Source organism: Callithrix jacchus, chromosome 15, assembly GCF_049354715.1.
Source record: "Callithrix jacchus isolate 240 chromosome 15, calJac240_pri, whole genome shotgun sequence".
Lineage (NCBI taxonomy): Eukaryota > Metazoa > Chordata > Mammalia > Primates > Cebidae > Callithrix > Callithrix jacchus.
Genome location: NC_133516.1, coordinates 5,026,264 through 5,098,352, shown reverse-complemented (window position 1 = coordinate 5,098,352; position 72,089 = coordinate 5,026,264). Strand labels below are relative to the sequence as shown.

The following is a 72,089-nucleotide window of genomic DNA, read 5'->3' as shown; positions in this document are numbered from 1 at the left end:
GACCTTTGGATCAGCCCATCTCAGCCTCCCAGAGTGGACAGGTTTAACTAAAAGACAGTTTTGTGTGTATGTGTGTGTGTGTGTGTGCGCGTGATATTTGAGTAGACCGTTTTAACTAAAAGTTTCATGTGTTTGTGAGTGAAAGGGAGAGATTTGCAGGCATTATCTAATTCTCCCTGTGATATTGTGAGGTTATATACTATTGCATAGCTTCTGTTTTATGAAAAGGATACTTAAAGCACAAGGAAATTAAAGCCTTGTCCAAGGAAGCCACAGGAATAGCAAAGTAGGGATTTACCCCCAAACATGATGACAGATTTCAGTATTATGTCTGATAAAAGCCAAATCTCTTTGAGGAAATAAATGTGAAATTGCTAAGCCAAATTTTTTTTAGTCTGGTAATTTTGTAGAGAATATTTAATTTCAGCCAATTATAGGTTAGACAAACACTATTTGGATGATTTTGATTTATGGAAAGTTGCAAAGATAGTACAGACAGTTCTCATAAGTCCCCACCAAGCTTCTATGGTCATTAGTATCTTATATTACCAGGTATTATATTTCTCAAAACCAAAACCAACATTGGAATATTACTATTTATTACATTACAGATTTTATTTGAATTTTACCATTTTTCCCCTTAAGATATTTCATAATCTAGAGTACCACATTGTACTACTACTATCTTCCCACTCTCTTCTGTTCAAGGACAGTTTTTCATTCTTTCCTCATTTTCAATGGCTTTGACCATCAGATTGAGTACTGGCTAGGTGTCTGTCCTCTAGAATGTCCACCACTGCATTCTGTATTTGACTGGTTTTTCTCATGATTAGATTGGGATTGTGGGGTTTTCAGATAACACCACAGAGGAAAAGTATCTTTTTCATCACTTCCCATGAGGGTACATGATAACCCTGTGACTTCACTGGGAATGTTAACTTTCATCATTTGGTTAAGATAGGGCTTGCCCTGATTAACTATTGAAGTTATTGTTTTTCCTTTTACCTACTCTTATTCTTTCAAATCAAGTTATACTAAGTGTAGCCCATCATTATAGTAGGACGAGGGAATTAAGTTCTGCATCCTCTTGGGGTTAGGATCGACACAGTATTTGGAATTTTTCTGTAAGAAAGGTTTGTCTCCATTTGTTTTATATATGTACTCAGATTTGTTTATTTTGTTTGTTATTTATTTTTTTGCTCAGTTTATTTCAGTTTTGGCCATTCGGAGTTCTTTCAGATTGGTTTCTGTGACCTTTCACAAGCCTGTATTCTCTGATAGCATGGAAAGTAGATGATGGAGAGAGGGAGGGAAGAATTGTTGGAGAGGTATCAAATAGGAGGAAAAATGGAGTCTAGAGTTGTGGAAAGGTGGGAGGGAGTGTCTTCAACATTAAATGGGAGCCTCCACAGCTAATTATAGTATGAGGAGGGATGGGTTCAGATTGTATTACAGCCAAGTTTGTAGTCACCGAGAGTGAGCAGTAAACACTTAATGGATTTTTTTCCCCCAGCCGCATTGAACTACATGGCAGCTTAAATAAGGGTGTTGTAACATTACACATGGATATAAAAAATAAACATCTAGTAATTGTTACTAAATATTTGTTGAGCAAAATGAAAGGTGCCGGAATAAGAAAAAAGTTAGCAATAACTTGGTAAATTCTAAATACTTCAATGCATGATTAAAATGTATCTAAAAACATTTTGAGGAAAGCTATATAACTTTAGTCAAAGAAATAAAAATACCTAAATTTGAAGCAAAAGATATGTAGAACAGCCCCTCCCCTTAACCTCAATTTAGTGGGAGAAAGCTCTTATAAAATAGTTATACTTAAGTGTCTGTGGGGAATTGGTTCCAGCATCACCCACAGATAGCAAAATTTGAGGATGCTCAAGTCCCTTATATAAAACAACATGGTATTTGCATGTAACCTATGTATATCCTCTCATATACTTTAAACCTCTAGAGTAACCCTAATACAGTGCTATACCATACTTCATGTAGAATCAGCATAATACCATGTGGCAAATTCAGTATTGTCTTTGGAATTTTGTAGCGTTTCTTTTCCTTTGAGTATTTGTAATTTGCAGAATCCATGGATACTGGATACAGAACCCATGAATATAGAGGGCCTTTTGTCCTTCAAGTTACAGATAAAGCCTCATAAAATAGGAACAGCTCTGCCTGAATAAAGAGGCAAACTCTTAACGAGTTGACTGAGCAGTCTTGAAGGACAAGTTTATAGATAAGAAAGGCGAGCTAAGGTTATTCTCTTTGCAAAACTTAAGATTTGATGTTTTTAGGGAACTAAAAGTACCATGGCTGTGGGAAACCTCAGAGAAAGACAAGGAACTTTGTAATAATGCTGTTGGAATTAAAGTGGACCACAGTGAATATTGACTACAAACTGATTATTTGAAAACCTAAGTGTTTGACACAGAACAATAAGATTTTTACACCTACCTTAAAATGAAACATCTATGTTCGGTTATCAGTGAGGTTATCACAAAGGCTAAGTACCTGCAACAATGTAATGGGAACTAAAGTTTAATGAGTGTGATGCAGTGGTAGAATTGTCAGTGATGCTTGGTTGCTGTCTGTTTCTTCAGCTTGAGTCAAAGTGCCTGACTTCAGTTTTTAGTTCATGGTAACTAAATGACTTGGGATATTCTTTATGCCTAAGTTCTTACACCTGTAAAATGAAAATGACAGTGCCTACCTTGTAGGAATTCTAAATAATACAGTATTTGGCACATAAGTATACAGCCAATATTGCCAGTTTTTACCATTCCCCATGTCTACAGATATCTAATACGTGTGTGTGTGTGTGTGTGTGTGTGTGTGTGTGTGTGTGTGTATCACAGCATAATACCCTGTGGAGAATTCAAGTATTGTCTTTGGAATTTTGTAGCTTTTCCTTTTCCTTTGAATGTTTTTAATTTGCAATTGTTGAATCCATGGATACTGGATACAGAACCCATGAATATAGAGGGCCTTTTGTTCTTCAGGTTAGAGATAAAGCCTCTCATAAAATAGGAACAGCTCTGCCTGAATAAAGAGGCAAACTCTTAATGAGTTGACTGGGCAGTATTGAAGGACAAGTTTATAGATAAGAAAGGCGAGCTAAGGTTATTCTTTTTGCAAAACTTAGGATTTAAGTTTTACATGAAGACATTATATATAATATATATATTTATATATTTTTTATTTATATATATATATATAAAGTCTATATCTGTGCATGTGTGTATATATTCTCAGATGCCTATTTCCCAGTTACTTTTGGCACTAGAGCCATATATCTAGCTGCCTCCTGTGTATTTCCCTTTATTTTTATTTTTATAGAGATGGATCTTGCAGTGTTGCCCAGGCTGGCCTTGAATTCCTGGACTCAAGCAGTCTTCCTGCCTTGGCCTCCCAAGGTGCTAGGATTATAGGTGTGAGCCACTACACCTGGCCTGTATCTCCCTTCCCATGTCAAACAAGCAATTTCACTGTATCTAAATTCTCTAAACCCTCTATCCACCAAACCTGTATCTCATGTTGTATTTCATATTGATAAACATTATCAGTAACTTGAGAATCCTTTTAGATTTCCTTTTTGCCTTCCTATGCCAAACAAAATCTGATTTACTTAGAACTGATTTCTGCTTCTTAATTCTCAAACCAATACTCTTCTGTTACCACTGCTTTCATTTGTAGGCTGGGATACTGCAGTTTCTTCCTAAATGGTCATTTGGCATATAGTAGGGTTTTAGTAGTATTTGCTAAGTGAATTTGTTTCACCAAGCATTAACGTTTTCATCACTCTGATGCTACAATGCTCTTAACAAGCAATTTAGTTCGTGTTATTTCTTTGCATAAAGTCTTTCAGTGCCTTTTCATGGCTTTCAGAATTAAACTAGAATCCTTTTGCATGTAGTAAAAAGTTTCAGGTTTTTTTATTCAAGACACACTACTCCCACCTCCCAATTCTAGCATACTTAGGTACACTAGCTACGCTGAACTAGTAATAGGCTTTCCTCTTAGTACAAGTTTCTTATACCTGGATGCCCTACACATACCCACTACCATTCCTTTTTAGCCTTCATGACTCAATTCAGAATACTAGGATGCCATCCCTGGTTCCTCTTCAGTTTCCATGGGAATTTGGTGAAAATCCTAAGAGTTTCTCCTTCCCCAATATCCCTCTCTCTTAGCATAGTGTCTGTCATTATAGCAAGTCCTCAGTGTTCGATGAGGGTCAATCAATATCTGCTACCTTTCTCAAGGTGTTGATCAGTTTTATTTTTTCCTCATTACTGATATAGCATAATACATTCTCTGTTTTTCACTGGAAAGCATTCTTTGATTGTGAAAGGAGTTTTTATTCTGAAGTTAAAACTTTGTAAGATAGACCATTGTGACCATCATTAAACTTGTGTCAGAAGAAACTTTTTTTTTTATCTTAATTTTGGAGACAGGGTCTCACTCTGTTGGCCAGGCTGGTCTGAAACTCCTACCCTTAAGTGATCCTCCTCCAGCCTCCCAAAGTGCTGGGACTATAGGTGTGAGCTACCATGCCCAGCTTTTTTCTATTTCTTACGTCCAACAAGGCCATGTCTTCACAAGCCAAAAAAAACCTTGATGTTATCCATCCAGCTATACTTCAATAGAGGATAGATGCCTCTCGAACATGTAAATAAATGTTATTGTCCTCAATTTTATACTTAAAGTATGCCAACTTATATTTTATTACACACAACTAAAATATTTATTTTGGCTTATATAAATAACACTAACTGTTATGAGCTATTTGTGTGGTAAGTAATGAAATAAATACCCGAAAGTCAAAATCAAAATGGAAGTGTTGAGTTTGGATGAAGCAAATCTGGTTAATTACAGTCTATCCTTATATTAACTCTGTTAGTGACACTGTTACCTCTAGTCTAGCGTTGACTGTGAACCTGTCAAAAATGTTGCTTTTTCAGCAATATTTTCCCTGTGTCAGAATGGGAAAATACATTACCTGTATTCTTATGATTTGAATAATGTATTAGAGCCTAGGAATTTTAAAGTGACATTAGCAACTGTGACATGAGAATAGGAGATAATTTCCACCTTTGTAAATGGTGCAGTTGGAATTACAAGATTGTGTTGCCCTATATCACACTCAGAATTGTGCCTCCTATTTGTTATTATTGATGCCTTAGAATCACACACAAAAAAGAGAGAAATGTTAAGGAGAGTGTAGCTAATTCTACCAGAAGAGACTGGGAGAGTCTGCATCAATATTCTCAGGCTACACACTCAGCACCTGTGGTACTAAAACCCTAGTATAGAAGAGTGCTAAGAAAGAAGAAAAAATAGAATAATGAAAGTTATGTTTTGTGTGTTTTCCTCAAATTAGTGATAATGAAAATGTTGAAATTCAGGCCTCCCATAAAGTATTCTATATCATAAAGTCTAAGGCAGGTACCTTACCGTGAAAAACATTTTGAAGCATTGATGACTGATATGAGAGACATAAAATGTTTGACCTACAATTTTGGTAAAGCCATTGGAAAATGGCAAACCTAAACTATGTTTCCTCTACACTTGAAGACTTCATCTGTTGGTAAAGGGTGGGAGGGAAGCAGATGTCAGGGTTTATAGTTAATGTAGATGCAAAAGAAAGTTTTGTTCAAGGACTCTAAAGACATATTTAACACTTAATATTATACATTAAAATTTCATTTTTTAGGTACCACTGCATTATGGTATCATTGCTAAGTGCCCTTCTGATGATATTTGCTGGGGCCATTTGAATCAGTATGATCTATTTTTGTAAAATCTCTAATTTTTTTTCATTAGAGGATAGGTTCGCCCAGCGTTTTTAGAGGCTAATTTGAGAATATCTGAAAAATTAAAATATTCACAGTATGAGCTTTTAAACATACTTATGAATTGTTAGTTCATGTTAGGCAGTGAACTAATGTTAGGTACATTGATTGAAGCAAGGAGAGCAATTCTGATTGGTACTGTGAAGGACATGAAAGGGATCGATGTATACTACTCTTAGATAGGACAGTGAGTATAAGACCTTGCGGTCTGGCAAATTATGCTTGGTAGCTGAATTCTCAGAGTTCAGTGCCAGGGGAGCTAAGTCTGCTCTTGGAAATAATAAGCCAGTAAATGGTTTGGGGAAAAAAATGGTCTAAGGGTTGTTAGAGTTAGAGGACCTGTCATGCAAGCCTGGTGAACCATGACCAAAACCACTAAATTTTAGGGCAACTACATGACAAAGACCAATAGTGTTTCATGGCATTTAAAAGGTGGAAATGAAGTTACAACACAAAAAGTGGAAGTAGGTAGGTTGAGCCATTGTGAGATTCATTCCTCAGTAAATGGAGAAGTACTACTTAAGGTAGACTCTAATAAACCATGGAACCATATTTTAATCTCCATAACCATTGAAAGAATAATAAAGGTATAACAAAAAGTACAGGGGAAAAATGGAATAACAAAAATGATTAATACAAATTAGTGTTTTACAAGGTAAAACAGCAAGCCAGTTAAACTGTCATACCTATAAGTGGATTACGCACTCCAGTTAACCTGGATATCAGGGTTAAGATGAATTCACAAAACAAATTGTATATTTGTAAGATATATTTTCAGAATAAGAACAGTTTGGAAATAAGAGAATGAAAAGTAAACATTTGGAATTAAACATCCCCATGGGTCAACAAATAGCGGTGAGATTTTTTAAAATGAAAATATAATTCATCCACACCTGTTAGATTCAGCTAAAGTATGGTGCTTGGAATAGTGTGACTTTGGAAGCCTACATTAGAGAAAAGTCAATTAAACTTTCAAGAATACAGGAAAATAATGGCAGATCAAACATAATTCAGAGAAAAGAGCAGAAGAGTTTTTCAGGCCAAGATTTACCCTTCAACCTGTAGCAAACTAAACGAAATGTGTCAAGCAGTGTTTTTCAGTACATCAATGTAAAGCTGTGGAGGAGAGGTACTGGAGAAAGGAAAATAAGGTGAGTCCTATTAATTCTCCCAGCTTACTCCCTTGAGAGAATTTCTGGGACACATCGCTGGGAATTACCTGGATGGACCTCTGCGATCTTCCTGAGTTGAGGTGAAGTGGGGTGGGCAGAAGGCACAAGGCCACTAAAGTTAATAGAATACAAAAGAGGAGAGATCACAGATGTCTCTGGAAATCTGTAGAAGTTTCTCTTTGAGTCTTCAGATGAGTACATCTATCAGGAAATCATATGCCTTTGAGGAAACTATGACAAGCATAGGAAGCATGAAGATGGGAAAAAAGTCAGTGATTAAAAGGGAAGGTGGTGGTGGGGGGGAATAATGTACTGTATAGAGGAACAGTTGTAAGGATGACACCCGACTTGTCAGAATCAATGTTAGCCAGAGGATGATGCAACCTCTTAACGTACTGAAAGGAAATCTACCAGTCTGATATTCTGTACTTGGTGAAAATACCTTTTGAAAATACATGTGAAGTACAACCCTTAGTCTCTTTGGAAGGTAATGACTAAAATTATGAAACAATACAAGTAAAATATACAGCAACAATAGCACATAGGTCGGGGGAAGAAGTGGAAGTGCACTATTGAAAAGTTGCTATACTGTACACAGATTGGCACATCATCTTGAAGGATACTGTAAATACCAAAGCAACCCTAAGGGTATCCAAGGGTTAAGCCTATAAAGTAGGGAGAAAGTGAAATCATAAATACTTGATCCAAAAGAAACCAGAGAAAAGAAATGAGCAAGAGAAATCCAGCCATACTCATAATCACAGTAAGGGTAATGATTAAACACCCCAGTTCCAAGACAGCATTGTCACACTGGGTAAAAGAAGCAAGACTATGTGCTCTTACACGATACTTACTGGAGACAAAGACAAATAGCTACAAATAAAAATATGGAAAATGTAAACCATGATAAAATGATCTGAAGAAATAGAAACCTGGAGTAGTTACATTAATTTTGGAAAAATTTGAGCATTAAGGTAACAAAAGTCCTTTCATGTTGATGGAGTCTATCAGTCTCAAACACGTATACACCTACTAAGCTTCAAAACATTTAAAGCAAAAACTAATGGAGACAAAAATAGAGGGATGCACAGTAAGAGATTTCTCCGCTTCCAGAATTGATGCAAGCTGTAGAAAATAACATAGTATTGAAAACCAACTTGATTTAATTGACATCTAAAGAGTAATCTACCCAACAACATAATGCACAGTATTTTTAAGTATATGTGGAACATTGATGGAGGTCGACCATGCAGGACACAAACAGTTACACAGTCTGATTCCGTTTATGTGAAGTTCAAAGAATGCAACATTAATTATTGTAACTCAAAATAGGAATCACCTCAGGTCACGGTGGCGATTATTAGTTGGGTTGGGATGCAAGGGACCTTCTGGTTGATAGAATTTTATAAAGCCACCTGGATGGTAGTTACAATTGTGTGTACATTTGTAAAAACATTTTTGTAAGGATATTTTTGCACTTTGCTGTATAAATTTTATGCCTCAAAACAATATAACAGTACCTATCTATAGATACAGGTAATCTAGTGAACTAAGATAAGCAAATAGAAAAAATCCAGGCCTTAATGTGAATCTTTTTTAAACTTTATTTTTGGAATAATTTTAAATTTATGGGAAGTTTGCAGAGCTACTTAGCTCCCTTACACCTCTTGTCCAGTTTTTCTATTGTTTATTTCTTACCATAGTATATTTGCAAAAACCAAGAAACCAATATATGCACAATGTTAACTGAATTGAGATATTTGAATTTCACCAATTTTTCTACTTAAGGTTCTTTTTATTCCAGTAATCAGTCAAGGGTGCCACATTACATTTACTTGTCTCCCCATTGTCATTTGTCAGTTTCTCATTTTGTTTTCACAACCGTGATATTCTTGAGGAGTCCTGGCCTCAATCTTGTAGAATGACCCCCATTCTGGGTTTGTCATTTTCACGACTAGATTGGAATTCTGGGTTTTTTTGGAAAGATTATTACAGGAATCAAGTGACTTTTCTCATCACACCATATCAGGACATGTATAGTATCCACCACATCACTCTTGATAGTAACCATTAGTTGATAAAGATATCGTTTGCCAGGTTTCTCCACTGTAAAGTTACTCAAGTTACTATTTTCCCATTGTATAGTATATTCATTTGGCTTATTCAATACGACCTTACATATTTTGTTGTTCAACTTGTTCCACCTTAGACCATTGGAATTTTTTTTCCTGTTGGCTTCTATGTCTTTTTTGACACATCCCCCAATTCTTCTGTCTTCTGAGCACTTCTTTACTTTCTGGCAGTACAAGATGCTCTAGGCTCATCTTGTATTTTCTCCAGCACAGATGTAGAATCAGCCATTTTTCCAAGGAGCGCTGTTTTGCTTTTAAAGAAGAACTGTATTTAGAAACCAAGATCTGGACACTGGACTAAATCATTATTTAGTAAATGATGAAGTAAATTTTCAATTAAGATGAGAATTATGATTTAATAAATGATGTTAGCTGTCTATGTGATAATCCATAAGAAAGAAAGAAGTTAAACCACTTCATTACATTTGCTAAAAAGAACAAAATGTAACATCTATTTAATTGAAAACATGACTGTTAAAGTGAGAATATTATCAAGTGCAACTTGGATATAGGAATTAAGGAGAGACCTGCTTAATCAAGCAGGAATACTCAAAACCTAAATGAAAAAGATAGTTTTCCTGAATAAATTGTTTATATATGTAATAAACATGGTACAAAAAGTGAAAAAGCAAATGACAGGAAAATGAGAAACAGATGGTACCTCTATATAAAGAGTTCCTACAAATTAATAACATAATGATAATCTAATAATGTATATAATTAATAGAAGAGGATGTTATTTAGCTTCACTGGTAGTCAAATTAGCATAATAATATATCTGGCCCATTGGGTTGTAAACATTTGCAACACATTTTATGAGTGAAAATATCTTTGTATGAGCATAGAATAAAGCATAAAAGAATATGCCCCAACCAGTTAATATTAGCTAATTTGGAAGTTAAAGAAGGATCAAGAGATTATTCACATTTAAAATATCTAAATGCTCATTAAACTTTAATTTGTTACAGTAAGCATAGTTTAAAATTATAAAATCAAGGCAATTAGAAGTCTATTGCAGGCCAGTTGTGGTGGCTCAAGCCTGTAATGTCAGCATTTTGGGATCCCGAGGCGGGAGGATCACTTGACGTCAGGAGTTCGTGACCAGCCTGGGCAACATGGTGAAACCCCCTCTCTACTAAAAATACAAAATTTAGCAGGTCGTGGTGGTACATGTCTGTAGTCCCAGCTACTCGGGAGGCTGAGGCACAAGAATCACTTGAATCCAGGAGGTGAAGTCTGCAATGAGCCAAGATCATGCCTCTGCACTTCAGCCTGGGTGACAGAGGGAGACCCTGTCCAAAAAAAAAAAAAAATCTATTGCATCTAGGTGTGGTGACTCATGCCTGTAATCCCAGCCCTTTGGGAGGCTGAGGCAAGCAGCTCACTTGAGGTCAGGAGTTCAACGCCAGCCTGGCCAACATGGTGAAACTCTGTCTCTACTAAAAGTACAAAAATTAGCCAGACATGCCCACTTGAACCCAGGAGACAGAGGTTACAGTGAGCCAAGATCATGCTACTGCACTCAAGCCTGGGAGACAGAGCAAGACTCTGTCTCTAAATAAATAAATATCTATTGCAGTAGATTAAGCAAAATATTGTAGTGACTTCAACCAGGGTGGTGACGATGGAGAGGGACATGAGTATATATAAGATATATTTTGATATGAAGTTCAAAAGAAGTGTAGACTGCAGGTACAAATTTGAAAATCATCAGCATATAACAGTCCACTTCTAATGATGTTTCATGTAAAAGTGAGTTCCACAAATATACATACCAGTATGTATAAGAATGTTATTGAACCACTGTTTTCTTTAGCAAAACAGGTAACCCAGACATTCAGAAAAAATTTGATTATTCTTAAAGCCAAGTGGAAGAGCCTGAGGAAGTGCCTCCCAGGTCATGCTCATAGGCCACGCACTGTTACACAGCAGAGAGCACTTTGAAGCTGAAGGGGAATAATTTCTCGGCATCGGGTGGGGGGGGTGGGGGGGCCTGTGTGGTGGACAGTGTGGGGCTGAGATGGTGAGATTGCTTGCAGCCAGGAGTTTGAGACCAACCTGGGCCACATAGCATGTCCATGTCTCTACAAAAAACAAAATTGTATAGTTAGGAAAGTATAGAATTTCTGGGCATTCTAACCAAAAGAGATAATCACACATTGTTCAATACAACAACAAAAAAGCTGTAGGAGTACTTGAGGTAATGATAGAGGAGGAAAGAGGTCACAAAGAAAAATCTTCTTTTAATCTAGGAGGTTTACAGTTTTAACAGGTACTTTTTTTTTTTTTTTTTTGAGACAGAGTCTTGCTCTGTTGCCAGGTGCCAGGCTAGGGTGCAGTGGTTCTATCCCAGCTCACTGCAACCTCCACCTCCTGGGTTCAAGCAATTCTTCTGCGTCAGCCTCCCTAGTAGCAGGGACTACAGGCGCGTGCTACCATGCCCCGCTAATTTTTTTTGTATTTTAGTAGAGACAGGGTTTCACCATATTGGCCTGGATGGTCTCGATCTCCCAACATTGTGATCTGCCCTCCTTGGCCTACGAAAGTGCTGGGATTAAAGGCATTAGCCACCATGCCTGGCCTTAACAGGTACATTTAAGTCTGTTATCTATTTCATTTTGTGCTGTAAGGTCTATGTTCATTTTTGTATCCATTCAAATAACTAGTTTTTCCAGCACCACTTGTTGAAAAGTCTGTTCTTTTGAATCACCTTAACGCTTTGAACAAAAATCTGTTGAATATGAATGTATGCATATGTACACATAGTACTATGTATCTCTCACACACATATGTTTATATACATGCTCTTTATAATTCTTGTATTGATCTACACATCAGTGTTTTTGTTTGTGCTGCTATAAAGAATACCATGACTGGTTAATTTATAAAGAATAGAAATTTATTTCTCAAAGTTTTGGAGGTTGGGGATGTCCAGGAGCAAGGTGTCATCATCTGGTCTCTGGTGAAGCCCTTCTTGCCCTGTCTTCACATGTCAGGATGACAAGAAAGAGACCAAACTCCCTCTGTCAAGCCATTTTATAAGAGCAGCTAATCCCATTCACTGAGAGAAGTCCAGATAGAAATCTAGCCTTAAAGATAGTTATTCAAGAATGCATCTACTTTGATGCTTTACCTAAGGGGATGTATGCTCAACTATGCTGTATGTAGCTTGAGTGGCAGAAAGGTGAAGCTTCAGAAGCTTGAAATGTCAGGGAATAGCCTTAAGCTGTCAGCACAGCTGGAAATAAGAGGAGAATTTCTAGACTCAAGAAATTTACATGGAAAGTGATCTCCATCACTAACTGACCAGCAAATTAAGAGGCATAGGGAAATGAGTCTATAGGGAGCCAAGCTAAAAGAGCAGCCATGGAAAACTATGAGAATAAAGCAGAGATATCAATAGCTGCATGCGCCAGGGGAGACAATGTTGGCAGCTTGAATCTGGAAAAGTTAACTGTCAAACAGAACAAACAAACATAAAATCAATAGTACTCAGGGCAAACAAAAAAAACAGTAGAATCAGAGTCATTAGACTACATTACAATGTCCAGGCTTCAATAAAAAATTATTAGGCATGTAAAGAATAGGAAGAAAAGACAGGAGAAAGGCAATCATAGCAAGATACTCGAGTGTATCCAGATATTTGATTCAGCAAAGACTTGTAAGCATTGCTTCTGTTTTGCTGGCACAGTAATTATCTTGATTGATGTTTAAATGTTAAATCTGCCTTGCATTGTACTTCCATGGCAGTCATCCTGAGAAGACAAAAGCCATGGGATCAGTATTTTTTCTTTGCTTATTTGGCACTTAAAATCAATAATTTTGCACTAAAATATAAACTCCATAAATGTAGAGACTGTTATATATTGGTTTTGTATCCCTAATGACTGTAGCAGTGTCTGACATAGATTGGGTGCTCAATGAATAGTTAATGAATGAATGAATGACTAAAATATAAACTAAAATTACTAGTTGGCTCCATGGAGAAAGACTTTCAGACATTTTACATCCACAGTGAGGCAGTCAAGGGCTGATCATGTGACTAGTTATTAGTCTTGTTTTGTACCCATATTTAAGATTTTAAAATAGATGTCCAATAGAAGTAAATAGCACAATAAATTCATCATCACTAGCTAAATATTAATATATATTACACATTTTACACTGTAGGTACAAGAGGGGTACAATTAAGTAATCTGTGAATTTAAAACATGTCCAGGGTAGAATTTCATTGAAAATATAAGAGGTGAATATATACTCAAAAAAAAATTTTTTTTAAACATTGAATATCTGTCCTTCAATTTAATCCTATACTGGTTTGTTGACTCTTAAACAAAGTTGCCAGTTTGTAACCTCAAAGGAAAACAAAGTGACGCAATTATGTACTGATAAGTAGATCTCTAGGAAAGAAATCAGCGATTCCTTAAGCAAAGCATCCATTGGCCCTTTGGAAATTCTCTTAAAACAGAATGAAGCATGTTATTAGCCTTTATGTCACTAGAGGGTGGTGTTGCTTCAGAGAAACACAATTCAGACTCATCTGTAGTAACTGACCAAAAAGTGCCAACCAGAATCCAACTGCTAGCTTCACATTGTTATTCCACAGAACCTCATGACCCTGTCTCTACATAAAATAAAATTGTAAAATTAGCCAGATGTGGTTTCATGTGCCTGCAGCCGTACCTACTCAGAAGGCTGAGGTAGGAGAATCACTTGAGCCCAGTTCAAGGTATCATGAGCTAAAATCATGCTACTGCACTAAAGCCTGGGCAACAGAGTGTGACTGTCTTGTTCACAAGGTGAATAGCTAAAGGCAGACAACTTAGGATGAAGTAAAATGCTGATAAAAGAGAAATGTTACACAAATTATCTGAAATGCAACACATCTAGTTCATTGGTACAGCGGTAAGAGGCTAACAGTTCTTTACTAATACATGCTCTGATGCTTATGCTTATCAAGTCCTTTTGGCTATCTATAGCAAGCATTTCAGTGGGAGAAGTAAAAGTTTCAAAGAAGTCAAATATTTGTAAATAAAATGAGAATAGTTTTTGATGTAACTGGGAAAAGATCAGCTTTGCTTCCTTTACTGTGTGAACGGTGAAATAGTCTCAAATTTTAAATAATTAATTACACTAGAATTGTATTAATTCCAGAAGGAATAAACTTGATAGCCACTTTCATCCAGATGCTTTGGATAAAGCTTTATCTAAGAATAACCTCAAATATTATTTTACTTTTCAAATGATATTAGTCTAGAAAAATACTCTCTCAAATATGGGTTTAAGATTAATGCAAAATAATAAGACAAAAGTTTGGGGAAGATTTTAGAGTTAAACCATTTCACCCTTCCTACCTCTTGTTCCCATTGTAAATGTGACATTTTAATTAATAAAACTTAAAAGTGCAAAACATTTTTTAAATGACAGCAAAACAAAACGAAATTCATGTTGTGATTAATGTGTTATTAAAATGGAATTTAAATTGCATTCTTGCTTTTCCTTCTTTAAAAAACATATAATGTTATAGTGATATTTTTTCAAACTCTCATACAGAATCAAGACAATAGCACATAAAGAAAGCATGCAGAGGGACATATCTTATTCTTTTTTTTTTTTTTTTTTTTTTGAGACAGTCTTGCTCAGAGTGCCACCAGGAGCCAGGCTGGAGTGCAGTGCTCTGCCTCCTGTGTTCAAGCAATTCTCCTGCCTTAGACTCCCAAGTAGCTGGGACTACAGGCATGCACCACCACCCCCGGCGAATTTTTTGTACTTTTAGTAGAGATGGGGTTTCACCATGTTGGCCAGGATGGTCTTGATCTCTTGACCTCATGATCCGTCTGCCTTGGCCTCCCAAAGTGCTGGGATTACAGGCGTGAGCCACCTCGCTGGCCGACATATCCCATTCTTACCTCTTAACAGTAATTTAAAAGTAAAGAACACCCATACATGAAGAACATCAGCTAAGCTACGAAAGGCAAAACTGATCAGGCTTGTTCTGAAAGTTGGTCTATGTCCATCAGAATAGTGGTCTTTATAGTGCTTTATGATTATGTCTAATTTCTTATAAATATGAGGAAAAATGAACTTTGCAATTATTTTTTTTAAATCTTTTTATTTCTTGAACAGCATGAAAAGGAAAAAAAAAAAGACTTTCCTAAGGTTAGGGGAAAATGATCTCACCTTTGATATTCATCTTCTGAGAGCAGTTATGGGATCCAGGTCTGGAATACATGGTTCAAATAAGATGGGAGTTGAGAATTGCTGAGACTTCAAGAACATTCTTTAGCTTCTTGAGGTCTGAGTTACCCCCCTTTAAGGTGAATAATAATAGCAATAGTACCTTGGAGGATTTCTGTGATAAAATGAGAAAATGCTTGTGAGAAGTACATAACATATGGCTTACTGAAAGATGTTATGAAGCAAGCTCATATGCCTATTTTCATTCAGTGTTTATTATGTCAAAGGCAAAGTTTCCATGTAGATTAAGGCCTTCATGATATCTAAGTATTTTTCTAGTTCTTAGTGTATGAAGAAAAGAAGGATGGTTGGAGGCCGTGTAAGGAATACCTTTCTCCTCTACTCCCCTCTCACTCCCGTAGGCTGGGAGCAGCTGATTTCACTACCTCAGATATGCAAACTGTGCCACCCTCCTGTAGCCACTTTGGCCCTAGCTGACTGATTTGCTGGGGTCAAGGGAAGTGGGCAGGATTAGGCAGGGGTAATAGATGGGATTTCTTGGGCCTGGAATTCAACCAACCAATGTATTTGTTTCCCTGTGTCTATTCCCTTAAGTCTACAGGCATTCTCTAGTAATTTTATAGCTTTTAGCGGCACCCCAGGAGACAGGACGGCTTGGCCATTTTATAATCACTCAAGCAGAGTCCCAAAGCAAAAAAGAAAAAGGTGACGATCACCTATGCAAAGGCTTGTGTGGATCGCTTAAGGACAGGCGACTTACACTTTACTAAGAGTTACTAAAGGACCTCGGGAGAAGGATCCGGTCCCTGTAGGAGCGTTTGTGGTCGAAGACGCAGGAGGACGAGCGCTCAGCAGCTTGCTGGGGTCCCCAAGCCCAGTGAGACTTACTAGCTGCTTGCCGCCCCCGACACTTTGGCAGGGAACTGGAGGAGGCGCCCAGTGGGCCCCGCGTCCGGCCAGGAGCAGGGCATTTCAGAGGAGCCCGTCTGAGGGTTTTCTCAACCCAGGCGTTCAGGTTAGGCAACAGCCAAGAGAGACGCTCAGTTGCTTTGCACCCTCCTCCCACCTCGGTTCTGTCCACACCCACGGGCGCCCCGCCCCCTCGGCCTTATACAGGGGACCTGGCACCTCTGCACGCCTCGGAGCCAGAGGTTTCTCGGAGAGGAAGGCGCGGCTGCCTCCGGGGCCAGTGAGCCCTGGCGCCGCAGCGATCGCGGCCTCAGTAGCGGAGTAGGGCGGCGGCTGCGCCCCCACACCATGGAGGGCAGCCCAGCCCCAGCCGTGGTAGCAGCCGACCTCCGCCGCCGCCCGCCCCGCTGCTGCCCCGTCCCGCTGCGGCTTTCTGGACGCCATCCCCTCCTCACCTCGAAGCCAACATGAAGGAGACCCGGGGCTACGGAGGGGGTGCCTCCTTCTGCACCCGCCCCAACCACTCCTACACTGGCATGTGGGCACCCGAGCGCTCCGCCGAGGCGCGGGTCAACCTTACGCGCCCTCTAGGGTCCGGCGAGGATTGCGGATCGGTGTCCGTGGCCTTCCCGATCACCATGCTGCTCACGGGTTTCGTGGGCAACGCTCTGGCCATGCTGCTAGTGTCGCGCAGCTACCGGCGCCGGGAGAGCAAGCGCAAGAAGTCCTTCCCGCTGTGCATCGGATGGCTGGCGCTCAGCGACCTGGTCGGGCAGCTTCTCACCACCCCGGTGGTCATCGTCGTGTACCTGTCCAAGCAGCGCTGGGAGCAGCTCGACCCATCTGGGAGGCTCTGCACGTTCTTCGGGCTGACCATGACTGTGTTCCGGCTCTCCTCGCTGTTCATCGCCAGAGCCATGGCCGTCGAGCGGGCGCTGGCCATCAGGGAGCCGCACTGGTACGCGCGCCACCTGCGCTGTGCTGCTCGGCGTGTGGCTGGCCGTGCTCGCCTTCTCCCTGCTGCCCGTGCTGGGAGTGGGACAGTACACGGTGCAGTGGCCCGGGATGTGGTTCTTCATCAGCACCAGGCGAGGGGGGCAACGGGACTAGCTCTTCCCATAACTGGGGCAACCTTTTCTTCCCCTCTGCCTTTGCCTTCCTTGGGCTCTTGGCGCTGACAATCACCTTTGCCTGCAACCTGGCCACCATTAAGGGCCTGGTGTCCCGCTGCCGGGCCAAGGCCACGGCATCTCAGTCCAGTGCCCAGTGGGGCCACATCACGACCGAGACCGCCATTCAGCTCATGGGTATCATGTGCATGCTGTCGGTCTGCTGGTCTCCGCTACTGGTAGGTAGTTCCAGGGTTGGGGGAAGTCGGGGTGCGTGTTCTAGAAATGGCAGCACCTGCAGGGGTGTGTTTGCAACCGCAGAGCACTGGAGTGTCCTCTGCTCCTGCCCACGCTGTCTTGGGTACAGCTGCAGAGGTGAGCTCCTCACTTACTCCCCGACTCGCTGAGTGCCTTCCAAGAGCCAGGACTCGCGTTAGGCACTGGTTATGCGCACATAGAGATCACAGGGCTGCTCACATTATAGTCTGGGCGCAGGATATGTCATTAAAATGACATATTTTCTATGCAGAGATAGAAGTTTGTCGTGGGTGCAATAAGAGCAGAATGACTATGATAACTATGATAACTGTAGCCTGTGTGGGTGGGTGGTGGGAGAGCTTCTTTATTTAAAATACCTCTCTCAAGTTAATGCGATTTTCGGTCTGCAATCCCAGACAGATATAGCCCTCTTGTAGCTTCCAAAACACTGCGTGACCTATGGGCGCCTTCAAGGTTCACTTTCTCTTTCTTTCTTGGGCGCCTTCAAGGTTCACTTTCTTTCTTTCTTTCTTTCTTTCTTTCTTTCTTTCTTTCTTTCTTTCTTCCTTTCTTTCTTTCTTCCTTTCTTTCTTCTGACTGAGTCTCTCTCTGTCACCCAGGCTAGGGTGCAATGGCGCGATCTTGGCTCACTGCAACCTCCGCTTCCCGGGTTCAAGCAATTCTCCTGCCTCAGCCTCCTGAGTCGCTGGGATTACAGACATGCGCCACCGCACTGGCTTATTTTTTGTATTTTTAGTAGAGACTGGGTTTCACCGTGTTAGGATGGTCTCCATCTCCTGACCTCGTGATCAGCCCCGCTTGGCCTCTCAAAGTGCTAATATTACAGGGTGAGCCACCGCGCCCGACCTAGGTCCACTCTTAATGAGGCAGCAGAATGAAAGATGCGAGTTGCCTCCTCAGGCCTTTGGCATGGTGCTTGACCCTCTAGGAAGTGCCTGAACAACAGTCTGGGGTTCGGAAGCCCAGCAGCTCCTTCAGGTCAGCATTTACTTACCCTTGTTGCAATCAAGCAGGATTGGGTATTCCTGAGATAGGAGGAGGTAGGGGTTTCTTCATGTCCTAGCTTCTCACACCAGAGCAATGTGGAGGAGCAAGGGGTGTTTTCATAGGCTCCTTGTCCAACACCTGCCTTTACATGGTATTTTTGAGGTTTGTTTGTTTTTTGTCTGTGTTACTTTTAGCTAATAAGTGCTGTTTACTAATTCCTGAAGAATAGATGCTTACTTACTTAGGCCCTGGGGAGCCTGGGTAAACAGATGTTGCAGAAAGAGTGATCTGGTCACTTTCAGAAGGTATAACCAACTATATATATTATATAATCATGGAAAACCTTTGAAACACATGAACACATTTTTTTTCTACTTGTGGTCTAATATATTACATACAATTTGGAGTTTTAACCATCATCATGTGTACAGTTCAGTGGCATTAGGCATTAAATACGTTGACTTTTTTGTGTGCCATATATAGTTTTAAATCCCTTGCATTTGAAAATAGAAATGTAATTCCTTTCACCTGGTTTGGTATCTTGGAGCACAAATCTTGGCTCCAAATCAGTGGCATGAGAGGACAAGGAGAGTTATGTTGGGACCTAACTGCCCACAAGTCACTGCATGGTCACAGTTCTTTATTCCAGGAGTTGGAACTCAGGCTGATGTCATCACTATGGCTTATCAAAACCAGCACCAATTTTAGACATGGAGTGTTTACTTCTACGGCTGAGGAATGGAGTAAATAAGTGGCCAACTAGGTAGGAAGAGCTCTAAATAATAATCACTTTATTAAAGTATGGTAATTAGTAACTATAAAGGCAAACAGGGTATCTGAATTTTTTACAAGTGTCATTTGAGTCCCACATCTTTGAGTTTGCTGTATCACATGATTTATATCCTAGGAGAAAAAACAGTTAAATCAATTGAACAAAAGGCCCATACAGTTAATCAGACTTATAATTTATTATTTGTATATATTTTTTAAGTCAAAGAGAAATCATATAGTGTGTTTTTTATTCAGACACTTTAATTCTAGTGCCATGAGTATGGTGACCTCAGAAACAAAGTAGATCAATCTTAAAAACTGTAATTTAGGATGGCCAAACTCACTCTTTCAAGAAAGACTATATTTGAAACTAATCTTATTTAATTTCAATTTATTTTCATTCAGACAATACTTATTGATTTATAGCATTTACTGGGCACTTTATTAATTCAGTTATAGAAACATTAAATAAATTCAACATGTAATCATATCAAAAAGAATTTTTTTTTAGACAGAATCTCCCTCTGTCACCCAGGCTGGAGTGCAGTGGCAAGATCTCAGCTCTCTGAAGCCTCCACCTCCCAGGTTCAAGTGATTCTCCTGCCTCAGCCTCTCCAGTCACTGTGATTACAGGCACCAGCCACCACACATGGCTAATTTTTGTATTTTTAGTAAAGATGGGATTTCACCATGTTGACCAGGCTGGTCTTGAACTCCTGACCTGAAGTGATCCACCTGCCTCAGCCATCCAAACTGCTGGGATTACAGGCATGAGCCACCACGCCAGGCCTAGGAGAAATTTAAAGTTTCAAAACAGAAACTTTTTAAACAAAAAGGCTCCATCAGCCGGGCATGGTGGCTCACACCTGTAATAACAGCACTTTGGGAGGCTGAGGTGGGTGGATCATCTGTGGGCAGGAGTTCGAGACTAGCCTGGCCAACATAGTGAAACCCTGCCTCTACTAAAAATATAAAAATTAGCCTACCATGGTGACATGCACCTATAATCTCAGTTACTTGGGTGGCAGTGGCAGGAGAATTGCTTGAGCCTGGGAGGCGGAGGTTTCCATGAGCCAAGATTGAGCCACTGCATCCCAACCTGGACGACAGAGCAAGACTTTGTCTCAAAAAAAAAGTCTTCAAATATCTTTAAAAAGATTTACTGTACAAAGTTGGAATTATTTCAAAGAAAAGAAACTGGCAAAGCTGCTTTCTTAATAGAGAACTGTAAGAATAAAAACACTTGAATTTAGTGAATTTAATTTGCAGCATATTGGTGTTAAAATGAGAGATTTTTTAACACTTTTTTTCTAACTATGGGTAAAATATAGATTTCCTGTTAGCTTTTGGTAAGTTGAGTACAGGATACTATTCTAATTGTCCCAACTTCTTACTCAAAAGGACCCTGAGTATATCCTGGAAGGCTATCATGACTGTAACAAATATTCAGTTGTTACTGCAGGAAAACTTGGTAGGGCAGGAATACCATAATAAGAAAATGTCCGAACTGCTGCAAGTTCCCACTACATAAATACTTAGAGGTTTGTGTATCCTTAAATGATAGTTAGTTTCCTTTATCTTTTTCTCAGAGACTTTGCAAAATCCAACATAAAATGTGAAATTAAGAGAGTACAGTGGGAAACAATGTCACCATGATCGATGATCTGCAGTTCTTAGTTACTGCTTACGTAAAGCATCACGTTGTCCTTCTGCTGCAATCAGCCAGTTGATTCAGCACTGCAATCTATTTGACTTTTGTCATTATTGGTTTATATTTTATGAATGATGTTCACCATAGTTCAGTTTTTTGACATGATTGCTAAATTTCCAGAAGTGGGAATAACCTTAGGATTTTGTTCGAAAGAAGTCGTGAGTACATTTTGTACTTTTATAACTTGGCACTCCCAAATGGGTAGAATGTGGCTAATTCTGTAAGCTATCTCAAAAACAGTAAATATAAAGCCAGTTATCAACATTGTGAAAAGTGAGATGTGAGCAACAAACAGTTTCTCATCGTCAATCTTGGAACTGGATAAAATCAGCCTTAAAAACTGTTGCCTTTAATCTTGAACCAATGAATTCCCTGCTCAGTAACCACAAATCCAAACAGGGATGTTTCAATTCAAGAAGATATTTCACAAGGTAGTTGTGATTCAAAATATTTTTTTAGTTAGGGAATCACTGATTTATTTTGACAAGTGAAATTTGCCTTTAATATGCCACATGTGGTAGATATGTGTGATGAACTACTTTTCAGAAATAACATTGTTTGACAGCACATAAAAATATTATTCAATAGCTAATCTCTTCTGCCTCTAACTTTCTGTGATATTCAGGATGTTGCTTCAGAGAAAATGAGTAAACATATGAATCCACATTGTAGGAAAATATTCTGTAATATTTCTCTTTAAAAACTGTGAAGGTCAACAAAATATTCTATGATTATAAAAGTGATTAATGTTATAATCTGTTCAGAAAAGCAGAATTTTCATATTTATGACTGAAATATTTAAAAAACAATGGTACTTTGTTTCATTCAAAATAGTCCATCTGAATTTGCCAGAGTAGATTTCTAGGAAGAGGTGAAATGGCATAACTTGACTTCATGACTGACAGCAAGTGTGTCCCAAAACCCAGCCCAATGAGAACAAAGGGCGCACACTAACTAGATCAATGGGAATGATGGTTTGAAAATGAGCAAGAAAACAAACTTAGATGATTGAATGACAAGATGAGGACTTCGCTCTTTTGCCTGTAGGCAGTAGAACCTTCCTTTTGGGTTTTTGAGTAGGGAAAAGAGATTATTGGCAGAGTTGTACGGTGTGGATAGATTTAGGCTGGAAAATGAGAATGTGAGATCAGTTATGACTTGCTAAGGTTGGTTAGGGCCTTAGGGGAGAAACAGTGAGAAGAGCTGAGTTAGAGAAGGAAACATAAAAGAGAACTGATGCTATTAGAAGTGGTTGATTTTAAGGAGCCATTGATTCAACAAACACTGAGTGTCTACTGTGTCTTATGAGCTGTGATAAATGTGTTTCCATACATTGTGTCATTTAATTGCATCCTGTAAGATTTCCACTATTATCTACATCATTCAGATGAAGAATTTGAGTACAAAGAATATTGGAATCATATTTCTAATTCAGGATATCTGATTTTCAATTTTAGTTTTCATTCTTGTTGTTGCTTATTTGTTTGTTTGTTTAGCATAGATAGAGGCCAGGAATTCTAATCCTAACAGCAGCAATAGGGGATTTATATATTCTCCTATCTATAAACACAGAAGTAGGACTAATAGAGCTAGTATCTTTTTCCATTTTTAGTCTTCTCAAATTCTCTTCTCTGGGGGAATCATGGTTCAATGAACCAAAATGGGCAATTTGGAAGGGGAACTGTTTGGTAGATGCTAAACAAGGATGGAACTCCCTGAGTGACTGGACATGTGAACACAGTACATATGGGTCGATGGTGGATTATGTAAATGATATATCCAGAATTCAATGTAACTTGAAGATTAATGAGATAAATCAGGGCTAGGAAATGCAGATTTTGAAATTTTGAGTTTATCAAAAAGAGCCAAGAATTAAACACTTCTTAAGCCATCATCTTTGAGGAAATTCACATGGTCTGAAGTTGCAATATAATTGTGAGTCACTGACCCTTCTGTTTTGAAAAAGCTGTGAAGGTCAACAACTAAATCATAAAAGTTTCCATAGGTTTAGTTTTCCGGGCTACCACTCAGAGCCATTCAACACAAGCATCTGTAACAGACTATGATTCATCTGAGTGTGCAGAGTGATGATAGGTGAAGAATACTGGGTGCTAAGTTTCAGTTTTTAGTTCCCTTGCACTGCAGGAAAGAAATGCAGGGAAGTCCTTCCTAAATCTCTTTACATCTGTATAGCATTTTTGCAACCTGCTAGTGCTCCACATTTATCTACTCATGCCTTGCAACTCTGAGATCTATAACGGTAAAATGTCAAATTCTTACTCTCCCATTTTTTCCAATTCCTTTTCAAAGAGATACGAAGGAAGTTTGTATTTCAAATCCTCCCAGTTATGCTTCTTGAGAATGATTAGACAATCTCTCAAGTCCTTTTCCCTAGAAAATTTCAACTTTCAAAAAGATGGTAACTGATGAAGGAATCTAATTTGGGAGGGGGTTCCTCTTACATCTTGTCCCCTAAGCATATGACAACATTTTACTGTAAACATAGTACAGACAGTCTCCGGCTTAGGATTTTTCAACTTCACGATGGTGTGAAAGGAATGCACATTCAGTAGAAACTGTACTTGGAATTTTTAATGTTGATCTTGTATCAGGCTGGTGATATGCAGTGTGATACTTCCTGGTGATGCATGCACAACTCCCAGTCAGCCACACAAACACAAGGTAAGCAACCAGTACTCCACGGTGGACTGTGCTACCAGATGATTTTGCCCAACTGTAGGCTAATGTAAGTGGTCTGAGCATGTTTAAGGTAAGCAAGGCTAAGCTATGATGTTTAGAAGGTTAGGTGTATTAAACACATCTTTGACTTTACAATATATTCAACGTAACAACATTTTCAACTTACAATAAATTTACCCAGATATAACCCTGCTGTAAGTTGAGAAACATCTGTAATTTATTCTTACACAGAAATGACAGTTGGACAGCATATGACTGAGATACATACAACATAGAAGTAGCACTACAGAGTGGACATTCTCTGTGAATTCCTGCACCCTGCTCTCTTTACACAGAACACTTCCCTCTCCATTTTCCATTACCACTTTGCCCCTCAGCCATTCAACAGCATCTGCGAAGCACCCACCTCTCTTGGATTGGCTAAGATTTCGAGTTAGAAGTACCTTTCTAGTGAAGCCTTCTTTCATCCTCTCTAGGCTGTGGTTAGGTGCCCTGACCATTTTATCTCACGATACCCTGCATGTTCCTCTTGTAGTCTGAGTCACACTTAATTGGAGACGTTGATTTATTGTCTTTCCAATGTTTCATTCTGCTAAGGGCAAGTACAGTGTCTGTCTTGCACATTATTTGTTTCCTAGAAATGATCATAACTACTTGCCATGTAAGATTTGCCCAATACATGCTTATTGACTGAATACTATATTTTTATTTATTTATTTATTTTTGAGACAGAGTCTTGCTGTTGCCCAGGTTAGAGTGCACTGGCACAATCTTGGCTCACTGCAACCTCTGCCTCCGGGGTTCAAACGATTATCATGCCTCAGCCTCCCGAGTAGCTGGGATTACAGGAATGCACCACCACATGCCTGGCTAATTTTTGTATTTTTTTAGTAGAGACGGGACTTCACCATGTTGGCCAGTTTGGTCTCAAACTCCTGTTCTCCTGTGATCCACCTGCCTCAGCCTCTCAAAGTGCTGTGGCATTATAGGCCTGAGCCACCCCCACGGCCTTGACTGAATACTTGAGCAACCAAATCAGAAGACAGGGTTTGGTCCCATGTAAATAAGCAATTAGTTTTTGACCTTAGACAATTCACTTAATGTCTTTGTGAATCATTTTCTTTTCTTTTCTTTTCTTTTTTGGAAAACAGAAATAAAAACGTCTACTCAGTTCATTTCACAGTATTATAATGAAAACCAACAAAATTAATATGTGAAAATAATTGGGTAGCATATTACTATAAAAATGCTTTATTACCGAGTCTTGTAGCAAGCTGGGAATATTCCTTCCATATTAGGAATACTATTGTGATGTTTTACTGGATAGTAATGTTGGCTCTTGTGTTGAGATAGATCTTTCCCTTAGTAAACTGGAGAAAAGAGGAGAGTAGTGTTTCACAGCTTGATTAGTTATAGTTGACTGGGGAAAAAAATGTGGTAGGGAATGCAGCCTTCAAAAACAGAAAGAAAGAAAAATGGTAAACCACCTGTGCATAATTCATCCCTTCTTCCCTCCCCTGCCACCGTCTCTGCTCTGTACTCTCTCAGCCCTGTAATTTATTCCTCTTTACAGCTTCTAGTTAGCTCTCTAACTCCAAAACACACTGATCCCATTTCCCCTTTCCCTTACATCTGAGGGAGAAGCTAGTACCTTGCGTCCTGAAGACCTCTGACACAAGTCTGGAATGCTCTTTTCTGCTCTATGGCCCTAAGAAGGGGAGGACTCACCTGCAGTGAGCTGCTCCCCTCCCCACCTAAATAGTCATTCCTCTGTGTTGGGCTTGAATGTGGGTCTTGCTAGCACCCACATTGTCACATGTGAGCTGTTTCCAGTCAGGTCTTCCTCCTGTTATATGTGCACACACCTGTTGGGAACTGAATCTTGAGTTGCATTAATTGTGCATCTAACTGTTGTCTGGGATCAAGCCATTCTGCAAACTTCTTGAGAGAGTCTCTCCCTCAGTTGTCTTTATCTTTTCACAGGTAATTAGGAATGTTGGGGCTGAAAAGAACCTCTGCTGCTGACTGACAGCCCAGAATTGAATTAACACAAGCCTTAAGTCAGACCAAAGTGTGCGAATCAGAGCTGTAAACTGCTTCACACAGTCTGAGCAGGTCCTGACAGCACATTAATATTATTTGCAGCCTGCAAAGAGCACAAAGTGTTATTTTCCTATGCAGCAGCCCTCCCAGATATTGTATGGGACAACATTTATAAGGAGAACAATTCAGTGACTCATGTGGGTGCTAACTTAAAATCTATATATTGTTTCAGCAGAACTGATTTTATGATAGATATTTGAAGCATCATCAATCTAAAATGAAAAATGGTAGCAGAAATGGAAGCAGAGGCTTGATTATTCACACTTTATGTTAGAAAAAAAGAAAACACCTACTAAGTTAGATAAAAGTCATGCAACATAAATACAAGATAAATTTTCCACCAAATACCATTATTATTTTAAAAATTCAGTAAAACAGAAACAAAAAGTCATGTTGGAACTGGAAGCCTGTGTATTTCAAACAATAATTGGTCCCCAAATAGTAAGTGTAATTTTAACAATCCAGTTTTCACTAATTTTTTATTTCCTGAAAGTAACTTTGATTTGTATATCTTTTTGTCTTTCTTTCTGAATACATAATTATTGTCATTTTCCTTGGTTGAGAATATGCTGCTATCGTGATTCATAAAAACTTAGAAAAAGAAGTATGTTTTTAATGTTGAAATGATGAAAGAGTGATTGTAAAAGATAAGAATCATTCTGAGAAAGTAACAAGACAGTAAAGTGAAGCTCTAATTGCTGTTTGATGTATGAAATTTTATTGGTAACATCTTGCTACCAACAACCTTATTTGGGTTAGAGCTTCTGGCAGATCATATACTTTCGTATTTTCCCAAACAGAAGAATGCCTCCACAGCCAGCTGTTTAACCACAGGGTAGTATCAGTGATTATGTGACCCCTGACTTGTGAGGACTCCTCTTTGCTTCATAAGAAGAACAGAAGAAATTTATCAAAGAAGCAAGTAAGGGCCACAGGAGAATAAGACACTGGATGGCAAGAGACCTGGGTCTGGTCATGGCTTTGTCATGTGATCTAAGTCACTTATCTTGCTGGACTTTCCTTTTCTCATCAGTGAGATAAAACAATGAACAACTCTAATCTTCCTTTCTCACTTCCTGTGCCTCTAAATAGATTAAATAGCCCCCATTGGACATACTATTTCAGATACATGGGGGAAAATACCTTAAGACTTAATGGGAAGAAGCATAGAAATGTACACAAGTGGGCAAAATGGATCATACATTCTTTCATCCAATGCTTCTATAAATATTTATTGAGAGCTTGTTATGTGACTGACACTCTCATCACCCTGGCAATACAGTGGTGGCCAGTGCTGATTCATGTGGCCATACAGGTTGAGCAATTACGTTGCTCGAGAGGATGCTATTCACATTATATTGTAAGATAATGACAATCTTTGGAGTTGAGCAGTATGCAATCTGTGCAGCTCTTCATGGTAGCCTTGACGGTAATCCAAACAGAGCACTATCTTCCTTCATGGAGCTTTTGGTCTACTAAGGTAGAAGACAGTAGATAAACAGTCATTCCAATAAGCAAATGTAACTAGTCTGATGAGTCTTATTGTGGTTGCCCTTATTACCACACAAGAGCTAGGCCTCATGTAGGCTGGTCCACTGCTGCATAATTGCTAGAATGCAACATGCCTGGCCCCAACTGTACTGGGTCTGTGCTTGGGCTCCATAATTAGGGAGCACATTAATTCACACCTATGACTCCAGCCGTAATGCTCAGCTGCAATTCTCCAGAGCACAACCACTGCTAGAGTTAGTATATGGACTCAAAGGGCTGCTGGCCTCAGGCCATATGCTGTTCTGGAATCAGCCTTCCCTCTGGGGGCATTAGGCTATGGGTGGTACACAGATTACCTCCTGACAAATTTGTCTTTCCCTTTCTTTTACTTTTTAATTTATTTATTTTGAGACAGTGCCTTGCTCTATCACCCAGGCTGCAGTAGAGTGGTGCGATCATAATTCACTGCAGCTCGAGTGATCCTCCAGCCTCAGCCTCTGAGTAGTAGTACTATTAGGTGTGCACCACCATACCCAATTTTTTCCTTTCAATAAGTTTTCTTTTAAGGTTTTTATGTCTTTTCCCCGTAGTGAATGTGGCCAAATACACTCTGCTTCATGTTTCTTGGCTTCAGATCTTGAGAGAAGAAGTTCAGTGTCTTGGTCTCTTCTTTCACAGAAGGCGCTGAGCCCCTTAAGTACCATCGACCTCTTCCCAAGTGACCGGCTATACCACAGAGTGTTGTGTGGGTTTTCCTTTGTTATGCCACACAATTTGCACTATGTAAAGCTAACGATTCAAAATTTACCAAAATAAGTAATTCTTCTCAATCTTCTGCTCCAATGTAATTTGCTCTGCCCACTTGACCAGAGAAGTGCAGATGGATGCTGGCATACCTTTTTATACATCAAAAATGAGCACTATGAAGGCAAGAGAAAGGTGCTTTGGGAGAGTGTCAAAGGTCTCCTGTTGATACATTGGGGTTAGGGAGGGCATCTCTGAAAAAGGGTCATTTATGATAAGTCTTAAAAGATAAGACTTCACACACCAGGGTCTGTTGGGGGATGGAGAACTAGGGGAGGGATAGCGGGGGTGGGGGATTGGGGAGGGATAACATTAGGAGAAACACCTAATGTAGGTGACAGGGGGTTGGGGGCAGCAAACCACTATGGCATGTGTATACTTATGTAACAACCCTGCAAGATCTGCACATGTACCCTAGAACTTAAAGTAAAAAAAAAAAAAAAGACTTCAAGGAAGAAAGAGCAGGATGTGAAGGTATCAGTGTAAGAATACACTGGAAGCATTGGAGAAATTGAAAGAAGGCAAGATGGATGGATTAGAGTGAATAAAAGGGAGAGTGCCTGCAAGGCCAGGTGGAGAGGTAGGCAGGGCCAGGTAATTCATAACATTGTCGTTTTTGCTTGTGAGTTTAGATTTCTACCACAAGTACAATGGAAAACAACTAAACGCTTTAGGGGAGTGATTTGATCTGCTTTATGTTTTAACAGACCACTCGAGGTTGCCTAATGGATTAGATGGGTGGAGCATCAGAGCCCTCCAGGACTGGGGGCAGATGGAGATGTAGAGACATTAATAAAAAGAAAAACTTTTTTTCTCAAATGTTGCTTTAAAAAAAAGAGTGGGAAGTAGCTTGGCTTAAAATTGGTGGGAGAGGGGAAGTGGCAGTGGGTCTGTACAGATGATACACCATGGAAAACATTGAACTGAATGTGCTGGGAATGGTAAGCAGGTCTGTTTTTGTAGAATTACATTTGAGAATGTCAAGAAATACAGATTCAGTAAAATAGAGACTGAAGGAAGAGGGAGAAACACCTAAGAATATTGCTTAAGATTAGGAATGAGAATTTGTATTTCATTTTGGGCAAGTTGTATTGATTTTCTGTACTGTCCTATATTTGTAAAACAAGATAGTGGGCATTATAAAATATGAATTCACAAAGGTCATTTAGGAAAACAACTCATCTAATAGTTGATGTCTTTCTAGAATATTCTTAGTGAAATTGTTTCAGCTGTGTTTGTTTCCACTTTACTGAACACTCTCACTAGTAGGAAATTTTGTGGCAGGCTGTTTCTCGCACATACTTTTCTTTATTTTTTGCAATAACTCTATGAAATAGGCATTCTTGTCTCCAAAGTTATAGATAATGAGAAAACTAAAGCTGAGAGGATGAGTGATTCCTCTAGGTAGCAGAGCTATTAAGTGAACAGGCTGGGATTGACAGGCCAAGCTGTTCCCTACATGCCATGATGCCTTAGAATACCCCATTCCGAGAAAGCAGGCGAGCCCGGGCGGCACGGGGCCTTGTGGGAGGGCTTAAGGAAGTAAGGTGGCAGACCTGGCGAACGAAGAAAAGCCTGCCATTGCTCCGCCCGTCTTTGTGTTTCAGAAGGATAAAGGACAAAAGAGGTCAGCTGGCAGCTCCAGTCCTGGAGGCGGAGAAGATTTTGATCAAGAAGATGGAAATTACTGGCCTCCTGTGAAGCGAGAAAGAACGTTCTCTTTAACCCAGTTCCCACCCTCACAGTCAGTATGAAAAATGATATTATGATGCCATGAAGCTCCTGCAAGCCATCTGCAGGCAACTCAGACTCTGAGCCAGAGGAAAGGAGCAGTGGCTTCCGGTTGAAGCCGCCAAGGCTGGTCCGTAGCCAGGCCCCCAGCACAGGTCTGCCCAGCCATCTGCAGGCAATTCCAACTCCGAGCCAGAGGAAAGGAGCAGTGGCTTCGGGTTGAAGCCGCCAAGGCTGGTCCATGGCCAGGCCCCCAGTGCAGGTCTGCCCAGCCATCTGCAGGCAATTCCGACTCCGAGCCAGAGGAGAGGAGCAGTGGCTTCGGGTGAAGCCACCAAGGCTGGTCCACGGCCAGGCCCCCAGCCAGGTCTGCCCAGCCATCTGCAGGCAATTCCGACTCCGAGCCAGAGGAGAGGAGCAGTGGATTTGGGTGAAGCCGCCGACGCTGATCCACGGCCAGGCCCCCAGCCAGGTCTGCCAAGCCAGGAGCCCAGGGAAAAGCAGCGGAGCATGCTTCGTACGGCAGTGATCAGGCCCCCAGCAGTGGCACCAATGGGGTCAGCCTCCCAGCCGACTGCACTGAGGCCGTGCCAGCAGCATCCCCTGACAACCCTGCACGGAAGAGTCCTTCCCAAGCTGCCAACGAGGTGTGTGCACTTGAGGAGAAAGAGCCCCAGAAAAATGAGTCCAGCGATGCCTCTGAAGAGGAAGCCTGTGAGAAAAAAGACCCCACCACACTACAAGCGTTTGTACTTGGGCAGAACTTGAGGGACGGAGTTAAGCTGATCAATGAGAGTGCGGACAAAGCCGACATGGAGAGTGCTGGACACCCCAGTGCAGACACGCCAGCCGGACAAACTATTTCCTTCAGCGTATCAGTTCCAGTTTAGAGAACTCAACCAATAGTGCTGATGCCTCCAGCAACAAACTCGTATTTGGCCAGAATTTGAGTGAGCGAGTTTTGAGCTTTCCAAAATTAAATGAGGTCAGTTCAGATGCCAGTAGGGAAAATGCAGCTGCCAACGCGGGGTCCACGTCCTCATCCCAAGAGGCCACCCCCGAGAAGGAGTCCCTGGCCAAGTCGGCAGCCGCCTACACCAAGGCAAAGGAGCGGAAGTGCTTGTTGGAAAAAAGTGGAAGTCATCACGGGGAGGAGGCGGAGAGCAACGTGTTACAGATGCAGTGCAAGCTCTTCGTCTTTGACAAGGCCTCACAGTCCTGGGTGGAGAGAGGCCGGGGGCTGCTCAGACTCAATGACATGGCGTCCACTGACGATGGCACGCTACAGTCCCGACTAGTAATGCGGACCCAGGGGAGCCTGCGACTGATCCTCAACACCAAGCTGTGGGCCCAGATGCAGATCGACAAGGCCAGCGAGAAGAGCATCCGCATCATGGCCATGGACACCGAGGACCAGGGCGGGAAGGTCTTCCTGATCTCGGCCAGCTCCAAGGACACAGGTCAGCTGTATGCAGCCCTGCAGCACCGCATCCTGGCCTTAGGCAGCCGCGGGGAGTGGGAGCAGGTGGCCAAGATGCCCGCCCCGGAGCCTGGAGCAGCCCCATCCAACGAGGAGGATGACAGTGACGACGACGATGTCCTGGCTCCTTCAGGGGCAACTGCAGCCGGTGCTAATGACGAAGGGGATGGGCAGACGACTGGGAGCACATAGCGGCCGGGAGCCCAGCTGCACACCAGGCTGCTGCTTTGTCCGTCTATCCGCCTGCCCACCCGCCCCAACCCCACAGGCAGCTTCCAGGTGCCCGGCTGGGAAACACACACCCCGCTGGGCCGGCCACAGTCTGGACCCGCGTGTCCTGTTCAAAAGCAGACTCAGAAACTGCCTGAATGTGTTTTGGGACATGAGACCTCATCATACTGATGGGCGAAACAAACAAGAACATTTCCTCCCTCTTCTCCTTTCAATTGAAATGGCACATTAAGACTCGTCACAGCCTCTCACTGGGACTGGAGACCTCCTTCCTTCACCCTGTGTATCCAGCCAGAGCCCCTGGCTTTGCCCCGCCCACACCCTTTTCTCCCTGCTGTGGCGCCTAGCCCTTGTGGGGAGCAGCTGGCCCTTGGCCTTCTGCCCCCTCCAGGGGGTCTTTGGCTACAGGCCTGGGACCCCTGCCCAGCCTGGGGAGCTGCCCACAGGAGTGTAGACACTGGGCCTGTTGGACGTGCTGTTAACCACTATCTTCATTGCCCATTTCCCCCTTTCTGTTTGGTGGGGTGTGTATTTTACATCTTTTTTCCTTTTGATTTTCAAAGGCTTTGTTTTGGTTCCTTAGGTTAAGATGCTCTCCAGCGTTGAGCAGGCACAGCTCTGTCGAGGTGTCTGTCCCTCACCTGTGGTTCTGGCCTCTGAGGTGGGGGCAGGGACCCCACTTCTTTCCCACCCCAGGTTCCTCCAGGCTGAGTCAGGGGGTACTGAGGAATTGGGGCCCTGTCTGACCTAGGCCTGGAGAGTGCCTATCTGGGAAAAGGTCACTGGACCTGAAAGGGTTCCCAGGGTTCCCTGCCCGCCCCCAATCCCTGTCTGTCATGTGGTTCAGTGTCATCAGGCACCAGGCACAAACTGCTTCCCACTGTTGGCCATCCCTCTCCAGCCACAGGCATCACTGCCCCCAGGACTGTCCAGGGCCAGGGGCCTCTGTGAGAGCCAGAGGAGGACCCTCGCCAGGTCTTGGTGGAGGAGCTTGGGGGCTGGTTCCAGAACAGGTGGTCTCACAAGCATGCAGCACACTGGAGTGGACGCCTGTGCCCACCTGACTGGAGTGTGGCCAAGAGCCAGCTGGCACCACCTACCTGGGGAGGCAGAGGAGGAGGTCCTCTGGGCACAGGGCCTCTTCAGGACCTCAGAGGAAATCTCCGAGCCCCACTGTCAGAGGGTTAAGAGAAGGCCACCTTCTGCAGCTGTGCCGCCCACTCCTCTAGGTGGCCAGAGCCCTGGCCCACAGCCCCCAGCAAGCCTGAGCCAGGGAAGAACCAGAGGCCCTCCCGAGAGATGCAGTCACACATCTCTGCTTTAAGCCTTAGCCAGCTAGTGACGAGTACAACCAGATAACGCCCATGTGTTTTGGAACATTTCTGTAAGATTGTCATATGAAATGTATGTGGGAACTACATTAATCTTTTCCTAAAAAAAAAAAAAAAGAATACCCCATTCATCTTGAGCTGTTCTTTCTTTTTTTAAAAATACATATTTTATTGCATTTTAGATTTCAGGGTACATGTGAAATACATGCAAGATTGTTACATAGGTGCATACATGGCAATGTGGTTTGCTGCCTTCTTCCCCAGCTGTTTTTTCTATTGGAAAAATATCACTTCCCTTGTATTGACTGAGTCAGAATCTGTCCTCCCTTTTGCTTCCACCCTTCAGTGCTAATACAAGCTTTTGGATTAGTTAAAACCATACTAAATTTATTTCTATTTTACTTTTTTAATCACAAAGATTATATTTTTCACTGAAACTTAGTCACTGCATACATACTTTATTGCACGAGTTATAAGTGGATCAACAATGATATTAGCAATGTAAGTTCATGTGCATTTACATGCAACAGCTGCCCTAGATTCCGGTGCATTTTGTGCCAGGCACTTTACTTTGTAAATATGGCAAACATAAAGGGACTTTGCTACTTCAGTTCATGTGAACAAAAAATTATATATATCATCTTATAAAATATCTGTTATGTCAAACCCAGGGGAAAAAAATGACAAAAGGAACACACACACACACACACACACACACACACACACACACACATTTATTTATTTATTTATTTTTATGATACTTTAGGTCCTGGGGCACATGTGCAGATCATGCAGGGTTGTTGCATAAGTACATACATGGCAATGTGGTTTGCTGCCTCCATCCCCCCGTCACCTATATCTGGCATTTTTTTCTATGTTATCCCTCCCCAACCTCCCTACCCCCTGCTGTCCCTCCCTTAGTCCCCCCAACAGACCCCAGTGTGTGATGCATCCCTCCCTGTGTCCATGTATTCTCATTGTTCAATACCCACCTATGAGTGAGGATGTGTGCCGTTTGATTTTCTGTTCTTGTGTCAGTTTGCTTAGAATGATGGTTTCCAGATTCATCCATGTCCCTACAAAGGACATGAACTTATTAAAAGAAAATGTAGTGATAAAAATGTTAGATTAGTTTCATGTTCTTAGGGAACTAGCATTCTAAGAAGGAGAGAGGCAATAAACAAATAGACTAGAAGTCAGATTGTGATAAATACCATTAAGAAAATAAAGCAGTGTACCAGAATAACCCAGAAGCATCCTTCTGGCAGCGATGTGGGGCTCAGTTGCAGAAAGGCACTAATGGGAGTAGGGAGATCAGGTAGAAGGCTGTTGAAGTCATCTAGGTAAGAGGTGGTGACAACTGGGATTGGAGTGGAGAAGTGCACATATTCACATGGTGTTTTGGGGACAGAGTTTACCAGGCATTCTGGAATTTATTTGGTTACTGTCCTATGGCTCTGACAAGAAATAGGGCTCTCTCTGGGCCTTTGGTTTTGAGGTGGACAGCTATTTACATAGGGCTTTCCATTTGGCTCCCCAAGATGGAAGTTACTGCTCTAAGCTTACACAACTAGGAAGGAAGAGAAATAGGAGGTAAATTCTATGTAATAGATGTTATTTCCTTTTTTCTGAGACATGAATCAGAACTGTCACACAGAGGCACAGAAGTTAGCAAAGTTTGCTTATAAAGTAATAGAATGTCATAAGAATCATAATTCCCAGAAGATCTAGAGCATGCTGATTTCCAGGCTAGGTCTCATTTTTTGTTGTCATTGTTCTTTTGAAACTGGCTCCGGTTATTGTTTGCCTCTTTATCTTTTAAATTGAGAGCAATTCTCAAATTAATATTCCCTACTTTTAAAATCCAGATTTTTTGGCTGCAAATGACTGAAAACTAATGCAAACTAGCTTGAGAAAAAAAATAAAAGGTAGGGGGAGTTGCTTGACGCACAAAAATTGCAGAGATGTGAAAAGTGTAGGTGGCCGTATAAAAGACTGAAGCCAGGACTTTGTGCTGCTAACTTTAGCTTCTTACTACGTATCAGAATCCCCAGTTCAGGCTCTGTTCCTAAGGAACCAACCTAAGCCAGAGCTTTGCAGCTCTTTGGCTAGCCCTTGTGTTATTTTTTCAAAGCTTCAAGTTAATAAGTTTATATTTGCAGTCTATATGTGAGGTTTTAATTTTGCTTTTATAATAATACAATATTTTACTGAATACATCATCTTGAAGCACTGTTTAGACATCATAGATTTTTTTCTATTTTTTTGTTTTATAAATACAAGAAACAGTTATAGATGAAAAAGTCTCATTTTCGAAGACTAGGATGAGTTTTCTAAGCTATGAGGAAAGATTTGGGCACTGAGAATTGTCTAGAAGTAAGTTAAGAGTATAATAAGAGGTGGCATTATAAGACTTAGAATCTTACAAATACTCCATTAACACCACAGTGAGATGACTAGAGAAAAAAGAAGTTCCTTCTTGATTTTTTTATAAAGGCTGAGTTGTAGTCTGGCTTTTATGTTGATCTGGCAACCAGCTTTTTCTTATAAATCAGTAGCTGTGCTAATAGCCAACATGCTGGGTGGCAGACTTTTGATTTTATTTAATGGTAGTAATTTTCCCCAAGAATAGACTGAGGATTTGCCTGGATCCAAAAGTGAATTTCTTAATATTAGCTTTTGCTCTATAAAAGACATTAGGGAACATTTTGAAATTCTTCTCTCTAGCATCTATTTCTAATTAAATTTCATTACAGATCAATATCAGGAAGCATAGAATATCTTCTGACTTCAGAATTCCACCCTCCTCCTTAGAGGAGGTTCTCGGTTGCAAACAAATGACTGTGATTCCAAGTACAACGGGCATATGCAGAAGGATTTCAGGAGCTCAGAGTCCATAGAAAGCTGGCAGGGCAGGTCTGGAAAACAGGCAGGATCAGCATGTTCTTGACGATGAGCTTCAGGCTGCACAGCCAAAGTACTGCCACAAAAACGTTTGCTGCTGTGATGAATCCAGTGTCTCAAACCCCTTCTCCTTTGCGTTATGCTTGTAAAATTCAAACTTCTATTGCCAGCCTGACTGCTTGGGTTATTTACTCCCAAGCTATAACAAAGGATGAAATCAAGCACCTCTAGAACTTGGTTTATGAAATATGTGCTGGGATTTCTCTCCCACCCAGAAGACAGAGAAAAAGTTATCCAAAATTTGGATATTAATAATAAAAAGTACGGGTCCATTTTTTACCATTTATCTAATTTATTATTAGAAACATTAATATATTTTTGAAGCCATGTGCACGTGTGTGTGTGTGTGTGCATTCCTGTTGTGTGTCTGCTACAAAAATTGGGGTAACAGTGAGACTGATAGAGTGAAAACTGAAGAGAGTCACAAAATATAAAAGGGCTTCCATTTACTGAATACCTATTATGTGCAGGTACATACTTGAGAATTATCCTTTCCATACATTATCTAATTTAATTTTCACAACAATTTATGAGTTTGTTGTTTTTCATTCCCATGTTTCAGTTGCAAATAATAAGACATAAAAAATGTGATAACTTTCCTTAATCATATTCCTAGTAATTGATAGATCTTAGGCTTTTTTACACTGTAATGTTATGTGTCATATTGTTTCTCTCTTTCTAATTAGTTTACAAAAATATTTTAAAATCATTTCATTGAAAATATTGTACAAAAAAGAACAGATTGAGAATAGTAAAAAAAAATCACAGAAACAGCATTGGTCAGACAATTATAGTAATTAAGATTTCCTGTAGAATATTTAATGATTCATCAATGGATCAACGTTTGCAGGAGCTTGAGTATCTAGGGAACAAATTCTGCAAATCCCTTTAGAAGGCGACGAGAGCTTTCACTTGTTGACAGTCACCTGTTAAATGATTCCATTCATTATGATACCTGCAATTTAGAAAGTGTTTTTTTATAAAGGTGTGGCATCAATTTTATTTACTTCTGTGTGTCTTTTAGGCTTAGAACATGCACATCCAGTGATAGTTTTACTAGTCAAACATTATTCAGTTAGTACAAGTTACATATATTATTTTCTTCACTAAACTATTTATAAAACAAATAAAACTGTCTATTGAGTTCTTTTTGCTTACTGGGAAAGTGTTTGACTACAGTCAAAATCAGAAACTTTGTTTTGATGGTTCTAAAGCCTCCAGTATGACACAGTGCAATTGGGATTCCTGCAAACCTGCTTTCATCTTTTTTTCTTGTAATTATGGAAAAGAGAAAGCCATAGAGAACCTCAGTGAGACCACGGTGACTCTCTCGCATGGAATTCAGGCATGTAACTATGTAGTAGCCTCTCACCCAGATTGAAAGGCTTCAGATACTTTAGTTTTAATCCTCAAGATCTAGGATTTGGCCACATTTACCACCATACCATTTTCTTCCATCCTTCCCCTCATATGCTTACCTTCAGTGATAAAAATCAGTTTGCAGTTCTTATAATGATTCACACAATTTCACACTCAGAAATACTTTGTCTCACGTACAAAATATCTGCTGTTTTGGGAGATGGAATTCTCTGAACCTAGAAACTTATTTATTTATTTATTTATTTTATTATTATTACTATTTTCAGCTTTTGAAATGACGTCTCACTCTGTTGCCCAGGCTGGAGTGCAGTGGCATGATCTTGGCTCAGTGCAACCTCGACCTCTGGGGTTCAACTGATTCTTTGGCCTCAGCCTCCGGAGCAGCTGGGATTACAGGTGTGTGCCACCACACCCAGCTAATTTTTGTATTTTTAGTACAGATGGGTTTTCACCATGTTGGCCAGGCTGGTCTCAAACTCCTGACTTCAAGTGATCCTTCTGCCTTAGCCTCACAAAGTGCTGGAATTACATGTGTGAGCCACCATGCCCTGCCCTAGAAACTGATTTAATTGCCCTTTCTCTTTACTCCACAGTTCCTGTGCATACCTTTACACTTAATTATCACAATGAGGATGATTGGCCATTGTAGACAAATCTTATTTTACAATTAATGCACATTGTATTTCACAGATATAATCTCATTTTGTTCTATTGATGACAACTTGAAGGGATACCGTCATCTTCATTTTCAGAAGGGGAAACTGGTTTTGCAATGTTAAGTAACTTTCTTGGGGTCAAATCCACATTTGTCTGATTTTATTGCCTATGTAATTAAACGCTAAGCTTTATGGCCTCCCTCCTGTTAATATCTATTTGTCTGATTTAGTGTAAATTATAAACTGCTTAAGAGCAGAGATCTTGCCTTATTTGTCAATAAACCTTCCTGGCCCCAAGCAGTCACTCAATAAATGGTTGTGGAATAAAGTAATTAAGTGAAAAGGACACTAGATTAGGAAGAAGATCAAGGTATAAATTTTGGCTTTAAGAGTTTTACATATATTAGATGGTTTTTAATCTTCACATAAATCTTGAAACATAGATGACATTAATTCCTGTTTTTTATTTTTACTTTTTTTCTTGTTGAGTAAGTAAATTAAGGCCACAGATGATAGTGTTGAGTGACTCAAACTCAAATCTTTTTTTATTCTAAAGCCACTAATCCTCTTGAATCTAATGAATAATAGGTACCATTAATACAGTAAAATGTATGAGTATTTAAGATAACAGTACATGTTTTGCTTTATTCATTACTTTTGTTTTTCCACTCCGTTGTTAGTAATAAAAATTCTAGGGAAGATTTAAACCTACCTTTAGGGAAGACAACTGTAAGAGGGGCAAAATAGTTTTTAGAATGGAAGAGAGAAGTTAATTGGAAGCAATGGGAAGGAGCTCTAGAAAACAACTTCTCTAACACCTGGTGTTTAAAGAAGAAAAAAATGAAAGGGATGCTTGGAAAGGTGCCTTTGGGGGTAACAATTAAACATGAAGAATTTCAGCAACAATAGGAAAACATAGTGAAAAATAACAAAGAAAGGAAAAAACATAAGGCTTCAAAAGATGCTCAACAGTTTCACTAGACTTGTGTTACCCTCAGTCATTATTAGAGATGATGTAATATAGTGGTTTGGGAATAAAAAACATAACTGAAAATCCAAAGTTGGGGTAGCCTTCAGAGCTGGTCAAGTCAAAAGCTCAGCATTGTCATCTAGGACCAAGGTTTGCCCCATCTGTCTTTCACAGTACAGTCTTGGCCTCATCTTACGGCTTGCTCCCTGCTGGTAGCAGCAGAGATGCTAGTACATGCTTCCTAGTTCCCGCAGGAGAGAGAAGCAGTGTTTTTCTATGACTTTCTCTTAACAATGAGGAAACTGTTGGGATCTCATTGGTTAGAATGAGGTCACATGATTATCCCTTACCCAGGCACATTTCTGTAGCTAGGGATGGGGTCAGCCATGAAGCACATAGACTTCAATGCAAATAACTATGTCGATGAGCAGGGGAGATGAAAGAATGGACGCTGGGTAGGTGACTAATAGTGGACACTGCAGTGATAATACCTATGCAGTTTAATTGACAGAATGAAGGTGGGAAACCCTGAAAAACAATAAAGTACTACACTTTTATCATACAGCGTAGTAGTCACTAACCACATGTGGTTATTTGGACCTTGAAATGTGATTAATCCGAATTGGATACTTTAAATGTAAAGTACACCTCAGAGTTGGAAGATTAAATACAAAAAAGTGAAACGTAAAATACTGCATTAATAATTTTTATATTCACAACATGCTGACATAACATTTCAGATATAGAGGGTAAATTAAAATTCAAAATATTTCTTTTTACTTTTTAAAAAATCTGGCTACTAGAAAATGCAAAGGTATACATGTACCACACATTTGTGGCTTGAATTACATTTCTCCTGGATAATGCTACATTAGGCTGGTGATTTTTTTTTGTTTTGTTTTAACTTGGGGAACTATGTCACTAAATCTCTTTAGAGAAATAGACAAAAACAGAGCTGTTCTGGTTAAATGGGATGGGGGAACTGGATAGTTCCGAGTCCCAATAGATCTATTTGCCAATTCCTGCAAAACCATTCTTGAAAATATCTACATTGGCTTGCTGCAGTGGCATAAAATGTTTTGTTTTTAATTCCAGTGCTTTCAGAGGCCCAGGCAGGAGCATCACTTGAGGCTAGGAGTTCAAGACCAACTGAGCAATGTAGGGAGATGCCAGTCTCTACAAAAATTCAAAAAGAAAAAAATTAACCTGGCATGGTGACACATGCCTGTAGTTCTACCTACTAGGGAGGAACCCTTGAGCCCAGGAGTTTGAGGCTACAGTGAGTAAATTGTGATGGCATTACTGCACTCCAGCCTGGGATACAGAGAAACCCTGTCTCTTAAAAAAAAACTTACATGAAATACAGGATTTTATCTGAATTCACCAAAAGCATTTTCCCTACTATAGTTGTAGGAATTATTTTGTTATTACTTGTTTAAGATTTTTCCCTAGGAAAGTAAGTAGTGCAGTAAGAATGGCTTTCATTGGGCTCACACATTAAGAAGAGAGGGAGTCAATGGTATTGGGATCTGTTTATCTTTTTACAGGATCCTAGGAGCCTGTGATCCTCATAGGCATTAGGCATTTGAGTCATGTAGGACAGGGTTCTTCCTCATATTTGCTTCCTTCTTGTTCTTATTATTTGCTGTTGGACCAAAGTCCAATGTAATATTAATATAATATAATAATAATATAGGATCAATATAATGTAAGATTGTATATTATTATATAGTATTAATCCAAATAATATATTAATAATAACATAGTATTAATCCAAATAAATCAATAGATGAGAAAAAAGCAACCTAAGGGGGTAAACATAGAAGATGAACACATTATAATTTTCCATTTTTCTGCATCACATACAATATATATTGTATCTTATTCAAACTTCATTCAAACCTGGTACAAAATTGTAAGTGCTAACCATTATTTAAGTGAGATTTTAAAGTCTGATTTCCTGAAAAAGAAAATAAACATTTTTTAGAAGTTTTGAAAACTAAAGTTTACAATGAATAATTTAAATATAGCATGGCACTTGCTGGTTTTCAGCTGTCAACTATGTATTGCATGAAAGGAAAGAGTGATTGTGAGAATGAGTTACAATAGTGCTACATAAGCCTTGATGGGTAAGAGGGTTAAGACGGAACCCATTTCTGTCTTGGATGTAGCAAGTTATCATTCTGTGGTTTGTCAAAGCCACACTCCCCGATTTGAATTCAGATATCTGGGAGGTCTCAATGAAGACATCTTTAATGGTTCCGTTTATAATACATAACATCCAGATAATAACAAAACAGCAAGTAGTGCTTACATAGCGCTTACGTAGGTAGGGAACTGTGAGTGTTACTCAGTCCCTATTTACAGTCAACAGGACAAGAGTTAGCTATAAAGAAAGCTGGTAAATTTAGCCAGGGGAGTGTTTTGTGTTGGGAAAAGGAAAATGAATGAATATAATGTCAGGAAGTTTCTGATGCCAATACTGAGTACAAGCCTAACTCTGGCAGGGAATTTGCAAGTGCTAAATTAAACTGTGACTGGGGTGTCATCTCAGATTCTGAGGAGCATTTTAAATATTTATTACAATATAAGCAAGGGCTGAGTAATCACACAATGGCAGATTCACAGCTTGAGGAGCTGAAAGTGTCCCACAATGGCAATTCTTTATCTTTTAACATTAAGAACATTCTCTGGTTTCCTAATTATGACAGGGAGTTTGGTCTTCAAGGCCTTAACCTTTCCAAAGACAGCTATGCTGACTGGGTTTAACCCTCAATGTTACTGCTTGGCTCTTGTGAAGGGAAAAGTGGCAACCAAATATTTCTGCGATCCTCTCCTCTTGGGGCTACCAAGTGGCAGCACTGAAGACAATGATTCCTGCAACCCACTCACCCCACAGGCATGCATGGTCTCTTATAGTAAGTATTATGTAGGTATTAGTTGCTGTGTTTCATTCTTCTTCATCAGATGTTAAGTATAGTCTTATATTTGGGGGCAAAAATTCTCTAAGAAAGGAATGCTAGAATCATATATAACACTTTTACAGTAATAAAAGGACTTTTGATACTATATATTAAAAATTTCATGGTATCCTCATTAAAGACTGTGTTAATATGCTTAATATCTTCTATGTTTTTTCCTTGGGCTATGTTTTTAATAGATGTTATTAAATAGTCAATAGAATTTCTTCTTTAAATTCAACATATTTTATTTTAAATACTAAATACTTGCTTGTCTTTTTCATTCTATAACTTCAACTTACCAGCCTCAGGGTTACTACTGGCTATCATCTGAAAACTAGAACATTGCACTGAAAATCATGAGTGATAAGAAGATATGCTTATAGTCCATTAGCACCTAGTTTGAAGCTGTTATCCTGGCTAATTATAATAACAGGAAGGAAGGGAGGAAAGACGGAAGGAAGGAAGGAAGAAATGAAGGAAGAAAGGAAGGGAGGGCCTGGAGTCTTGGAAAGGGTCGAATGTTGGTAGATTTGTCCACTAGAAGAAAATTCTAGAATCTGTTAACCCCTAAATGAGCAGGATACACTCTACCCTTGCTCTCATTAACTTATTTGTTAATTCAAAAAATATTTATTAATCTATTTGGCTTGACCCTTGCTGTGATATACCTAGAATATAAAATAGAATTGATCCGTACCCTTGTAACAATTTTTTATTATTGAGAGAGACCAACAATTAAAAACAAGCAGCAATATAAAATGTTTAGGGATGACAAACGAAGTAGAGAATTATGGGAGTCCATATTAAGATTATATTAAGATTTGCTTTTATCAAAGGAAATATCAAACAAATTGATGTTTTGAGACCACACATGAAATAAGTCAGAATTTTTCAAGTAAAGAAACAGAGGATGAGAGTTTTAAGACTTGAAGATCCACATTTGTAAAGCCTCAAATGCATGAAAGAACTGGCACTTTTAAAGACCTGTGAGAAGTTCAAGGTAATTGGAATATTGATGCATGAGGGTAAGAAATGATGATAAATTAGGCTAGAGAACACAACAGGTACTCACCAAGTAGAGGAGCTTGGAGTTTAAGTGTTTGTACTTTATACTCAGGGCAATGTGTATACATAAAGTACTTTTCAAACTGGAATAACAAGATTACATTTTCATTTTACAAGAATCCTTTGTAAGCAGCAGCATGGGCCAGACCAGATGGAGGTCAACATATGATGTTAGATGATTGTGATAGTTCAGACAAGCATTGATGGAGGCCTCAGTTTGTGGTCAATTGGGTGCGTAAATAAGAGAAGAGACACATTAAACAGAAAACATAAAAGGTTAATTGGAGACGTTGTGATTGATTGGATGTGAGGAATGTGGTGAATGTGGTGGAATGTGGAGAGAGACAGACAGATGTAGAGAGACACACACAGAGACACGAATCAAGGCTAACTCCCAGGTTTCTGTTTTAGAGAACAGGATTTACTGTGATAGGGAAGATGAGTGGAGAAACACCTTTGAGGAAGAAGATAAGAGTTTCCATTTTGAAAGTGCTGAATTTGTTGTAAGACATTTAAACAAAGCCATGCTATAGCAGCGAAACTAATCAGTTTGGAACACAGAGAACTGGCCTATAGCATATAGATGGGTTTTGAAGCCATTGAGATGAAAGACCTCACCTAGTCATATTTTGAGAGAGAGAAAAACAGGAGCATATAAAGGGGACTGCAGAGGAATGCCAAGAAAGGCAGCAGAAAAATTAGTAACAAAATAAGAACAAATGGTCACCTGAAATTAGGGAAGAGAATGTTTCAAGAGACAGCTACATTCAGTTAGGACTGATGTTACAGATAAGTCAAAAGACTGGAGTTGATTCTGCAATCTTGTTGGTGGCCTTGGGAACAGCTCTGTCTTAAAATTTATGAGCACAGAGGTTGGGCTGTAGCAGGTTTTGAAATTAGTTTAAAGATAAGGAGAGTAGACATCTCTTTTGAGAAGTTTGGCTGTAACTTCTGGAACAGTCTATATGCAGGTAGGTGAGAACTCCACAGCAGATTTTATTTTCTCAAGGTGGCAAAAATTTGGACATGTTAAAATGTGAATGAGAAAAATGCCAAAAGTGGAAGAAGTTAACCATAAAAGAGGAAGGGAACGCTTGAGAATACATGGTCTCAGAAACTTAGGACGGGTAGTATCCAGGGGATAGATAGAGGCTTTGCCTTAGATAGACAGGTCACCTCTTCCAGTCAAATAAGAGGAAGGAAAAAATGGATGGCTGCAGGTGCTGAAGTTGGTGGTAAGAAGATGGGAAGCCCCCTAAACAGACTCTGTGTGTGTGTGTTTCTGTGTGTATAAAAGAAAGAAAGCCCTGACTAGAGAATGTATTAGGATTGGGAAAGATACATTTAAGGACACCCCAATTCACTCATATTCACCCAATGTCCATCCCGAATATAAGATGCATCTATTTTGGATTCTCCTGTGAGATAAGGTCTTCATAAAATCTCCTATGAGATTTTAAAGGCAGTGTCATTTTGACATACTGCAGAGTTTAATAAGAATTTATCATATGAGATTAAAACCATATTCATTACCCTGCATTGTGTACTGACTGGGGCACAGTAAAGGATTCTTTTGCACGTCATGGCTGTATTGTTCATGAAGTCTGTCACAATGCCAATAATTTACCACGAAATTTAGTAAGCCATAATTGTTGATCAAGCTAAATGTTTGGATCAGATCAGTTATAGACTGTCAGACTACTTACCTCTTGTTAAATTATGCACACACTGATCTCCTAAGGATTCAACCTAAAATGACCACATTGTAGTTCTAGGATTGCAGCTCTAACTCTTTACCAATAAATGGATAAATGATTGATTATAGATAAGACACCAGCTACTCTAAATTTGTTGCTTTTTAACGTGTAAAAAATAGCATATTTATTATAAATAATTTGGGAAAGAATACAGGGAAGAAAGTAGATATTGCCCTAATTCTCACCCAGAGAAAACTGCTCCTAGTATTTTTTTCTATATATAAGCACAGCTATTTTTTAAAATTTAGATTATACTGTGCAACATTTATTTTTACTTTTCACATTCTGAACATTTCTTCATGTTGCTAAATATTCTTCAATAGCATGATTTTCAATATCAAAATTAGAATACATATAAATTATGCATATGAAGGATTTTCCATAATTCAAACAATACTCTATTGTCAGTCATCTAGATTTTTTCTGATTTTCTATTTTTATATTGAGGCGACTATCTCTGCACACAAAACTAATTCATATCTCTAATTTTCTTTTCCTTTGAGTGTTTAGCTGTTTTTAATTGTCACTAATACTCTGGTTTTTTTTTTTTTTTTTTTTTGAGACGGAGTTTCGCTCTTGTTACCCAGGCTGGAGTGCAATGGCGCAATCTTGGCTCATCACAACCTCCGCCTCCTGGGTTCAGGCAATTCTCCTGCCTCAGCCTCCTGAGTGGCTGGGATTACAGGCATGTGCCACCATGCCCAGCTAATTTTTTGTACCTTTAGTAGAGATGGGGTTTCACCATGTTGACCAGGATGGTCTCGATTTCTTGACCTCCTGATCCACCCGCCTCGGCCTCCCAAAGTGCTGGGATTACAGGCTTGAGCCACCGCGCCCGGCCTTACTCTGGTTTTATAATGGATGACAGCAAAGTTGAACATTTTGTGTTTAAATGAAACTATATTTTGGGAGGAAAGAACTCTTAAATCTGAGCATTTAAAAATATTAATGTACTCTAATGTACATAAAGTACTTTATGACAATGACATATTATCTAGACTTTCTTTTGACATCTGAGATCTAGGTGTTTGAAATACAGTAAAGATAACTCTTCTTACTTCTGTGTCACCCAGCTAATCCATCATCTATGATCCAAGAAATGAATCCTTCTATAGAATAGATTATGCCTTCCCCCTGTCAGCCTGAATTTGAATACTTACTCGGATATTGACATTCTGTGACTTTTCTAATAGAAAGATAAGCATTTATCTAGACATATGTCTTGAGCTATACTGAGCCAAGTCATAAAGAATTTATAGTTTACACTAATTGAAAGTGAAATTCTTACATAGCAAATAATGTGGAAGTGGGCTGCTGGCTTCTTTATAATTTTGATTTTTCATATCCAGTAACTGAATAATAATTCTGCATTACTAAACATTTTTAAACTTCATATTTCAGGTGAGTTTTCTAAAGTTGCTTTATTAGCTAGAAATTCAAGGAAAATAGACATATTACATTTATTTCCTTGCAGTATTCCCCTAAGTATTTTCTGTTCTCTTTGTGTCAAGGCGTTTTGTTCTGGAAGTATATGCAATAGTGTGATAATGGGTGTGGCATGGGAAGAGATATGCTATGTAAATTGAAGGTATTAATTATTCCTATCTCACTTCAATTTTGGCAACTGCACTACTAGATGGAGATGATATACAGTATGTATGTGTGAATCACGTTTTAGAGAAGGAACAAGTTAACAACCAAAATTAGATAACTAGTCTCCAAACTAGAAGCAGAATTAAATCAGACTTACAGAATTTCTTTAACTCCTGGTCAGTATGTTTGCCAGAATCTGCTACTTCTTTTAATAAAAATACCCCCACCACGCCCCCCACAACACACATACTCTGCTGACATACACCAAAGCTTCATGAATCTTGTCCTTTGTTCTCATACACTGTCTTCTAACTTTGTAATTTTTCTCTTTTCTACATTTGCCCCTGGGAGTTTTTTTGAAGAGGAATTTTGACTTTTGTTTCACACCTTTTTCCTGTAGGTTTTAATTCTTTTCCAAATAAAATCTTTTCATTTTCCAGCTTTGCACCAAAAATTATCAGAAAAAAAAACTGTAGAAGTGTATGCAGGGGCCATCCAGTTCAGCCCCACTGCTTACTAGTAAATTTAGTAAAGTTCAGAGATAAACGACTTTTCTAAAGTTGTAAATGATGGCAAAACCGACAATATAATTTAATTGATTCTTAATCCATTGCTATTTTTTAAAATCTTATTAAATTACATAGTAGTAAAGATTAAGTGTCACAAATTCTAGTAATTTTTTAAAATGTTTGTGAGATGTTTATTTATAATGTTTTCAGCTTAAATAAGGAAGGGAAAGCTTTCAAAACAGTAGTCTAGGATCCAGAGATGATCTGACTACTGGAGAACGTTGTAACTAGATTGGAAAGACTACAATTGTTTCTTAATCCACAGTGAAGCTTCTTCCCATGCAAATCCTTCAAATTATGTAATTAACTAGTTTAAAGGGCCCAGACTGGCTTTAGTATGTTATGATGAAATACACTTATCAAACAACAGAGGGGAATTTCCAGCAGAGCAGGTTATTCTTCCATAGCCTAACAACAGAGAATTATGGAAAACAAAACATCACAGATAAAAAGTGGCTTGTGAGGAAACTTCTGTTAAACACTTACATTACAAATAAACTGGAAATGCATAAACAACCCAGAATTGAGCCTAAATGCCATTAACCAATTTATTTCCTCTCCCAGGAATTAATTTTTCTGGGTTTACTCATTTATCATCTTTAATAAATATGTGTGGCCTACAATCTAAAGCACTTTTAAACTAAGAAGTGAAGTACTAAAAATGTTTAAATGCATAATTATAAATCCTGCTGCAATATAATAAAATCCAAGGGCAGAATATTAAAAACAGCTTCCGTGATTAATGCTTTGAACACTTAAAAGAACATTATCACTGGGGAAAGGGCAAATCATTTTTTTTTCCTTTAGGATGAAACAGGGTAATTGTACTTGACAGTAGTCAGGGATGGGGAATTTACAGGTCACGGATGTAGTTGTGTTCCTGGTTATCTTAAGTGCATAAAGAGCTCTCTATTTCTGCTGATAACCAAGGGAAAGCTCTGCTAGAGGGCCTGGGGAAGTCACGTGGAACCCAGGGAAGAGGCTGGCAGAAGAGCTGCAGCTCTGTTCTGCTAGAATTGGTCTCACCACTCCCTTTACCAGGTCATTTGTTATACAAGGCTGTTCAAAAGGAGAAATAGTGCAGGGTATATGTGTGTTTGCTATAAACAGTGAACAGCCTGTCTGCTAGCTGAGCATCCTGCTTTTTCTTTGTCTCCCTCCCTTGCATGACATAAAATTGCACTAATAGGAATAATTAATTCTATCAGAAATCTGCATATTCATGCCTAAAGTTTTCTCTCAAAGCCTAAACAGTCTGAAAAATATTTGCAAACACATACAGAAAAACTATAATCACTATATAGCTGCTTAAATATAGAGACTCAACAGATGGATGCTTATTTGAACTTATGTTCAAAATTGGATGAAGAATTTGGAGCCCCATTTCCATCTCTGCTGCCATTTGGAAATGGCAGTAGCATGCTCACTGCATCTAATTCCAGTTATCTCTGTATTGCACGTCTCATGATTTCTGGGAAAAGCTAGAGTGCCTCTCCTTATGTGCCAGCTACTGCTATAGAGCTTGGTTTTATAATTTCATAATCACTTTATTCTCAATAGGAAATTACAGTGTACTAAACAGTGTAAGGCATATGAAACCTATATTTGCCTCATAAAATTAATTTTAAATTATTAGCCTCACAAAAATTAATTTCCAATGAAGGAGGAATGTGTAAAATGACTAAAATCTCATTTTAATAAGTAATTTCATGAATTTTTCTGATCGCAAAAAATTAGACTAATTCTTTATTTTATAAAGAAAATAAAAATATAATTTAAGTGAGTTTTTACATAATTCTAGACCAGGCCCAGAATACTCTCTAGAGGATGGTAAGTGGTCAAATATATTTAACCATTGGGTGGGGTAAAGGGCTGAAAGAGAGAAGCAAAACTTTTCTAATAGTTTACAAAAAGAGGGGAAGGGATTAATAAGCTTTTTTTGCATAAAGCCAACTGAGTTGAAAATATTAATTTTATACCTTTTAGTCAAACACATTGACATCTAACTGATGCCACTAGAATACAGGCATTCGTTTTTGCATGTTGTAAATTTAGAAATTGAGATAATTTGGATAGGAGTTAGAATGAAGTTTACTTTTACCTTATTTTTAAGTTTCCTAAGAAAGTGAAAAATCTAAACAAGCTTCCCAGGCTATTTTATGTGTGAGTATGAGAAAATCGTTTTCAAGCTCATTCCTTCCATTCCTCTTAACATTGGTTGAGAGCTTAGTGTGTGGGTATATTTGTTTTCTACTGCTGCTATAACAAATTATTATAAGCTTGGTGGCTGTATTAGTTCACCTGAGACTTGATATAAAGAACTACCTGGGGCCAGGAGCAGTGGCTTATGCCTGTAATCCCAATATTTTGGGAGGTGGAAGCAGGTGGATTCCCTGAACCCAGGAGTTCCAGACCAGCCTGGCCAACATGGTGCAACCTCGTCTCTACTAAAAATAAATCAACTAGCCAGGTCTGGTGGCAAGTGCCTGTGGTCCCAGCTACTTGGGAGTCTGAGGCACGAGAATGGCTTGAACCCGGGAAATGAAGGTTGCAGTGAGCCAAGATTGCACCACTGCACTCCAGCCTGGGTGACAGAGCAAGACTGTCTCAAAAATGCATGGTTCTGCTGGCCTTACAGGAAGCGTGGCTGGAGAGGCCTCAAGAAACTTGTGAAAATGGTGGAAGGTGAAGGGGAAGCAGACACATCTTTGCATGGCAGAGCAGGAGAGAGAGCAGAGAGGAAAGTGCAACATACTTTTTTTTTCTGTGGTGGAGTCTCACCTGGTCACCCAGGCTGGAGTACAATGGAGCGATCTCAACTCACTGCAACCTCCACCTCCCAGGTTCAAGCAATTCTCCTGCCTCAGCCTTCCAAGTAGCAGGGATTACAGGTGTGCACCATTACGCCTGGCTAATGTTTTGTACCTTTAGTAGAGACAGGGTTTCACAATGTTGGCCAGGCTGGTCTCAAACTCCTGACCTCGTGATCTGCCTGCCTCAGCCTCCCAAAGTGCTAGGATTACAGCTGTGAGCCACTGCACCCAGCCAGGGCTACACACTTTTAAACAAGCAGATCTCATGAGAGGTCACTCACTGTCATAAGAATAGCAAGGGGGAAGTCTGCTCCCATGTTCCAGTCACCACCAGTCCCCTCCTCCAACACTGAGGATTAGCATTTGACATGAGACTGTAGGGACACAGAGCTCAACCATGTCAGTGGCTCAAGAGCAACACATGTTTCTCTAACTGTTCTGTAAATTAGAAGTCTGATAGATCTCACTGGGCTAAAGTAAAGGTGTCACAGGGCTGCATTACTTTTTGAGACTCTGAGGGAAAAGTGTTTCCTTGCCTTTTTCAGTATGTAGAAGAGGCCATCCTCATTCCTGACCTCCTGGCTCCCTTTCTCCACCTCCAAAGCTGGAGACACTGTGTATTTCTAACCATTCTTCTGTAGTCATGTCTCCCTCTGGCCACAGCTGGAGAAAGTTCTCTGATTTTCAGGACCCTTGTTTTTACACTATGTCCACTTAGATAATCCAGAATTTATCTTCCCACTTCTGGGTCCTTTACCTTAATCACATCTGTTGAGTCCTTTTTGCCTTGTGTGGTAACATATGCACAGATTCTGGGGACCAAGAAATGGATATCTGTGTGTGTGGTGGGAGGGGCATTATTCTGCCTACTATGATGGGAGGTAGTATTCAGCTCATAGGCTGATAAGCCAGCCAGCTTCAGAATATATTAATATAAATATATTTTAAATAAATTCAGTGTATAATAATCCGTTATTTATCAAAGAAGGGAATAATCATCTGCTTTCTGTGTATAAAAGACTTTCATTATTAACACCATTTGAAATGTTTTTATATGCACATATATATATATTTTTGAGACCAAGTCTCACTCTGTTGTCCAGGCTGGAATACAGTGGCACAATCTCGGCTCACTGCAACCTCTGCCTCCTGGGTTCAAGTAATCTCCTGCCTCAGCCTTTCAAGTAGCTAGGATTACAGGCACACATCATCATGCCCAGCTAATTTTTGAGTTTTTAGTAGACAGGATTTCACCATGTTGCCGAGGCTGGTCTCAAACTCCTGGGCTCAGGATCCACCTGGCTTGACCTCCCAAAGTGCTGAAATTACAGGCATGCACCACCACACTCAGCCTATGTACATACAGTTTTAAAATTAAATTAATGCTATTGATTAACAGTAAATTATGGTTAAATAGCAATAATTCCATTGCCTTCCACAAGTCTGCATATTTTTAATAATATAATTATAACAACAAAACTTTATATGTAAAAGTATCTTATCGTCTGTTTTTTTCACTTAATACTTATATATACTATTTATGAATTGTTGTTTTATTAAGCTTTACACCTGATGTTAGAGATGTATGTGTTTATAATTTCTTGTTAGTATATATAATGCTCCTCTGAACATTTATTTATTTGCTTTTATTGCTATTTTCTTTTATTAAATAAATCATTTGGAAAAATTTCTGTGAAAGAAATTACACAGGAGGATTGCTTGAAACCAGAAGTTTCAGATCAGCCTAGTTAACATAGTAGACCCCATCTCTACAAAAATTAAAAATATTCGTTGAGTGTGGTGGCATATACCTGTAATTCCAACATCTTGAGAGGCAGAGACAGGAGGATCATTTGAGCCCAGGAGTTCAAGACTACAGTGAACTATGATTGTGCCACTGCACTCCAGCCTTGGTTATGGAATGAGACCCTGTCTCAAAAAACAAAACAAAAAAACAAAATGAAAACAAAAAAAATTACAGAGTTAGAACATTTGGCTATCTACTGCTTTTCTACCTATTCTCCTCTTGTTATTTCTTTATAGAACAATAATTTTGTTTGGGTTTAGGGGGCAATTTGGCCAAAAACCATGAGTCAAGCCCGAGCATGAATTTGCCTTATAAGCCAAAACTGGAAATTCCCATCCCCTCTGTTAGGGATCAGTTTAAGAATAAAAACTGACTAAATAAGACAAAAAAAATGGCTGAAGACCAATGTCACAGGGTCTTGTAAGAATTTTGTTGTACGTATTTCCTCTCTTGCCTGTCTGCTTAACCTGCTCTACCTGTTTTTTTGTTGTTATATACCTGTATTTTAAAAATAAAATTGAGATTACATGAGCAGAATTGGCAATACCAGAAATCCTGTGACCCAGCTCTCTTTTTGTATTGACGTAGCAACACTGGGACCAGTCAGTATCAGCTTGCTGGCAAAAGACGCAGAAAATGGGGAATTAAAAGAATCAAATATTTACTTACTTCAAGCTAATATAGTCAATTACATCTTTTGGCTCACAATAGTAGTCCATTTTGCCAACAAGAGTGGAAAATACTCAAACCTGATGGCTAAGTATCCTTTTTCCCAGAGCAAATCAATTTCAGATATGTCAATACTTTGTTCATTTGCTTGCAGTCAAGGTTAGTAACCTTGGAGCTGGGTTCCTACATGTCAATGTTATGTCCACTTTAACTCTTAGAGTCCCACCTTTTCTTCCCCCATACATCCAAGTTTTTGAGGGACATGTGGATGCCTGCTAGTATTGTCTGTCTACTACAAATGTGTGTTTATATCTTACACACACAGACACACACACACACACAATTGTAGCCCTTCAGAGGACAGTGGTTTGGAATGATCAGGAAAGACTCAGATGGTCCTGAAAGACATGGAAGTCTCGAAGGTAGAAATGAATGCTAGGATTAAAAGTGTTCCAGGGGTAGAAAATAGAAAGAATAAAGGCCAAAAGTGAGGAAAGAATAAAGGGATGTTCTAGCATCCCTTTGATGTTTGTGGGAGACAAGGCTGGAAAGAATAGTTTGGAGAATATTGTAGAGGGCTTTGAATTTCTTTTTGGTGGACAATGGGAAGACATTGATGATTTTTTAGTTGGAGAGGATTTGATCACAGCTGGGATTGGATCTGCACCTGTGATGGGCAGATATCCATATACACTGCCTTAGTCTACTTGGCTTAAATAGCAGACATTTATTTCTGACAGTTCAGGAAGCTGAAGATTCTAAGATCAAAATGCCCACAGATTCAGTTTCTGGTGAAGGCTCTTTTCCTGGCTTCCAGACCTCTGTCTTCTTGCTGTGCCCCAAGTGACTGAAGGAGAGACTTATGGGTTCTTCTCCCTCTTCTTATAAGGATAATAATCCTATCATGAAAGCTCCACCCTCATGACTTTATCTAAACCTAATTACCTCCCAAAGGCCTCACCTCCTAATACCATTACATTAAGGGTTGGGCTTCCACATATAGTTGGAAGGGAGGCACAAACATGCAGCCCACACATGCACCATCTGGGTGTCTGTTATTACCATAATTCAAATGAGAGGAAGACCTGAACAAGGATGCAAATGCAGCAAGAGCAAAAGGCATTGCAGAGGAGAGGGAAAGAAGAGTTCACAGACTCTGAGATGTTGAGTCAGGGTGGGTTTAAGAAAGTGCCATCATTGGAATTGTAGTTAAGTGGTTAGGAATGTTTTGGATGTGCAGAGATGTTGAATTCGATTTAAGTTATGTGAACTGAGGGCAGTACATAGAGATAAGTGCAAGCCCATGAGAGAGAGATTAACTTCAATAGAAATGTACTGTGAGCAAAAAAAACACAAGCCACTCATAATGTAAAGTTTCCTAGTAGCTGCATTTTTTAAAAGTCAAAAGTAACAAGTGACATTAATTTGAATAATATATTTTATTTAATTCAATCTATAGAAATATTATTCCATTATATAATCAATATAATCTAACATTGCAATGTGCTTTGGCCACATGTCAAGTACTCAATAGCTGTATAGGTCTAGAATGGTAAATGTAGGAGCCAGTTACAAAGTCAGCTCTTTTCTTTTTTCTTTTTTTTTTTTTTTTTTTTTGCTGAGATGGAGTTTTGCCCTTGCTGCCCAGGCTGGAGTGCAATGGTGAGATCTTGGCTCACTGCAACCTTGGCCTCCTGGATTTAAGCAATTCTCCTGCCTCAGCCTCCAGAGTAGCTGTGATTACAGGTGCCTGCCACCACACCCAGCTAATTTTGAATTTTTTTAGTAGAGATGGGGTTTCACCATGTTGACCAGGCTGGTCTCAAACTCCTGACCTCAGGTGATCCATCTGCCTTGGCCTCCCAAAGTGCTGGGATTACAGGTGTGGGCCACTGCACCCAGTCTAAAGTCAGCTCTTTTCTTTGCTTGTGAATGTGAACCCATGTTTAAGTTGTTCCTGCTTTTTTGCCATTATGAACAAAGCTCATATGAAACGGTCATATACACAACTCTTGGTGCAGGTATTCTGGACAGTATATTCCTAGGAGTAGTATCGCTGGGAAATAGCAAGTGAAATAGTGCCAATTTGTTTTCTAAGGTGGTTGTTCCAGTTTATACGCTCACTAGTAATGTGTAAAACAGTCCTCTCCCGCCAGGTGTGGTGGCTCATGCCTGTAATCCCAGCACTTTGGAAGGCGAAGGTGGGTGGATCACGAGGTTAGGAGATTGAGACTATCCTGGCCAACATGGTGAAACCCCATCTCTACTAAAAATACAAAAATTAGCTGGATGTGGTGGTGCACATCTGCAGTCCCAGCTATTCAGGAGGCTGAGGCAGAAGAATCACTTGAACCTGGAAGGCAGAGGTTGCAGTGACCTGAGAGCATCTCCAAAAAAAAAAAAAAAAAAAGGAGAGAGAGAGAGTCCTCACCTTATTCCGCATCCTCAGGAAGAGTACAGTCACATTTCTTCATTTTGATTAATTGAGCCAGTATAAAATGGCTTTGTATTTTGTTGTAATTTAAATGTTTTCTGATGATTACTAAGTTTGAACATTTTTCATAACCATAAGAGCATTTTTCATTCAAATATGAATACATATTATATAACTCATGTACTGTCATTTAAGTGTTGTATATTTCTTCAAATATAAAAATTTGTTCTCTCACAAATACATATTATATAACTCATATACTGTCATTTATATGCTGTAAAATATGTTCTTTAAACTATAAAAATTTGTTGTCTCTAATACTTATTGAACATCTGCTACCTGCTACATATTGATCTAGGCACTTGTGGAAAAAATAGTCCCAAATTCCTGCCATTGTGGAGTTTACATTCTAGTGTATGTTGGAGGGGGTAAAGAAAAGTTAAATACTGTACATTATATGGTGTTAGTAAACTTGGGTTTAAGTCTGACTCACATATTTCACCTCATTAAATCTTGGGTTCTGCAAATGTGAGAAGGAAGTGGCAATACTACCTATTGCATGTTGTTTATTAAATGCATATAAAGCACTCGGCACCTGATCTGGTAAAAAGTAAGGATTCTGAAAATGTCAATGGCAGTAATAATAATAATAACAACAATATTATTTTCCCCATTTCTTGCTTCTACTTTTTCTTTAGTAAGTTTTTTAGTTAGAGTGAATCCAGAAGTAGATATGGGAATGCAACTGTCTACTCTCTTGCCAAATATTAAAGAGATTGTACAAATGTAATGCAATACCACTCTTTGCACATTTTGGGGAGGCGGGGTGGGGGAAATTAGTTGTTTTTTATAAACAGACATTATCTAGGTTAACATGCAATATAATTATTATTGATATTTTAAAATTTGTTAAAATAAAAGGTTAAAGTAAAAAAAAAAAAAAAAAAGAACTACCAAAAATTTAAGGTTAGCATATTTTGGTTGTTGTTGAAGTAAGTGTTGGCTCTCCTTTAGGTGAACTTGTGTTTTCTGCAATGAGCCATGACTTTGGCTTATTTTGAGATGTGTTATTTTCAAGCTTCTTAAATTCCAAGAACCAGGAGCCTGAAGACATGCATGTTTTAGAGAGCTACATCATGTTGAATAGCCACAAGTGTGGGAAAATACCTAGGAATGTCATGTATAATTCAGGACTCTGATCTCTGAGTATATTGAATTAATCATTTCAATCCAACAACCAATTATTGAAAACCGACTATGTGCAAAGTACTGTGTGGAGGGGATGCATATGACATTAACTAATCTTTGAAACAATTATTTGTCCCCCTTTCTTAGATAATGATGTTAAAAATGATCTTCAATCAGACATCAGTTGAACACTGCAAGACACACACGGAGAAGCAGAAAGAATGCAACTTCTTCTTAATAGCTGTTCACCTGGCTTCACTGAACCAGATCTTAGATCCTTGGGTTTATCTGCTGTTAAGAAAGATCCTTCTTCAAAAGTTTTGCCAGGTAGCAAATGCTGTCTCCAGCTGCTCTAATGATAGACAGAAAGGGCAGCCTATCTCATTATCTAATGAAATAATACAGGCAGAATCATGAAAAAAAAAACACTTAACTTGCATGTGCACAGCTTTTGGTAACAAATATCGCTAAACCTTACTGTGAATTTAGGCATCTCTGGCATGCCACTGTTTATGCATTGAGTGGAATTTTTAGTATAAAGCTAAATGGTCTTAGAAGCATGGAAAATCCCCTATGTGCCAAAAGTAGTGAAACACAAACAAGAGAAAATATATTAATAACAGTCTAGTGTTTTGGTTGAGTCTGCCATTTGTAGCTGAATATGTGATTAATTATGTGATGAAAACATTTTTTATAAATGATCTTGGTCTATTGGGGGGGCAGGGATGGTTGACATTCCAGTACACTGAATCCTTGCAGAATTTAACCACATATATTATTAAAGACAAGGGATAGTAGTGTGTTTTTCTTCAGAAATACTGCTGTGTTCTCTTTCATTGCCTCTTTTGCTTTTTTTCTGTCACTTTTTTCCTCCTTACAATAAAAAAAAGTTTAATTAGGGTTAAAAATATATAATATATTTATAATATTCATTGATTATGTTATTTAAATATTGCTCAATCTAGCAAATTAGCTCCTAACCTTACAAAGTTTTAGTTGGATTGATAATTAGGTTTACTCTTTGTGTGAGTAAGAGCCAATTCCATTTGTTTGAAATATGGAGTTTGTGACTACCCAACTTGCTGATTATCCTTCCTTTTGCCTATATTTTACTTTCCTATAAGCCTGAGGAAGATTCATGAAACTAACTATGAGAGTCATAAAGCAGTTCTTCAGAATGCTATGTAAGGACCAATTTGAGCACTAACTATAGGTGGTCTGAATATATATTTCCCTTGATTTTTTCACCAAAAGTGTTATCTAGTCTTTTGACTTTTTAAATTCCAATACTGATCCCAAAACAAATAAATATTTGAAGATTCAATGAATACTTTCCACAGTTTGGCCTATTTATATAATAAAATTAATAACATTGACCCCTCACAGCTCTTCTTCTGCCTGGTCCTCAAAGTGGCCCTATTCGAATATTTATTACTAAAATGTTTTTCCTACAGTCCACAAACCTCTATAGCTAAGCTTGACTTAGTTGTACACATGTAGATCACTACATTTAGTTTTGGGAATTGCACTTCTTAAAAAAGTCTCCCCACCAAACAGCACTCCTGTAAGTTAGGCCTACACAATGCTTGCCATATTCTTTGGTGCATTCATTTTGTAAATCTATTAACTTTTTATTGTGAAGATTTTCATTTGCAGTTCCTTGTACTGCTTTTCTAGCTTTTTAAAAGATTGAGATTTATTTATTCTTTTTGTAGTAACTGCATTTGTGTGTGTTTAGTGGTCATTTGGTAAATAATTAATTTCCATAGGTACAATATGTCTGTCTGATTAATGTATACACCAGCCTATGCCAATCAGTACTAATCATTTTAAATGACATGCTAAATTGAATTCGAAGACAAAATCTACTGAGGGTGCTTATATGATTCAGGATGGTTCTACTAATGTAAATTTTGGAAAAAGTGATAGTCTATACTAAAACCTCTCCATGCCATAGAATTGGATTATCCCATCGGTCACCTCATGGATTATAACATAAAACTACCTAGTTTTTTCAAAAATGCATTTAAATGTCATAATAAAGAGGCTTTACCTCTTGGGTGGTCCTGTGACCCCAAGTTCTAATCAGGCACTGTGAATTTGAGTGGCGTGAGCATGATTTCTTCTAGCACCTCGTATAACACCTGGAATATAGAAATTGTCCAATAAATATTCATTCAGTGAGCCAATGAGCAGAAGTTTGCCAAAACTGAGTGCACATTGGCAAGGCACATATCCTGTGATTAAAGTGCTTCATGCCATTACAGTCAATCAGGCTGATAAAGTGAATTATTTTCACTTATTTAATTACAGAATTTGAATTTATCTTCAAGGATGTAGTGTCATATTGCTGTACCACAAAGTGCTTTATTTATACTAATAATTTAGGAGACTGATACTTCCAAATGGTAATGGAGATTACTATCAAAAGAATATCACTTTTCATCAAACCACAAAAAATACAGAAAGGCAAAAAGCCTGAAGCTTATTCTTAACTGCAAAATAAATTCCTGCCCAGGGGTTATGTTTTAGAAAGGGATGAATGGCAGGTATTTTTGTTTTGTTTTGTTTTATAATAAGCTTGAAAGGGAGGTGGAAAAGAGAGAAATTATGTAAACGACATGTGCGTTTTGTTAGCTAGGCATTTGTTAGTCTGGGGAAACCTGATAAGTAATGAAAATCCCAAATGATTTCAGCCTTTTCATGGTTGTTGAGGTTCGGTTTCAGAGATGTACAGAGACTAGAGTAGTGGTTAGAAAGAGGACATATGTAGTCACAGCAGAAAGACGTGTCTAAGTTTAATTTTATTGACCTTCAAGTTCACTCTTACATACATAAGTCTAATCAGAAAAAATGCATGTATAGATTATGACAATTCCTTGAACTTTGAAGTATTGGTTAAAAGACAATTAAAGGCCAAGAAAACCATGTGGGAAGAAGTAAGCAAATGGAATATATGTAAATATTTCTATATGGAATGTATGTAGAAATATATGTAAAATTAGCAAGTGTCAATTTTACAAAACAGTGCTGATTTTCCAAACAATGAATTTATATACTATGCTGAGTCATAGAAGAGAATGATCACACATTATTTAATGAGAAGTTTATTTTTCAAATAAAATAGATATAGTGAATGTCTTAAAAATATCTTGAAGTTGAAGAAACAAAATGAGTTATCTCAGTATTTACCAAATTAACCTAGTGCTCTATGTGTCCCAAGATATTGCAGGTAAATGTAAGTGTTTAATCATACCAGATTTAAACTAGTCTGAAATATTGAGTATACATATATTTCTACTTACACTTCTTTATTTTATAAAATATCTCTTTACTGTATTGCAGAAAATAATTGTGAAACCTTATGTAAGTTAACTATGGAAGATCCTTATTGAGTGACAGACAGACTAAAAATTAACAAACAGTATTTTAATAATGAGATAACTGTGGCAGTATTCTAACATTGCATTTTCTAGTAGATTAGGCTTTTTATTTATACAATGCTTTTTATAATTTGTTCTTTTTGACCCCAAATTAGTAATCAGCTTTCAACCTTCTCCACATCAACAATTATTTAATAGTTCTTTTGGTTGAGATCAACTCAGAAAAAGAAAATAGAAAACTTCCATTCTTTGAAATTTTATGCATACATAATATCTATTTCTTTTTGTAATTTAATCCCAAAAGCTCCTCCTGCAATATACCAGATTCTAGGAGGTGAATAACACAAGGAGACTACAGAGTATTTATTATTGCAAACAGAAAAGGCTTAATTTGAATAATTAAAATTTCTATTTTTTGTCTATATAACAAGTGTAAGCCATCAACAATGACAAATTTTCACAGCTGCTTATTTATTGCTTGTTTTATATGTATATATATCTCAAAATCTGTTAAAACTGAGGTCTAAAAACTACAGAATTGTGCAACTGTGGCTTAGTCCATAAGACTGTTCTCTGAGTTGCAATAAAATGCTGACACAGAGTGACAGATGTCTGTGATGTTCATGACATAGGTTATGATACAGCCAATTTACAAAATTCAATAATCCACTCAAACTCACATACATGTTTGTTAAGAAGCTGACATCAGTTCAGTATTATAAGGAAACTAACCAGGTGGTGATGACGATAGGAGAATTAGAGAAAATATTTTATTTGATATATTCTCTGTTTCATAATTCCTAAAATGAAGAGTCTATTTAAGGGTTATAATTTATACAAGTTTAGTCATATATCATTACATTATGATACCATAAGCAGACTGTATTATGATTCTTTAGAAATACAATTCAGGCCGGGCACGGTGGCTCACGCCTGTTATCCCAGCACTTTCGGAGGCCGAGGTGGGTGGATCACGAGGTCAAGAGATTGAGACCATCCTGGTCAACATGGTGAAACCCCATCTTTACTAAAAAATATGAAAAATTAGCTGGGCATGGTGGTGTGTGCCTGTAATCCCAGCTACTCGGGAGGCTGAGGCAGGAGAATTGCCTGAACCCAGGAGGCGGAGGTTGCAGTGAGCCAAGATGGTGCCACTGCACTCCAGCCTGGGTAACAAGAGTGAAACTCCATCTCAAAAAAAAATAAATTAATTAAAAAGTAAAAATAAATTAAAAAAAGAAATACAATTCAATCAGATATGTATCACATTCATTTATATGTCACACATTTTCTTTACTGAGAATAAACATTATCTTTTTTCAGAAACTTTGTATCAATTTGTTTCATGTAATAAGCAATGCAAATGTCTACTAGATTACATATTTCTTCATTTGAAATTACACTATTTTCTCCTAGTCCCCTTGACTCTACTGTGCTTATCCATTCTTTCAATAGGAAGTAACAGGCATATTTCCTATTGGTGAAGCTGGGATTGTTTCTAAGAGGATAATAACTTCATATTTTTAATACACCCTAATGGGTGAAACAGATTGGAATCTGTTTTGTAGTAAGTCTGCTTTATTGAAGAATTTATTATAGAAGTAAAGATAAGAAGGAAGGAGATCACCATCAGAAACAAATCAGCCTTTTCATGCTTTTTTGGGCATTTTGGAGATAATTCCACTTTTCAAGTTATTGTCATTCATAACTTTTTAGTACTGAAGTACTGTTTCTTCAATACTATTTGTTAAATGCTTCAGAATTTGAATATTTTGATCCTTTAATTAAAGTGAACCAAATGTCTAGGCAAAAACAGCCAATCACCAAACTTTAATAATAATTCAAATAGTTTCCTTATACAGTTTTCCATGTCTGTAGAAATCAAAACTGTAATGTGAAGCAGGGTGAAATGCATGTGATTTACTAATACACTTCTGTGTTCTTTCTCCTTCTGAAAGGATACTTAGGTGGGTGGGGTAGAGAACGTAGAAAAAGATATGATGGAAAACCTGTCCCTTTTCAACCTGTTAACCTTCATCATTTTGGGGTAGGCCCTGGAAGCAAAGAGATCAAGGGACTGACTGCATTTGTCTTTGTGTACTTGAGAATCAGTAGGAGAAAGTCCTGAGTGGCCAGGGGTCTTGTCTGTAAAAGCAAATGATAAGTTCGCTCAGGCCCTTATTGACTGCTGAACTCTCTTTCTTCCCAACTCTTACTTGAAAGAGAAAAAAATAGTTTCCCTTCTCCTTCTCTTTATCAAGTGTTTTTGTACAAATAGTATAAGCCTGTTTGAGCAAACCAATGAAAACAAGCACTGATTATTGTGATCTGTTTGTAACAAATGAATGTAAGTACTATTTACATAATGTGCCTAAGGGGGAGTTGAAATCATTGGCACTTTAATCCATATTGTAAAGCTCAGTACTGAAAGCATAGTCTTCTCCACCTCTCCTCCTCAGTATCCATCCCTATATACTTGATTTAATGGAAAAGTCTCTTTTATCACGTCTGTGTAAAGCTTTCTGTGTAGTTATCTTCAGTGTGTTTAAATATATCTTCTAGCATGTTTTAAAGGCTGGTCTTCAATATTGTGGCAACAAAAAATAAAAGAGCCTATGAAAAGTACATTAGACTTTTGTGGGCATTCAAGTCATGGCTAGTCTGTGTATTTAATAAGCATAGGTTATTTATGTCATGTTTGTCAATGGAAAATAACGTTGAATGTTCTGAAATGTTCCTGTGTTGTTTTCCTGATGTCAACTCATGTCAGGAATATATTACTTATAACTATGTTAACTATTTTGCTGAAATCTTATTTGATGTGCTTTGTCAAATAATAGCACAACGTAATGCAATAGCTCCATGCTATCTGGAAAAATTAGATCATTTTGTTTTATATTCCATAAATTAAACCATGTATTTGTTATGTATACATCAAATTATTGTTGATTTACTATAAATCTGAGATTTGCTCTTTTCCCATTTTTGACATAAAGCTTATTTATTTTATAATCCCAAGGTTATTGTTCTTAACACAAAGTACATTTATAAATTATTCTAAGCTTAGTCATTCTGATTTCTGGTGAATTTTGGTGTAATCTACAGGCAGCCAAAATAAGAATTGTCCTTGCTCATAGTGCAACCCTTTAATTGACTTGTACCTGAGTGTGGGTGTGAGCTGAGCCTTGGTGGATATGAATGCTGGGCCCCCTCAGTTACTTGTTCATGTACTTATTGAGGTCACTGTTGGTCTTCCTTCTTCAATAAAGAGAGACGTTCTGTCAAATGTAGATGCAGCCAAGGTCCTTAAAAGTATCTCTCTTACTTCCTGAGAAAAGGTATTTAGGGAGAATTCTGTCCCTGGTTCCTGTCACATTGGGGTTCTAGCCTTAGGACCAGATCTTACTATCTCTACAATCTTCATTCTGTAGTGTTTCAGGATAGGCAGAGATTTGTTGAAGTATACAAAAATCACAGCTAGATAAGAGAAATAAGTTCTAGTGTGCTATGCTGCTGTAGAATGACTACAGTTAATGCTAATATATGATTTCAAATAGCTAAAGGGAGGATATTGAATGTTCCCTACACAAAGAAAGGATAAATGTTTGAGATGATGTTGATACGCTAAGTACCCTGATCTAATCACTATACATTATACATACTGAAACATTGCTATGTACCTTGTGAATATGTACAATTATTATTTTGTTAAAATAAATGCATAAATTAAATTTAAAATTCAGTATGACTACTATAAGTATGGCTGACCCGAAATTTCCACCATTGTGCTTGGTAAACCTACAGGCCATGGAGTGAGACATTCCCCAGTTTCATGTCCTCAGAGGGCATGGGGCCAAATGTCCTAAGGGCCAGTGTGCTTGCTAGTAATATCCTCGAGTAAATCCAGTCTGGATGGATGTTGTCACAGAGAATCTAAGCCAGTTCTCCAGGCTTGCTTTTTCCTTCAACATATATTTATTGCCTATGTATTATGTGTCAAGCTCTGGTAGGTACTAAGACCCAAGGATTAATAAAAACAGCAAGCTCTCAATGAATTTATAACCTAGTAGGGAGACAGAAAATAATCAGAGCTGCAATTAGAATAAGCACATGGTATCATGAGAATACATGGAAACATGATGTCAACATACAAAATATTCCTGCAAAAGGTGACATTTAATACACATTTTGGGGAAAGAAATAGGTATGAACCTGTAAAGGAAGGACATTGTAGGATATTTTTTCACTTCATTCTGTTTAAAGCATTACAATTTCCACATCTGTCAAATGGACTAAACTTTAGTGACCCTGTGGGTGGTGTGAGTCTAAATAGAACTTACCTATATAACCTCTCAAGGTGATCGAAGTGGCATGGCCTTAGGGCAGGCTTTTTCAACACTGGCACTACTAACACATGGGACAGGTAATTCTTTGTCATAAGGGCTGTCCTATGCATTGTAGGTTATTTAGCAGTGTGCCTGACTTCTACCCATGAGATGCCAGCAATGCCTCTCTAGTTGTGACAATCAAAAATATTCACAGACATTGCCAAATGTACTATGGGAGATATAATTGCCCTCAGTTGGAACCTCTTCTTAAGATAAAGGGCCATGGCCACTAAACAGTGCTGTGTACCCAAGGACTTGTGGGATGAGGCCACCTGTGGGGCCTTGGTACAGATAGGCTCTGTTCTGGCATTTCTCGAGGCAGCAGGTACTAGAATGCCAACTTGTGTCTGACTGCACAAAAATGTGATGCTATCACTACAACAATGCCTGGATCACCACAGGCCCTGGCCAGGCTCCATAGTCACATAAACCTATTCACAGATGAGTAGGTACAATTTCTTAGAAAGTATCATCTTTTTACTGATGCCTCCAATCTCTATTCTCATTTTTGATAAGAGGCCTTAGGATTTATATGTCCCTCAAAGTGATACCTAAAGTGAATCCTTTTCTCCAAAGACCTTTAAAAAATATCTTGTAACTACATCATTAAGTACACATTTCCAGGCAATTCTCTCAGTAAGAGAAAACTAATTCATCAAACTCTTATTTTAAATTAGATGTTTGCATAGTCTGTATAACAAAGCTGCAGAAGCTTCATTTTAGCTGAAAGATAATTTTTATCAAAGGACAAATATTGGGCAACATCTCTTGACAAGCCTTTGCCTTTCTGAGTTCTTGGCAGTCTTCAATTCCTCAGGTCTAGAGTTATTATCATGCATTTTGATAGCAGAGTTCAAGTCATGATCTCTTTAGCTGACACTACTGACACCTATTGTTTGTATAAAATGGGAAGATGAATTTAAGCACGCACCAAAACCAAAATCTGACCCAAAAAATGCAATTAAAATGAGGAAACTAATCTGTTAACTGTAAGTTTCTGAGACCAAGTACAAAAAAGACTGGAGAATCAGTGTTCATGCATAATATTCTTACACAATTTTTAAAAGAAAGCTTTAAATATAACATACAAGGTTATTTGAATCTGATTTTGCAAAGAACACTGAGAGAAAATAATTCTGAAATCCACAGTTGAGGCCATTTTAAATTATATTTAATTAGAAAGAATAGTGGTTATTAATCATTTTAGGATCAATGACCCTTTTGAGAAACTGATGAAAGGTATGTGGTACTCCCACAAAAAGTAAAGAGGATTTCTGCACAGTGTCAGAAATTGTACAGACCTGCCAAAGTCTATCTATAGACCTCCTGGGCATTTACGCACACAGGTTAAGAAATCTTTTTGTGAGTCTCTGTGATTTAAGGAACTGCAGAGGTTTCCATGTTTGATTGGGAAGTTCAAGCTGAAAACTGGAACCAAGTCAATGTAACTACTTCCCGGTGAATGCCAAAATCCCTAGACATCTGACTACATGCCCATAATAGTAAAGCAATGTAATTGGAGTAGAATTATTATAAGAAACTGTAGTGATTTTTTTTTTTAAAGTTGCTGTCATGTGATGATAAGGAATAACACAATTTAATCTGAGGGGAGCAATATAGGTTACCCACCCCAAAACAGGTTGAAAGTGAAAGACCCAATTTTAACAATATATTACAAGTCATCCATGATGCAGTTGCCTTACAATAAAGAGGCTGTTTTAGTTTTGCCTTGTGCTGGCCCAGCAAGAGAGATTTATAATGTAGTTATTTAAAAATCAACACAAAAGTCATCTACCCACCTCCCTGGAGAAATACAATTTCCTATACACAAGAAAAGCTACATGATTAAAATGTAACTTTATGATACTAGGCTATATTTATAGACACATCTATTTATACTTCTACAGGCACTAAATTTATGCATTGCTGTTCAGAATGCAAGTGGCAGGGATGACCTTATTGATTGAATCTTTGAATAAGAATGCAAAGCATGCACTCACAGACCTTCTTACAAATGTATAATTAATAATGCTGTAAGCCAACCTTTAAAGCTATTAGTAGAATGTCTTAGTGATGTTTATAGTTTGCATTTCTCTAAAGAGAAAAGTGCAGAGCAATGAATGACATGCATTTTTTCATTTATCTTGCCTTATTGAAGAAGATGGAAATGAAACCTTAGAGCATTGATGTATTTGTCAATCATAAATAGCACTTTGATACCAAAATATCCTACATTCTGGATGTGCATGCATGAATTGGATAGATATACATTATGTGCATGATATTACAAGTTGATTTTAATGAGTCGGCAGTAGTCCATGAATTGGATTCTTCTTAGAAGATCCATGAAGAGCTGTTTTTAGAGGAAAAGGAATTGCCCTTTGTTATTTTCAACATTTCTTGACTATTTAAATTTTTTGCCCAACATTTTTATTTTAAGAATTAAGGGGACAGAATGGATTTTTACTTGAAATATTTTGGAGAAATAATATTGGTATATCACCAAGAGTAATCATTGACTTAAAGGTTGGGCAGCTCTAATTAAATATTCATGACTCTTATCCCTGTCCCAGATTTTCTCCCACTGTGTCCATATTGAATATTCCTGTGACTATTCATTCAAACTATTAATAATTCAAAGCTGAACTAATTCATTTATTTTGGCCATATGTAATTAAAAATATTTTAAAGTATTTTTCAAATACAGTCATTTTACAAAAGTGCTCCCTAAAGTTTTGTGTGTCATAATAAAAGAGAAAATGGTTTACACTGGACAAGGAATCAGACAGAACACCTTGGTCCAATTATTTGATTTGTTATTTACTGGTTATTTTCCCTTGACAATTTATTAAACTTCTCTGAATAAACTTGAATTTTCTTATCAGTGTAAGATTGTTTCAATATTAAGTGAGATAATGAAAATAAGGACACTTTTTTTTTAAGTTGTAAACTAATCACATAACATTTTTTCTAAAGTTTATTGAGGTGCATGACAAATAAAAACTGTAATCTGCATAATGTGATTACTTGATGTAGGTATACACATGTATATGTGTATACATATAGACATACACATATATCTCACATATATATAGTGAAATGATTACTACAATCAAATTTATTAACATATTTGTCACTTCACATAGTTTACCATTTTTGTGTGCATGATAAGAACACTTAAGATCTGTGCTAGCCAATTTTATGTATATGATACAGTATTATTAACTATAGGCAACCATGCTGTATCTTAGGTCTCCAGAAATTATTGATTTTGCATGACAAAAACTCTGTACTTTGTGATCAACATCTCCACATTCCCTCATCCTATAGCCCCAGGCACCCACCATTCTACTTTCTACTTTCATGAGTTTAACTGTTTTAAATTCCATATATAACAGAGATAATGCAGTGTTTATCTTTTTGCACCTGGCTTATTTTACTTAAAAATATACTCCAGGTTCATTCATTTTGTCACAAAGAATGGGATTTCCTTCTTAAAGTCTGAATAATATTTAACTTTATCTATCTACATTATATACAAATAAATATATACAATTGGGCCTTTGTATCTGTAGATTATAAATCCATGGATTCAAGCAATCACAGATCAAAAATACCAAAAACTAAACAAATGAACCAAAAAAGCTGCATCTGTATTGAAGATGTACAGACTTTTTTTTGCCATTATTCCCTGAAAATACAGTATAAGAACTATATACATAATGATAGATGTTTTCAGTAATCTAAAGATGATTTAAAGTATATGGGAGGATGCACATAGATTATATGCAAATGGCACACTATTTTATATCAGGTGCTTGAGTATCCATAGATTTTGGTATCCATGGGAAGTACTGGAACTAATCTCTCCCCAAACAATTGTGGAATGACTGAAAACATACAATTTATAAAAATATAATGGAATAGTATTTCTACATAGATAGATAGAAAGATAGATAAACAGATAGATGGTTTGGATATTTGTCTTCTCCAAATCTCATGTTGAAATTAGACTCCCAATGTTGGAGGTGAGGCCCAGTGGGAGGTGTTTGGATCGTGAGGGTGGATCCTTCATGAACGGCTTGATGCCATTTCAGGGTAATGAGTGATTTCTTACTTCATTAGTTCACATGAGAGCTGGTGTTTCAAAAAGCATGACACCTCACCTCATCTCTTGCTCCCTCTCTTGCCACATGACATGCCCGCATCCCCTTTGCCTTCTGCCATGATTGGAGGTTCTCTGAAGCTCTCAACAGAAGCAGATGATGGCATCATGCTTCTCATACAGTCTTCAGAACCATGAACCAAATAAAGGTGTTTACTATAAATTATTCAGCCTCAGCTATTTCTATATAGGAGCACAACAAGGACTAACACTATGTATATATGTAAAATTATGTTACTCGTTTTTTGTTACTGAGTCATTTGAGTTTCTCATACATTTTGGATATTAAGCCCTTACCAGATGTATTGTTTCCAAATATGTTCTCTCATTTTGTATGTTGTCTCTTCACTGTTATTATTATTTTTTTCTGTGCATCAGACTTTTAGTTTGATGCAATACTGTTAGTTCATTTTTGCTTTTGTTGCCTATGCTTTTTTTTTTAATTGTATTTTAGGTTCTGGGGTACATGTGCAGATCATGCAGGATTGTTGCATAGGAACACACAGGGCAACATGGTTTGCTGCCTCCATCTCCCCATCACCTACTTCTGGCATTTCGCCCTGTGCTATACTTCCCTGACCCTGATCTCCCCACCCCCCTGCTGTCCCTCCTTTGGCCCTCCCCAACAGACCTCAGTGTGTGATGCTCCCCTCCCTGTGTCCATGTGTTCTCATTGTTTAATACCAGCCTATGAGTGAGAACATGGGGTGTTTGATTTTCTGTTCTTGTGTCAGTTTGCTGAGAATGATGGTTTTCAGATTCATTTATGTTCCTGCAAAGGACATGAACTCATCATTTTTTAGGGCTGCATACTATTCCATTCCTTCTCTAGTCTATCGTCGATGGGCATTTGGGTTGGTTCCAGGTCTTTGCTATTGTAAACAGTGCTGCTACAAACATATATATGAATGTGTTTTTATAATAGAATGATTTATAATCCTTTGAGTATATACCCAGTAACGGGATTGCTGGGTCAAATGGAATTTCTATTTCTAGGTCCTTGAGGAAGCACAACACTGTCTTCCACAATGGTCGAACTATCCAAGATATATCTCTGCTGAGATATCCATTGTGAGTCTGATGGGCTTCCATTTTTGGGTAAACTGATCTTTCTCTCTGGCTGCCCTTAGCATTTTTTCTTTCATTTCAATCCTGGTGAATCTGATGATTATGCGCCTTGGGGTTGTTCTTCTTGAGGAATATCTTTATGGTGTTCTCTGTATTTCCTGGACTTGAATGTTGGCCTGCCTTGCTAGGTTGGGGAAGTTCTCTTGGATCATATCCTGAAGAGTGTTCTCCAGCTTGGATTCATTCTCTCCATCACATTCAGGTACACCTGTCAAATGTAGAGTAGGTCTTTTCACATAATCCCGTATTTCTTGCAGGTTTTGTTCATTTCTTTTCACTCTTTTTTCTCTATTCTTGCCTTCTTGTTTTATTTCATTCAGTTGATCTTCAATCTCTGATATCTTTTCTTCTGCTTGGTTGATTTGGTTATTGAAACTTGTGCATGTTTCACGGAATTCTCATGCTGTGTTTTTCAGCTCCATCAAGTCATTTATATTCTTCTCTAAGCTGTTGATTCTAGTTTTATCTCATCTAACCTTTTTTCTATGTTCTTAGTTTCTTTGCATTAGGGTAGCACATGTTTTAGCTCTGAGAAGTTTGTTATTACCCACCTTCTGAAGCCTGTTTCTGTCAATGCATCAGATTCATTCTCCATCCATCTTTGATCCCTAGCTGGTGAGGAGTTGTGATCCCTTGGAGGAGGAGAGGCATTCTGGTTTTTGGGGTTTTCATCCTTTTGCTGCTGGTTTTTCTTATCTTAGTGGCTTTATCTACCTGTGGTCTTTGTAGATGGTGATTTTCGGATGGGATCTCTGAGTGGACGTACTTTTTGTTGATGTTAAAGCTATTTCTTTCTGCTTTTTAGTTTTCCTTCTAACAGTCTGGCCCCTCTGCTGCAAGACTGCTGGAGGTTTACTCCAGACCCTGCTCACCTGGGGATTGCCTGTGGGGGCTGCAGAACAGCAAAGGTTGTCACTGGTTTCTTCCTCTGCTAACCTCCTCCCAGAAGTGTACCTGCCAGATGTCGGCCTGAGCTCTCTCCTTTATGAGGCATCTCTTTGGGTATATGGGGGTGGGGGAGTTGCTTCAGGAGACAGTCTGTCCCTTATAGGAACTCAAGTGCTGTGCTGGGAGCTCCACTGTTGCCTGCGGAGCTGCTGGGCAGGAACCTTTAAGTCTGTTGCAGCTGAACTCATAACTGCCTCTTTTCCCAGGTGCTCTGTCCTAGGAAGGTCGGCTTTATTTATACGTTCCTGTCATGCTGCTGCCTTTTTTCATAGATGCCCTGCCCTGCACTGAGTAGTCTAGTCACAATCTGCCAATAGAAGTGTTGCTGAGCTGCTGCCAGCTCTGCCCAGCTCCTGTGTGTACTGCCTTGGTAGTGATGGACTGCCTCAGTAGTGGGGGACTGCCTTAGTAGTGGGGGACACCCTTCCCCCCACTGACAGTCCTGGGTCCAGCTGCACTTGCTGTAAAACTCTCAATCCAGAGCGTTTTATATTGCTTGTTTTGTGGAGGTGTCACCTGCTGAGCAAGGTCACCTGGCTCCCTGTCTCAGCCCCTTCCCTTTGCATTGAATGGGCAGCTCTGTCTCCCAGGCATTCCAGGTGCCAGTCAAAATGGCTTCCCAGACTTGTGTGAGTTCTGTGTGCCGACACAGCACTGGCTGAAACTGCCGGGCTGAAAACTCTTGGCACTTTTCAGCCTGTAAATCTCCTGGTGTGTGGGCAGTGAAAACTTGTTTGGAAATGCAGTGAGCACTCACCCTCTGTGCTGTTCTCACTGGGAACTGCACTCTGGAGCTGTTCTTATTAAGCCATCTTGGATCTCCCCTGACACTTCTCGTTTTTAAGAGATGGGGGTCTTACTCTGTCCCTAAGGCTGGAGTGCCATAGTGTGATCATAACTCATTGCAACCTCAGCCTCCTGGGCTTAGGTGATCTTCCCACCTCAGCTTTCCCAGTAGCTGGGACTACAGGAATGGGACATCTCACTAGACTTACTTTAAAAAAAAAGTTTTATTGTTTTTAGAGACAGGTATCACTATGTTACCCAGGCTGGTCTTAAACTCCTGGCCTTAAGCGATCCTCCTTCCTTGGCCTCCCAAAGTTCTGGGGTTACAGGTATAAGCCTTTGCATCCAGTAAAGAAACCTGAAAGTGGTTAGTGTCACTTTAATCTTCATTCCATTAATGGATGGAACAATATTAGAGAATTAATTATGATTGTTCTCATCTCAAGTTTAGTACCCCCTTCCCAGTTTAGTATTGGGCAATTGCACATTTACTAGAGCACACAAGTGGCATTAGAAGACTGGTTCTTGAGGCAGGATGTGCGATCTTGGGAAAAATACACAGCTTCTTTTAGGCTTAGTACCTTATCTGTAAAATAAGGGTTGATATTTCTATGTGGTATCTTCTAACGGAAAAACCATGATTCTACTTTTTCTCTGGAAATGTCATGAAGGGAGTCTTGTCAGCTAAACACAGACAAGGTTTTTTCTTCTGAGTCCTAGAAAACAGCTCACAGGAAACCTCTAGGAGACAAAAATAGCAAGACTCAAAAGTGTAGATTCTTTATTTCCTCCAACAAGAAATTTCAGGTTCCCACTCTCTCTCCTGAAAGAGATTGATTTTCTTTTCTGAACAAAATTGCAAAATCCTTGAATACAGGAACCATGCCTCCCATTTACTAAGATTCTATGCCTCCCTTTGCTTTATTCCTCATCCTGACTACTAAATCCTATGCCTTTAGTTGATAAATGATGGATATTTATTTATCTATGGCTAAGGAACTATTGTAACAAAGAGTAAGTTACCTAGATTTTATACACTTGTGCTTATTTGTGTGTGTGTGTGGAGAGAGAGAGAAAGAGAGAGGGATCTGTCATACTTCAAATGTGTATTTCTTTTCTTAAGTTGTTTTCATAAATTTTTATTAAAATATTATGTGCATCTCTTTAAAAAGTCAAATAGTGCTGAAAGGCTTATCATGCATGAAACTCACAGTCCTCATTCTAACCCTACCCCTACAGCACCCGCTATCCAGTGGCTACTCCTTTCAGCTTATTTTTTCACTGCTTTTTCTAGCAAAATGTACCACCATAATTTTAAATATATTGTTATCTTATGCTTAATCAAGTTTATAGACATTATATGTTGATTTTCTATTTTGCTGGATTTATCTGTCTCCCCACCCATTCTCCCATTATACTTATAATTGACTTTTCTTCACTCAACATTCAATGTTTGCATT

At 38.7% G+C, this 72,089-nt stretch overlaps 2 pseudogenes; both read left to right on the top strand.

Moving 5' to 3' along the window:
- Positions 1–16,587: 16,587 nt before the first annotated feature.
- On the top strand, positions 16,588–62,808 carry LOC118151180 (prostaglandin E2 receptor EP3 subtype-like; annotated as a pseudogene).
- Positions 30,665–31,642, top strand: LOC100412155 (ran-binding protein 3 pseudogene; annotated as a pseudogene).
- Positions 62,809–72,089: the final 9,281 nt, after the last annotated feature.